This window comes from Ciconia boyciana, chromosome 6 (genome assembly GCF_034638445.1).
Source record: "Ciconia boyciana chromosome 6, ASM3463844v1, whole genome shotgun sequence".
NCBI lineage: Eukaryota > Metazoa > Chordata > Aves > Ciconiiformes > Ciconiidae > Ciconia > Ciconia boyciana.
Window position 1 is genome coordinate 67826933 of NC_132939.1, and position 71087 is coordinate 67898019.

The window sequence follows — 71087 nt, forward strand, 5'->3', positions numbered from 1 at the left end:
ATTTGTGTGAGAGATCGTTATCAGTTCAACTGTAGATGTATATCTAACTTGCAGCTATTTCACTGTTCCATTATTCTGCTTTAGCTTTCGTAGTATGCCTTCGAGTGCAAGATCATTTGTTCAAATATTGCTTGTGTTTAATGTTACCAGGGTATTTCTCCCGATGAGCTAAAAGATGAGCTGCCTGAGAGACAACCTCGATATCCTTCTTGTGCTGCTGGCATTTGCTCTTACTCCTAGAAGCTGTTCAAAATCTTCAAAGTTGGACTTCACCTTTTTAGGCCAACACTTGCCTGTAGTGCGACTTTACCGATATTTTATTTGTGAGATAACCTAGGGATCAGTTCTCATGATGCACTGAACAGTTGTCCCACTTGTTGAAACAATGACTGACACGCTTAAGCCTTTCCCAAGGTTTTATTTCCTTTTAGACTATATAATGTTTGGGGAAGTAAAGCGAAGCCACACTGGTGTTAATGTAAATAAGTGAGTAAAATGTACCATTTTTGTATGTGGCTACTTCTAAATATAGGAAATTGCCTGCGTAACTGAGGATCTGTTTTGGTACTTTCTCAGTACATGGCCCTTGCTATTTTGCTGCAGTTACTGATTCTGGGAGTGCTGTAGGCATGTGATCCAGGGAAGAATCCCTGTATTTAAAAAAAAAAAAAGGAAAGAAAGAGGGACAAGTAAATTATTCTTTAAGTAGATGAAATAAAAAGGGTACTTAAGTTATAAGTGAAGAAAATATCTGCCTCCATTATCCTCAAAAGCTGGCTGGCACTATTCCACGTGCCATTCTGAATCTTTCCTTTCACGACCGTAGTGCAGTAGGAGGCTGTAAAGCAGGAGTCCTAGCTAAGACTTGAGTTCAAATTCAGCAAAACACCTGAAACAATGAAGTGCTTAGTCTGCAAAGACAGACACTGGCTTTCATTAAGCCAGAAACACATTGGTGGGTGTGGGAAGGCTTTTTACAAAGCCGGGAGAGGAATATTTGCGATGAAAGGGTGATTTTTAGCCCTCTGATGTGAAAATAATACAGAGACAGCCCTCACACCTAGCTGTGGTAGAGGTTGGTAAAGACAGGTGGGGTCAGTTCTGAAAGTCAAATATGGAAGTGAAAACAGGAGAACAGTGAGACTACTTATCAAGCTTAAAGCATCTTCTAGAATGCAAGACTTACTCATGCCTGCATCAAGCTCTGATAACTGAGGATTATATCCTAATAAAATCATTGATTTCTTAGTTTCTTTAACCTCAGAAAAAACATTTATTGTGTATAGTTACAAGTATCAGCATGATGATGGAAGAGTTTCTTACCCGTTGTGCTTTATCTTCTCCAGTCCAGTTGGTGAGTGAACATTGTGAATGGTAGCTACTATGTGCTGTAAATATGGGAATATTCTTGGCTATGGAAGACAAAATGAGTGCTTAATGCTTGAATAGTGGTCAGATGCTTAAAGCTAGATTTGCTTATGCTGCTGCTGGAAGCAAGGCATTACAAAGCTATGGCATTATCTGGAGACCTTCTTTGGCAGAGAGGAATCTCTAGCGTATTAGCTTCATCCTCAGCATCAGCTCGTGACAAGTGTAGACACTTCCATCTGCCCAGATCTCCCTAGTTGCTAGAGGTTTCCACTGCCTCTGCGGTTTACATTTAGGGCACTTAGGAAGTATGGTAGCAGAGATTCTCTTTTCCATTTCCGAAGGCTGGACGGAAATGTTAGTTTCCTGCGTAGGCAGCCAAAAGGTGTGTCTGTCTTTCTAAATGTGCCTGCCCACTGTGTTCTCAGTGGTGTGCTCAGCATCACCCTCCTGTAAAGGAAAGGAGCTGGAGCACTCTGCATCTATTCATGTAGGTTTAACCTAATGTGTTTCCTGTCACCCTCTCCTCAAATCTTGGGGAATCCTCAAAATATGACCAGACAAGGCTCAGGAAATGAGTGAGAAGAGGGCTGGAAGATACCTGCTCTGTTCCTGAGGGTCACCTCTGTCCATCTTGCTATTTGGATGTTAGTGACTGGGTGGGAAGAAATTCCTCTCCCCCTCAGAAGGGCATGGGAACCCATGTCCACCCATGAAAGGAACAGGACTCTGTATAAGGGTTAGGATGGGATTAGAGAGGAGGGTTTTCCAGGTGGCCCATATGCAATGGGCGGCAACAGAGGATGCCTCCAAACAGTGCTGTGATGTGAAGGTCTAAAGGGCTCTCACAACTATGGGTGAAAAGGAGGAAGAGAGGGCTCTGTAACCCAGATCTGGGCAGGTGAAAGTGCTGGCTGAACAGACTATGTTCAAGGAGAAAGAGACTGTAATCTTAGATCGTCCCAAGTTTATATAGAGCAGTAGCTTCCTCTGCTTATGTCACAGCAACCCTCAACATAAACATATCTGTGCAGGGAAATGTGTAATTTTAACAGAAGCCAAAGAACCTGGGACTTGATTTGGACTTAGAGAGCTGGATTGCATCTGTGTTCTGAATTGTAATAGGGTAGCTTGCTGGTGTTACTGGATTATCTTTGTTATCCTCTAGAAGAAGATAAACTGATTGCATTGTTTTACCCTTGTTACTCAGAACTAGAATAACTAGGTAGGTAAAAGAGTTTAGCAACTAGTGAGCATATTCTTCTGTAGTTACCTGAGAATCTTTTTATGAATGTTATGGGTGTTACTTCTCCCCAGAAGGATAGATATTTTGAGAGTTAGAACAGCTGTAAGAAACTTCCTGGGAGACCTTGAAATAGCAAAGCAGGCAGACTTGTAGTACTTAATAGGAAAAGAGAGCTTAGTTCTTTATGGGTGGCAAAATTTAAAAGTACACTCGTATCTAGAAACTTCTAAACAAGCAACTTGTAAAGAAAAGCCTTTTTTTCTTTCTGGTTTCTGTTTCAAAAAAATTTCTGCAAACATGAGTTAGTGGTTAGAGTGATACTGGAGTCAGAGACAATGAACCATTAGTTGGGACTCTAAACAGCAGTTAACTTCAACTGTGACTGCAGTTGCTCTGTGTTTGGGGCTGGGGGCGTGGGGGGGAGTCATTTTGAGCTACCAAATCAGTTGGGGGATTTGGGGAGAGATTAGGAGAAAGAACAGCAAATTCAAACTGACTTAGGTTGTTCTCAGTTTGACTCCAGCTCAAAGGCATATGCTATAAAGATCTGTATTAGTGTAACTAGCAAAGACATGGGAATCTTCCAGAAATAGCAAGAGGGGAAAGAATTGAATGTGGTGTAATCAGCACAGTACTGTAGTGGCGGGAGGTACTACTTTGTTGGCTGTTGTGATTCAAGTTTGACTGCTGCAATATTTGATGTTAGCTGTAAGCAGAAATACAGGTGCATGTTGAGACTACCAATTCAACCTGCACAACTATTGCTTCTGGAAATGCTTTTCAAGTACTAGATATGAAAGTAAGAGCAAGGATGATAATGTATATAAAGAAATAGGTCACTTCTGAATGGAGACTTCAGCTTTCAGTTTGGATTATTTAAAAAAAAAAAATCTTATTTTTGAAGTGTTGCAGCCAAAATAACTAAACAAAACCTCTTTTTCCACACAACTACAGGATGTAAGCCTGAACAGCAGATGATGTATGCTGGAAGCAAGAATAAGCTTGTACAGACAGCTGAACTCACTAAGGTATAACTGATTAGTTGAAATAACTATCTCCCCCTTAAATGCAGGTCACAGAAGCTGTTTTGTGTCTTGCTTGCACCTATCGCAAGAAGGGTGTTATGAGACTTTGTAATTACAGTGAACAGATTCTGTTTTAGGAAGACTGAAGAGAGGGGTGTATGTGGAGATTTCTGGAGTTTTAGAGTACAGGAAGAACAGTGTTCTCTCAAACTAAAATATCCATCGGTAGGATGGACATCTTTACTTTGGGGAATGAATTTATTGATGGGAAGGATAGACTGAAGTCTTGGTATGGTGTGGTGTGGACTAGTGTTGCTGCATGGTTTATGGGGTTGTATGCTTGCAGAACATAGCCTTCAGAATAAGTAATATATGTGCCAAGTGCTGACCACTTCTAAATCTTCTTGTGTTTGCACTTCTCCAGTACTGAGACCAGAAGAAATCACTGCATTCTCTAGGCCTAGGTATATAGATATTTTTTTTTAAAATTGCCACCTAATTGTCATTTTGGAGATCTTTGAAATCTCTGCTTAACTAGCACCTAGATTTCTTGAAGTTGTAGTTTCAACCAGTAAAGCTAAATAGAGTCAGTGATCACTTCAGGTTTTTCATACAATGTGAAATGACTTCACCATTCCCCAACAGCACCGTTCTCTTTTGGTCTTCCTTATCCTCACTGAGTACTTTAACATCCCAGTAAAAATGTACATTGGGCCAATAAGAGAACTGTGAACTTCTACCTCTTCTAGCTGTACCTTGTAAGAAAGGACCTCTCTATTTTAAATTAGACATCAAGTTGACAGGAGTAAATAGGAGGAAAGCAGAAGATAAGATGGTGGAAGCAATCGGCACAGCCCCAAGAAATCTTTTTTTTAGGTCTATTGAAACTGTATCTTAGAGGCGTGAGAACTCTAGCGTCTTTGATAGAAAAGAATTCCTTGAGGAGGAAGGCAGTTTTCAGTGAGCAAGAAGGAAGAGTTGATAAGAAGGTGAAAGCCTGGGGACTAGCTGTATTGGAGTTACTATCGCCTGTCTAGTGGGAGAAATTCAGTCTGAAAGGCTTTTGAATGAGAGCCTAGGAGTGGATATAGAGGTCCATGATCATCTTCCTTCTGAAGCTGGGGAAGATAGCCTGTCTCCAGTTTGGGTGGGTTGCTTGCTCTTCAAATGTGCTTTATTCTTGTCACTCGCTGTGAGCCATGTTTGATTTTAGCTCATGCTGTGACTTCCTCCTGGTGTGATTTCTGCATGTGACTCAGCTGAGTCCTCTTATTTTTTCAGTGGCTTGCATATTAGCTTGCCTTCTGTTAAGCTGTTGTGTTCTTAAAACACTGAATTTTGGATTTTCCCCCTATCTTAAAAAAAAATCAATGTTAGTTGATAGTAGTGGATCACTGTCTGAATACAAGAAGCAGTGTCCAGAGCCCACTCCAGCAGAGATGGAAAATGAGGAAGAAAAGATACAAAACTTGGATTGTTTCCTGAAGAAGATCAGATGGTAAAATGGCTGAGGACAGGACTAAATAGGAAGTTCATTCCAAACAGCAGGTTCACTGAGAAGCTTGTTTTGTGAGTCTTACAAAATCCCATCCGTTCTGTTGGCCTGAGCACACTTTTTGCAGCTATGTACTCCATACCATTAGAAGGGCAGATAACTGATTTAGTGCTGACAGAGCTTTATTTTCAGTGTTGTCAGAATAGTAACAGCAGTCTCCAGTTAAAATATTGTTTTCATTGCCTAGAAGAACACTTTTGAAGGCCTGTGGATTTGTAAAATTTACTTACCTGACTCTTCTGAAAAGATGATCCATTTGTGGGCATCTCAAAGACTCCAGTTAGCGATACAGAATTAACTTAGCCTCTCTTTAAGGGTATTAAAAAAAAAAAAAGCCAACAACAAAACACTTGCCCATATGGAATGTAAACAGTATATTGCTATCTTTGGTCTTGTTTTGTGCTTCAAGGCCATGTTAAAGGTTTATTTAAGACTTCCGCAAAGCTTTGGGTTGGTGGGTTTTGGGGTTTTTTTTGCAAGTTTTCTATTCTGAGGTATCCCAGGCTTGTTTCTTACAGGGAAAACAGTATGCTACCGGATACTGTGGATTTATTTCAGTTTGAAGAAGGAATAACTGTTTTGGGCTGAGCAAACTTCCTGAACTTTGGGCTTAATTCAGCCCAGAGGTTAAATTCATTTGTATTTGAATAGACAATCTTCTTGCCGAGATAACGCATATGAGATGGTGCCATTTCAGAGTAACTTTAAAATGTAGTACATGTGCTGTTCTCACATTCTTGAAGAATGAAGTCTAGAAATAGGAATTATGGAATTCTTGTTCAAGTTAGTAATATTCCTTGCCACTTAGTCTTGTGTATTTTCCACTGATGTTTCTTCAGAATATTAACCAATCCTTTCAAGAAAGCATGTGAAAACTCTAGGTTGGTTACTGTTTATTACAGCTCAAACAACTTGTGTGGAAAGGTATTGATTGAATTGTATGCTTATGCCTTTCAAGTACCATCACCTCAAGAATTTATGCAATGCAATTTTGTTTAGGTATTTGAAATAAGAAATACAGAAGACCTAACTGAAGAATGGCTGCGTGAGAAACTGGGCTTCTTCCATTAAGAAAACCTCCATAATAAGTATTTATGTACCATCCTGATAATACTGGAACCAGACATGAATACTTACATCTAAACAAATGCACTGTATTTACATCTGTCTCCTGCAGTATATCTCTTGTGCAAAGTTTGTGCAAAGAATAGCAGGTCTGTCTCCTTGAAGTAACAAATCTTTGCAGGTGTTTCCTTATTTGTACCTGTTAAAAGGGAATACTCCTCTGCAGGGACTCCTTTTGCACTCTTGTGACTAATATTTCTATAACTAAAATAGTTCAGTTCTGGATTTATAACTATCTACAACCATAATTTGGAAGCTGACGCTAACTTTTTCTGAGCTACAAATGCATCCTTATGACACATACTAGCCATTTATATGCAGAAATTGTGTACTGTCACTTACTTTTCAGACTTTTTGACTTAATATCTTCTCAATTTTGCAAACTACTCCCTGGAAGCATTTAGTATTAAGAAGACAAAATGCTTGTACAGCAAATCCATTCATTTATCTTTCCATCGAGTCCATGTGAACTTCCTCAAATTCTTGGAACTAATTTTTGTCATTCCAGTGATTCCTCAGTTGACTGAGTCAATCTTACTAAATTTCAGGGCAAAGCTTTGACTGTCCAGTTCTCATGCCAATATAGTCTTACAGGAACTAGATGATAACTAAGGGCTGAATTACAACTCTGGTTACTCTCAGTACCAGATGTCTTGCATATATAACTTACTACACTGTTAAGAAGTTTACCTCTTTGCTCATTTCCTGTTATATGAACACCTGTTAATACTGTGTGCCTTTAATTTGTTAGCTTTAAAATGACTTGAGAATTTTACACTGCCACTTGTTACAAATTTGGTAAAAAATTTGTTAAAGAATCCAAGTAATGTTTTTCCTAGTGCCTAGTGTTGCAGTTGACATCTGTAAAAAAAAAAAAAAAGCTAACCTCATTTTCTTTAAAATTCCAGTCATCTACTCCATTTGTAGGAGTCAGGAGGTTAAAGCTTTTCATGATAATGAATGATTTATATCTCTTTTGTTATAAAAGTTGGCCACACATAGCTTTTGAGTACTTTAATTACAGTCTCTTAACTTTCTTAACTGCTTGTTTGTCAAAATTACATTCCAGATAAAACTTTTGCATAAGTGATAATTTGATTTTCATTTACTTACGGTTCATCTCTTTGAAACAGCAAATATTCTAATGTGAAAATAGTATTTAACTTTTATAAATGACCAGTCTTTTTACAGGTCTGTTTTATATTGCATAGAGTAGTTGTCTGTGGGACACATTCAGCCCATGCAGTGGCAAAAGGAGTACTCATGTGACAGTATCTCACTATCTTGCTCATGAGTGTTTGTTGTGCTACTGAATAAGTGTCTGCGTAAGAGCAGCTTCCTGTTGATAACATACCTTAAAATACAGCTGCCCCAACAAATCTGTTCAGCGAGAAGGAATGCAGTGTTAAATTTGGAGGCCAGTATTTCATGCTGTGAAACCTTTGCTGAAAGAAGGTTTAGTTTTCATTTGTAAACATATGTTGTGTTAGTGTTAAAACACTAATTCCTCTAAGATCATGAGGAATTCATTTGCAAAGGTCCTCGGTGTTGGTAAATCTCTTCTTAGTTTGATGTTACTGCTCATTTATTTGTATACAAATCTGACTTGAGAGGAGCTTTTCAAAGTACATGTTAGAATGATCCAATTAAATTGATCTTTCAGTGTGGGAAAGAAACGCTTGTAATTAATTAAGTTTCTGTGTTAACGTAGTGAACTGGAAAAACAATTTCACTTCCCTGGACAAAAAAAGTGGTGATTATGAAACTGTTGCTTGATCGTTCTGTACTACAGATCAATAAAAACAATGTCTTTTGTGATAAACATTGTATAAATAAGACTTTGGCTTAAAGAATGGTGTCATTCTAAGCATCAGTCTTGAAACAGCAAGAATCTTGTTTTGCTGGCATTGTGCTAAAGGTAAGGCATGTCAAAGTACAGCGTGGGTGAGAGGGAAGCTGCCACTTTTAACGTTCAGCTTGATTTGCAGTGGGGAAAACTGGATTAATAATTTTTGTCATTGTACTTTGTACACTGGTGGGCTGCCAGCATCCAACTGCTGCTTGCACAGGTCTTGACAAAAATAACTGTAAAAGGGGCCTGTCTCTCTCAGGAGGAGAAGGGAGGAGCTGCTGCAGTCAAATGATTGAATTTGATTCTTCATCTCTGGATCGCTCCACCTTCTGCCAAGAAAATATTGCTACTTATGGCTATATCGTCAGTCTGAGTTCTTTTCACTTCAGATGTTCTTGTTGCCTCCACTTAAGGACTTTCCGCCTTGGGTGCTGCCCCTCAAGCCCTGTAGAACGCAAACAAATCCTGATGAGAGTGTTAAAGCCCACTTTCTTGTGAAAGGTGACGTTGGTGCTGCTCAGCCCACTAGTATCATGCCTCAAACAGTCTTGCTTGGTAGCTGTACCTCCTTCCCCTCTCGGAGCTGTGGAAGTGAGGAAGCAGCTGCAGGTACTTGGAGAATGAGTGTGCAGAGGATGTTTGCTGTTCTAGGCTTGTTTGTGGTTTCCTTGTTTTTAATGCAGTGTTTTGACACAACTGTCTGCTTACTGTCCTAGGCTCTTGAGATACAGGTAGTGCTAATACTTGATTAAACACAGACATTAATTATGTCAGAATCTTTCCTGCACAAATAATACTTGTTTTCATAACGTACTTTACCCACCTCATCTTTAGAATGGTATTTTCTGCACTGCTGCCCCCTTAAGATCAGTGGGAGGCAGATGTGTCCATGTTCAGAAGGCCAGTATGTCCTGACTGTGTTTTACTAGTGAGTTGCCCATCTGTAATCATAGATTTGTCTTGAATTTTCAGATCTCTAAAGAGGGTTCAAACTAAAGGACAACATAAATTAACTAATGCCACGTATGGGAGCCTTTGTAGCTAAAGGTCTGAGAGTCAGCATTTTCCATTGTGAGCTCCTGTTTTTCAGGAGTTAGTAAGTTGGCCATAAAATCCTTGGCCTGGAGTTAAAGGTCTCTCATAAAGGGAGACTTCTGCCACAATTAATCTGGTTTGCTTTAAGTATTGGATAGTTGGCTGGGATACAGCTCTTGTAATCCTATTAATTGATGGTAAGCTGAATTAAAGCATGAGTTTGCATGTCAGCCCATAAAATGGACTTGTATCGTTCATGTATTTTTAACAAAAAAAATTAAATGCTGGTATTTGATGGTTTAAGTGTGTTTCTAGTATTATGAATGCTATTTTGATCTATCAAAGGAGGCAATAATGCGGGTGTTGACACCTTTTCACTTCTCCAAAGGAGCATCTTACGCATTTGTACCAGGATTTCATTTTTGTATCTTTAATTGTAAAATAGCTAGTCCAGAAACAATGTTAAACTGGTAACAGGGGTCTCAATCAAACATGCAAAAGCAAGGGAGTTCAATTCCTCTCTTTAGTGCACATTTCAAAAAAGAAATGTCATGCAACGCATTTTTTTGATACGTACATCTAGTCACTGTGAAATGGAGGCGTGATGGGACATGAGAAGGGGCGCAGTGAAACTCTTGCTTTTGTTACGTGATCCAGGCTCGATGTGACTTGTGTACTGTGACACATCAGGGCTGGCACCAGTGCTGCGGGTGGTAAAAGGTGTGAGAGGTTCACGGCCAGTTTTGAGAATTTGGCAATTCCATGAAAATATCAGTAACCAGTACAACTTCCATATGCTGTTTAGTCTCTGCTAGTTCACATTGCATGTTTACTTTAAACCAAATCTTTTTTGCTAAGCATGGTGCTTGTATTGGTTTAAATAAAATGTTTAATTAAGAGGTTCTGTTGCCCTGTTTTAATTGCAAAGTAGCATGTCTAGCATGGGTGTAGACAGGGGAAAAGCTATTAATACAAGGTATGACCTTCCTCCTCTCAGCTTCCTGGAGTTTGCTTTGGACTTATAGCGTGGTCTTCAGTCTTGAATGTGCTCCCTCACTTGCTCTTCTATTGAAAATAATTCCTCTTTCCATCTGCTGTGAAGGGTGTCAGCAAGGGAGAAGAGAGGACAGCAGCTGATGGAGTACTGTGGAATAACTGCTGTCCTCCTCTGCTGCTTTGCACCTTTGTGTCGCAAAATTCAGTGTGCATTACTTGTGTGAGCTGCAAGACAGCAGAGGGGCTAGATTTCATTCTGAAATGCCACATAGACTTCCATGTTGCACCTCTCCCACAAGGTCAAGGCTCCTGGCATAACCTGAAGCTGTGAAATACAACTGAGCGTGCAGGTGCCAACTGAACAATGTTAGAGTAGTTGTCAGGGAGACCCCAGAGCTTGAAGGAGTCAAAGGAACTGAGCTGTACCTTTTCCTTTTGACAGTTGTTGGCTCATCTCTCTCCTACCCAAGAGACCACTAGATTAATTTGATTGAAGCGCTCGTTTTCCTCATTCTTGCTGTTTCTTCCTTTCCCAGTCTTTGGAGATTTTTTTTTCCTATATTGTTGAAAAAACTACTAAAGATAATCCAAGGAATTCAGCTTTGGTAGCTGACATACATTGTTTCTGCCAATGCTGAAGAACAGCGTTAGTGGGCCGTGATATAGAAGTAAACCCCTTCTCTCTCAGGTGAGAGAGCTCTGTGAAGGAGAAAATGCACAGCTGCTTCAGCACATCTGGCTCTGGAATGGCATCTTGGTCACCTAAGTATGTTGCAACAAAATCTGTTGCCAAAAGCTCTGAAAAAAACAGCTAAGCTGCTGTGGGGAAAAAACTGGTTCTCAGGAACAGCTGATTAAGGGGAAGGAGGGGAAAAAAGGGAATAAATAGCTCTCCCATCAGAGGTGGAGGTCACCTGTGGAGTCCTGTGGCATTTGCTGTTGTTCACTGAGTATGCTTAACCAGAAAATGAGGTGATAGTTTACTGGTACTACTGCTAGAGCATGGAGAAAGTGAAAACAAAAGCTGACTAAAGAGAATTGGAGGGAGATCTAGGGATTCCATATTCAGTGGGTATTCCATACCCCCTACTATCAAACAGGATGGTAGAAAGAGCTAATGGCTTATTGAAAAGGAGCCTTAAGCCACACGAGGCCCAGTGGGATACTCAACTTTCCAAAATACTTCATCAATTGAATAATCAGCATGGGCCCACTGGGAGCCCTGGGAGCTGAGCATTCTTTACAAAAACTAAACCTGATACTCCACCTCCTGATGAAAGAAAATATCCAAATATATGGAAATATCCAAATATTTCCAATATATCCAAATTTCCAATATATCCAAATATATATATATATGGATATATTCTAATATATCCAAATTTCCAATATATCCAAATATTTCAAATATATATGGAAAATATCCAACTATACCAAAAATTGGAACTGTACCTATGACTCTAACTAAACCTCATGGCCCACTTGCCTGGGAAGCTACTGACAGCAGCGGTGCAAAACACAGAATTTGTGCACGATGGATTTTTTTCCTTCTTTCTAACAGGGTAACGTGCCCGGAAAACCCCACTGAGACCGGTTTGTTTTACCCTTTTATCTTGTGGTCTCCTCCAAGATGAAAATAAGATACATTGTCCTACTGCTCTTGAAGATTTTGATAATACTTGCTTCCCCACAAATGCCCACCTGTCTCAACTTAATTGTCAATCAAGAGGCAAGGGCAAGCAGGCGACAGCGTGGACAGAGACCGCTGCCAAGCTGGTGACGCTTGGCAGACGTGGCAGGCAAGCAGGCGATGGCGTGGCAGACGCTGCCAGCAAGCTGGGTGTGAGAGTGGTTGGGGTTTATTCTGCTAGGCTTGTGTATGGCAGGAGCAATGAAGGGTGGGCCTCACCCCTTGCAGCAAAAATGAGTTTGAACAGTCAAATCAGCTGCAGTTTTGGTGATGCCCCCCAGGGCCTTCTGCAGCAGCAGGGGAGACCTCACCTGTGTGGGGACATTGCAGGGTTGGCTTAAGGCACCTCTCTTGGTAACTGCAGGCACGCTAGCTGCTGTAGAGACCCAACAAAGCTTTGGCCTGGTCTAGTCTTGTTCCTGTGTTACAGTAGAAAATAGAACAAGACTTGTTGATCTCCTAAGTTGTGGCTGGTTAGGAAAAAAAAAAAACATGCTCAGCATTATGTGGGGAAGCCTGCACAGAGGGGTTTACAGATCTCAGTGCTGGAGTGCTTGGATTTTGCGTCTACATGTATGACTCTAGTTTGGTAACAGTCATTCTCTGCAGTGTCTTCCCTTAGGGCAGGCAACTGCCTCTAACAGCGAAGGAAGAGCTGTGGAGATGGTACCAAGTTTGTGGAGTAACTGCTTCTTCCCCTTCTACTCCAGAAGGGTATTGAGCCCAGGGAATCAGTCCTGTGTGCTGAGCTGGCCTCCAGGCTGGTCTGGGTACACAGCTGAAATTGTAACTGCTGGGGAAGAGAGAATTTTTCTGGGATCTGAGAGGAAGCCCTGGTGTTCCTAAAGAACGGTCTTGAACTGCCAGATATGCAGGCATATAGGTTCCTGCAGCTTAGCAAGGAAAAGGCGTTGTAGTTCTCAGAATGTATCTTTGGGGGTCAACAGTCAATACTGGGGAATCAGCAACCTCTCCCTGGGCTGTTGGATAAGGTAGTGGACTGGCTCGATTTGTGCTCGATTCAGGCTGTTGGGAGCTTCATTTCCAGCCATGTTTCAATGAACACAACAGTTCTGAAGTACAAGGAGCCGTGGCATTAGCTGTTAATTTCTCCAACTGATACACATTTGTATCTGCCAGGACTCTATATTGAAAGGTTGAGCATATGGCTGAGCAATTACATACCTCAGTTTTTCTATTAACACTCAATTTTCACTTTGTGGAAAACAGTGAAGGAAAATGGTGAAATACTAAACAGTGACTATTCTCTGGTGGTGGTTGGGACACTACTGGCATGTAAAATTGTATTCACATCTCTGTAAACTTGGCCACCGTTCCCCTCCCAGTTCTCGTAGGCTTTCTTCTGTATCTGCTGTTCCTTTTGATGATACTAAGATTATGTGATCTTGTGGGGATAACAGGCTGGCTGCTGCAGTGTGTATATGCACTATCTTGAACAGCCTCGCCTTGGTCTGACTAGGCTCTGTGTCTTTTCTCTAACGCGCCCATAAAGTGAAGGAGATGATTTTAATACATTTGCATAGATGTAGTTAATCAGCGCGGTCCATTTTGTCACACCACAGGGGGATTGTCTCCTCTGGACTGTTTTGTCATGTTTAATTCTTTCAGGGACTGCAAACATATTCTTGGTTAACCTTGTTCACCTTTGGCGGTAAGTGAGACATCTCATACAGAATGTGATTGAGCTCAGCTGAAACTCCCCTGACAGCTCTAGCGGTTCCTCAGCGGGAGACAGAGGGGAGAAGAGAGCAATTATCAGCCAGAAAGATGCTGAATGCAGAACAGATGTGAACATGGGGAAAACAGCGTGACTGTCTTTCATGGCAAATTTACTACTGCGATGGGGAAGTCCCATCAAGGCTTTTTGAAAGGCGCACTGTTAACTGTTCCCGCTGTTATGTGCCATGGCAGGCAGCTAGTAGCATGAATGCAGCTTCTCTTCCCTTTCCTGCAGCACTGAGCTCGACAATTAATATAATGCACCCTTGAAATCCCCACGCCAAACAGCATCTGTTGTTGTCACCTCTTTTCTGCAGAAAATGGGAAGACAGCAGAAGAAAATGGGGCAGAAAATGTTCAGTTGAAAGGAAAAGGGGCGCCAGCCATCCTACGCTTTCACTAAGGCCCTAGAGGGCAGAAGTAGAGCAGAAAGTTAGGGGTCAGTGTCCTTATTGAGCTGAATAAGAGAGATTTAGCATTTCTTCAAAATAATGTCTAATTTTAAATATCCGCCATTGGAAAATGCTGATGGATAATTGGAAGGAGAACGTGCCCGCCTTGCTCACAAATGCAGTCTGCCTGGCCATCTGCTCTGACAGCAACAAATCCTGGATTGATTTGCGAATGTGATTAATTCAGCTAGGACGACTGGATTAAGGGATCAGCTAGAGACAATATTTATACCCTACCTCCAACTGTGAATGTGCAATTGTTTGGTTCAGAAGTACAAAACAAATTGTATAGCTGTAATACTGGAAGAATGGAAAAATAGATGCATCCCCTCAACAGCCCTTTTTTCCTTAGGTGGCTCCGTCCCAAGGTCTGTAAGTACAGTCTCACATAGGCCTGCTTTCCCTGTCTGTGAGGTGAAGCAGAGCTCTTCTCATTTTAAAGTGAGCTTCTACATCTTTATTCCCTATACTGATGCTGCTCTTGCTCTCCTCGCTGCAGTTTAGTTCTAAGATCTCAGAGCTACTGGCTCTGCGACCTTGTCCACGTGGCCCGGAGAGGCAGATGTGGAGTGTGAGCCAGCCACCCCACCCCGCTCCCTGCGCCTGAGGTTACTGATGGGAGAACTGGTACCTCTAGAGCCAGTGCAGGGCAGGACTTAAATCTTAAGAACAACCCCGGGGGGGTGGATTTCTAGCACTGGTAGAGCCTTGAGCTGATTTGATAATACGGATATAGCTGGAGAGATCAAAAGCAAGATTTGTAAAGGAATTTAGATATAGATGAAGGCTTTTGAAATCCTACTTAGTGTGATTTAAGTGTGTAAATACACATTGAGCCCAAAGGTGCTGTACTGAAGGCCACATGGGATGTCTGTGGGAGAACAGGGAGACCAAAGTCTCCTGCGTCCCGTGCTGACTCTTTATTCTCCCTCACAGATTTTCAAGCGTGCTGCAGATCTGCTGGGACTGAAAGACCTGCTTGGGGAAGCATGAGGCTGTGGTAATGGGGCTGTGTCTTCTGGCTGTTGACAAGACACCGAGCCCTGAATGGCTTATTTGTTTTAATATAAAGCAGAAGTTGCATGTATCTTCCCTCCTTTTGGGCAGAAACAATAATGAAGTTATAGCTGGTGGAAGAGTGAATGCTTCACTTGTCACAGTGAGTAGCTGCCCTGACTACCTTGATGCAATCTTACCACCATATCCAGCGGTGACCATGTTTCTGCTAAAACAATTAGCAGCGAAATAATTAACAAGGGAGACTTTTTTAGGTGTTGTCATTCAACACCAGATGTAATGCCATCTTAAAATGCTACCGCTATGGTTTCAGCTTGTTTATTCAGGCTGATATCGCTGCACTGGTTTATATTTGGATCAGAACCTAAAAGTCTTTCTTTGAAGAGCTAAGGACTAAGGGTGGCATTTTCAGAGTCATCGCTGCTACAGTTAGGCTAATGCAGAATGTTTTGGAAAATCCCCCTCTTAGTTTGTTAATGAGCAGCTGAATCCTGAAACATATTATAAAACGGTTCTTGAAAAAACAATTATTGGTCCCTTTGCCTGATCACACACTGGTATTACGCCATGGGCTCAGAATTGTATGGATAGCCATTAAGAGGAGCTCTACTCAGCGAGAGAAAAATGAACGCTGTTATTACAAGGACAGGTTGAGTATTCAGTATTTAGCCTATTAAAAGAAAGCTGTTGCTATCTGACAGTAAATGTTGGAAGGATTGAGGCCATGAGTGGATTCCATGAGATGTGCTGAGATGCCTGGCAGCCTCTGTGTTTTGAAATTGAGTTTTAAATGTGGTTCTTGTTTCTTTGAGACTTTCTTTCATGTGCAAAAGGAATTTATAACGTTAATTTGTTTATGTGGTCACATACATAACGGTAGAGTCTAAACAGGGATTCTAAAGATGAGTTAATTAGCGCAACAGGAAAGGATATTTGCCGGTTCAGAAAGGAAGTTGGTGCACTCGCAAGTCCAGGGATCTTTTCATCCTGCTGATCAAAGATTGAGCAGTGAACCAACAGCCTCCATCCTGGTGTCTGTTAGCGCATGAATGAGGTAAGCGGGTGCAGAGATTGCATCCTTTGCTGCTTCTGACATGTATTTAAAAGGTGTGCAGAAAGGTGACCACTGCTAGACTACATTAGAGGTACTTGTAGAGTCTCTTCTAAATTGTAGATAAATATTCAGATTTTCCCCTCCTGAAAACCCAGTAAGTGAAGTCTCTATTGAAGTCAGCAGGATTTTTATTACTGAGTTCAATAGTATTAGATTCTCCCCTGATATCTATAACTGATATAACTAGTTTTCCAGGCATATTATTTTTGATGTTGAAGAATGGGGTTAACCCATGCATTTCTACCATGATAATTCAGAGAAACTGCTCTGTAATCTTGCCTCACAGCTCTCTGCCAAAGCATTCTTGTCATGACCTGCTAGGGTCTTCTTTCTTCAGCTAAATCTTCCTTATGCACAGACTGCAACACGCGTGACTATGACTGATTCTGTGACTGTTTTCTGATAAGGACAAATACTTGAGAGGGATTTAAGATGAAGTGAACAGACACTGACATTTTCCCTTGGGATTCCAATCATGATTAAACTCAGTGAGTCCAGGCTAAAAGGAAGGTGCACTAAAAGCTATAGGTCATCTCTAGATCTCCACTGTGTCTTCCTTACCTGGTTTGCAAAGTTTAATCGGAGAAAATTCTGAGAAGATACACAGTTGTTGTTTGGTTTGAGATCCCAAAGAAATGAATGAAATGAGAATTGACTATACCCTTTTCTACAGAATTCGCTTTTAATTTCCTTTTGTATTACCTTAACAAAACAATCTATAATACAAGAAATCCTTCAATGAACAAATCTTCGTTGTACAAGATTACAGCTGCCTTCCACTTTTCCTGACAAGGTAACGGCACTTGAATGGTATGCAAGCATCAGAGGTGATAAAACATTGCATTCCTTGAGGCAGAAGCAGTATTAATTGCAAATGCAAGTACGTGGCTGACACACCTTTTTATTTTTAGTACTACACATCCCTATTGCACAACATTCTGTTGTACAAGAACACAGAATATAATTAGCAACATAGCAACACCGTTGCTTATTCGGGTGTAGAACAGATTGTTTGTTTCCCTTTTCTTTCCCCATATTTCAGCTAATATGGATCATACATCCTAATCCAAACCCATGAGCATCTGTTATAGCTGCAGTGCTGTGAAGGAAATCTTACTGCTGCAATGACTTACGTGTTCAAACAGCCGTGATGCTGCTGACAGCATCGTGGTGGCCAGCCCAGGTGCTACGTGAACAGCAGCTTGGCATAATCCTGTGTAGATTCCTTAGTGCATAATTATGTGTCCTGAAGTACAAAGTCCTGTGTTAAAAGTGAGCCTGGTGGCTTGTAGTGGGTCTTGTGGGGAGCCAGATCTCTTTCATGAGCAATATTAGTAAACTTGGTGCCAAAGCATCTGTAATTCTGCAGGGCTTTGTCGCCAGGGAGGCTCTGTGTTCTCCCCCAGGGCTCTGTGTTGGGGCAAGTTCTGTTTAATATCTTTATCAATGATCTGGACGAGGGGATTGAGTGCACCCTCAGTAAGTCTGCAGATGACACCAAGCTGGGCATGAGTGTTGATCTGCTTGAGGGCAGGAAGGCTCTGCAGAGGGACCCAGACAGGCTGGATCGATGGGCCAAGGCCAACTGTATGAGGTTCAACAAGGCTCAGTGCAAGGTCCTGCACTTGGGTCACAGCAACCCCATGCAACGCTACAGGCTTGGGGAAGAGTGGCTGGAAAGCTGCCTGGCAGAGAAGGACCTGGGGGTGTTGGCTGACAGCCGCTTGAATGTGAGCCAGCAGTGTGCCCAGGTGGCCAAGAAGGCCAATGGCATCCTGGCTTGTATCAAAAACAGTGTGGCCAGCAGGACTAGGGCAGTGATCGTGCCCCTGTACTCGGCACTGGTGAGGCCGCACCTCGAATGCTGTGTTCAGTGTTGGGCCCCTCACTACAAGAGAGACATTGAGGGGCTGGAGCGTGTCCAGAGAAGGGCAACGGAGCTGGGGAAGGGTCTGGAGCAGAAGTCTTAGGAGGAACGGCCGAGGGAACTGGGGTTGTTCAGCCTGGAGAAAAGGAGGCTGAGGGGAGACCTCATCGCTCTCTACAACTGCCTGAAAGGAGGCTGTAGAGAGGTGGGGTCGGTCTCTTCTCCCAGGTGACAAGTGATAGGACAAGAGGAAATGGCCTCAAGTTGCGCCAGGGGAGGTTTAGACTGGATATTAGGAAATTTTACTTCACCGAAAGGGTTGTCCAGCATTGGAACAGGCTGCCCAGGGAAGGGGTTGAGTCCCCATCCCTGGAGGTATTTAAAAGCCATTTGGCTGAGGTGCTTAGGGACATGGTGTAGTGGTGGGCTTGGCAGTGTCAGGTTTACGGTTGGACTCGATGATCTTGAAGGTCTTTTCCAACCTATATGATTCTGTGATTCTGTGCTACAGTTAAAGCAGTGGCCAGTGATGGTCACTATTATCTGGGTGCCTTTTCAAGTAAGTATCTACCTCGAATGGATCAAACCGCTGGTTTCCATATTGTGGTCGAAAACCACCATTCCCTGGTGCCAAGGTGTAACAGCATCTCTGCACACGTCCTCTGTTTCTTTACCTCCCACAGCTTTTCTGATGCAAATGACCCTCCTGGACAGCTTAGGGAAAGCCTGAAACGGGGAGTTTGAACGCTGAGCATCAGGTCTTCCAGCAAAGTCCAGTCAAATGGCCTTGGGAGTCAGTGTATCTGGGTGGCTCGAGGCTACTCGAAGTAAGAAATAAACAGTGTGCTAATAAATAAGGCCTAATGAAGCATCAAATAAGTGACATGTAGAAAAGTTAAGTGATTGCAGAAGACGACTTTGGTCCCCTGTTGTATCTAACGCACTGCTCAGGAGTGAGGGATGAGGAGTGGTCGGGAGGTGGCCGCGATGCACTGCCAGGGGCTCAAGAGCCACAGCGGTGTGAACGGGCAGTACCAGCCGCTGGCACAAGTGAGCCCCCCCATGACTCAAGATCCGTACCCCACTGTATGTGTTTCCTTCCGCAAAACACAAACACGGTGGTTGCTCTCTTCCTAATCCGTCCTGTCACTCCAAAATGGAAGGAAACCGCAAGGGGCTCGGCCCTTACTGATGTTCGTATTGCTGGGTGGTCGTCTTGTCTGGCCCCCTTGGAAGGGGATGGGACGGCTCCTGGGGCAGAGCTGCCCGGGCTGCAGTACTCGCCCCACGCTCACTCATTCTTTTGTTTTCTTATCTTTTAATTAATATTCACTAAGGTTAATTTTTAAATCTGTTTTCTGGGTTTCACATTGAAGTTTTGTTGGTCATAATGATACCGCAGTGATTTTATGAGACTAGTTTGTGGACAAGATGAGTGAGTTCATCCTGAAAGATCAACTTCATGTTCGCAACAACTGATTTGCTAAAGACAGCCCATTTGCTGCAGTTTTCCCTCTTATTTTGGTGAAGGAAATAAAACTTCTGCTCATCTCTCACTGTGACACACAATTAATTGCATGTAAAGCAGATATCGCTGGAAAACACTGTTCACTCTTTGGCAGCTGTTATTTTTATGGAAATCATTACTTAACACTGCTCATCTGGAGGAAACGATTGCAGCAATACTACCCAGGCTTTCCTTTATTGCAAGGTATCACCGCTGAAAACTGAAACGACTTTTATATCACCCTGCAGAAGGAAAATTTGTGACGTTCTCCTCAAACTATTTGTTTTCTTGCTGTTTCTTTTGAGCAAGCCCCAAATTGTATCGATTTGTGCCTCCTCTGGGGCATGCACAGCGCACCCTTCTCCGCTGTTTCTTCCGAAGAGAAATTTGCCATCTTCCCTTGTCTCCAGACGTAGCTCGGACTTACCAGGTCATCACCCCTGACACGGCCCTGCGTCTACTGTCACCGCACGCCCGTCTCCCACATTTCAACCTGAAGAACATCTTCTCGTCTAGCTTTCGCTCAAATTCCATTTTCAAGTTGATTTTTACCCCCGTTTCCTCGTTCCCCGGTTGCGGGGGGGTTGCCGATGTATATTCCCACGCCCTGCCGGTCCCCGCCGCGATCGCGGCCTCTTTGGCTGCAGGCGACAACGCGGGAGGTGCCGCCCCCCGTCAGGAAATGGCGCCCCGCGCCCTGGCGGTGGTGCCGGCGGGCCCCGGCAGGGGGCGCCCGCCGCGGGGCGGGTGGTTCGGCGGCTGCGCGGCAGCGGGCCCGGCCCGGCCCGGCCCGGCGGTGAATGATCGCGCCCGGCATCCCCCGCGCCGCTCCCGCCCCGCCGCGGCTCGCCCGGCCCCGCCGCCATGGCCTTCACGTTCGCCGCCTTCTGCTATATGCTGGCACTGCTGCTCACCGCCGCCCTCATCTTCTTCGCCATCTGGCATGTGAGTGCGTGTGGGGGGGCGGGCGGCCGGCCGGTAGCGCCGTCCCTCCCGCGCGGCCGGAGGGGCGGGTGTCCCTCGTCCCGTCCCGTCCCGCCGCCCGCGCTGAGGGGACGGTGGCCGGGCCGGGGACGGCTCCTGCCGGTGCGGCCCTTTCCCGTGGAGCCGCCGCTCCCCGGGCGGAGGCCCTGGGCGCTCCCCGGCCCGCTCTCCCGCGGAGGCCGGCGCAGGCCGCGGGGGCCGGGCCGCCTGCCCGGGCCGGGGAGGGGTCCGCCCGCCGCCAGAAGGGGCCGCCCCGATGGCCGTGTTTTCCCGCTCTTTGTGTCGGTCCCGGGGCAGTTTAAAGCCCGAGCACCGCCGGCGGGGCGCGGCCGCCCCTCACGCCGTCCTGCCGCGGGTGCCTTCGCCGGCAGGAGGACAGCGAGAGGAGCGGGATTTTGGGGCGGGGGAAGGGGCTCGGCCCGGGCCGCCTTCGGCAGCGGCGGGCACTGAGGTCGGCCGAAACCGAATGTGAAACGGCGGCCAGGGCGGCTGGGGAAGGGCGGCGGGCCGGCCTGCCCGGCCGAAACGCCTTGCGGGGGTCTCCCGTGAGCAGCCCCCCGAGGGTTTCCCCACAGAGCCGGGCCGTGAGGGCTGGAGGCTCCTGGAGATCTGCTCTCTGCCTGCAGGCTGCCGGCCTGCCCTTCCCCAGCGCAGGGCCGCGGTGGAGGCCGAGGTATCGCGCCCAGTCCCCACCTTCGTCGTTACCTTGGCGAGGTGGAAACCTAGCAGCGCTTGTCTGCGGATAAAATTAATTTTCAAGTGCTGATATAAGATACATCCATTTTATTAAACTGTATTTTAAACGAGCGCAGTCTTTTTAAAATAGCGGTTGAAAATGTTTTAGTCTGAAGTCAGTTTGGCCACTTCTTTAACAGAAATAGAGAGTGAAGTGTTGCACTCTTCTCATGCTTTATCTTAAGACTTAGTTTTGGAGATTTTTTTTTTCAGTATTATTATTTTTTGGAGAGTTTTCTATCTTCAACCCGGCACAGGGAAAGCCAGGAACCTGCCTTGGGTCAGCTATGAGGTACTGCTCTAGGCGAGGACGCGAGGAGGATGTTGTTCTTGGCGCTATTTCAAGCTTCCTAGTTATCCTTAACAAAAACCGTTCTGTTGTAATAAAGCCCTGTCCTGGGCTTATACTGAATATAAATGAATCTCATACAGATAATAAGTTGCTCTGTCTTAAGACTTTTTTAATGTTCGGTATGATATTTGTTCTGTGGACGTGGCTTTTGTTGTATTTCATGCTGCGTCTTTGATTTTTATGGCATGAAAAGGTCGAGCATACGTGGCTTTTTATGGATGCACCTTTTGGACAAATGTGGGGTCAGCATTTATTTTGACAATGAGACAAAATGTTTGGCTGCTTTTAAGATTGCTCTTGCTTTTTCTTGATGAACAAAGCCTGTGTCAGGTTCCTGCTGGCAACTGAGAGTCGGTCAGGGCACAGAGGGGGTCTGTGCAGAGCGAGCGGGGTTAAAAACTGCTGAGAGGGACGTTGGGAATTCCTTGCTGGTGGGGAGGTAAAAAAGTAGGGTATGGGCAAAGGTCTGTGAATGCCTGAAGGATCTTCTGTTTTCTTGGTTGTATAACCTATTTCAAATGTGTCTTACCTGGGGGTTTATGACATAAGAACGTACTCAGGAGAAATTTCGTTCCTGGATAGGACGGCAGCACTTGAACCATATGGCTCTGTACCAAAATGTTACTTTTCACTGATAAAAAAATACGTTGTTGCTTCTGGACTGAAAAATCACAACTGTTTCAATTTTTTTCTAGATTATCGCATTTGATGAACTGAAGACGGATTACAAGAATCCCATAGACCAATGTAATACACTCAATCCTGTAAGTAGCATGCTAAACGTTTTTTAAATAAATGTATGTAAAGTGATTGGTTTTGGTGTTATCTTGATATAGGCAATAGAAGTTTTTCTATCAAACTAGGCAATAGAATTGCATCTGGGTGGACAAAACCTAGCTGTTTGATAGAAGTTCTAGGGAAAATTCTCTGTCTGATTCTTTGCTTTCAAGTTGAATATTCTGACTGTTATTAATCTGCTGGTGATCTTGTCAGCTGTCGTACTAACATTCTTTCAATCTGCTTTCTACGTTTTCGGCACAAAGACAGTTGAAAAGGTCAAAAAGATTAAAAGAGTCAAAATTGCATTAAAGGTGTGTACTGCTTTTCAGTTTAATGTTTTTAATGCCACTTTCATTTCGTTAGGAACATTTGTAATACTATTAAGCTGTTTTGTTTAGTGTGCCTGTTCATCTGCTCGTGATTTGTTTGTTGGGGTTGAGAACAACTTCATGGATTTCCATATTTTGTGCAAAACAATTTTGCTTGCTTACCCAGTGAAGTGGGGAAAACTGTTACATGCCTGTTATATACGTCCCAGCGATGAGCTGCAGTAACTTCAGTTAGAAGGAAATAGTACATTTCAAGCACGATTTATTGAACCCTGAGATTACAGGAATTAAGCATTGACCAAGTAAATTCTGATCTTGTTTGAGGGTTTAGGTGGGCGTGATGCGGTAGGTGTTATCTTCACTTCTTTGTTTTATGTTCCAGGATGAGGGGTGTATCTTGGTGTCCTCTTGGATGCAACTCTGACACTCCTTGGTTTGTGAAAAGACTTTGAGACAAACTATTTGCTTGCATCTGTAACAGGCCAATAATAAAAGGGATACTTGTTACATATAGTTTGATAGAGCAGGTTTTTAGTGCATTTCTCATGGTTTTTACTTTGGCTTGGTGTGCCCAGGCTGAGGTAGAATGTAAGGGCAGCACAGCAATGCAGCCTGGACTGTAACTTTATGGTGTTTTGAAGAGTTAAGTAAATCATGCAAATGAAAAATGAATTTGCAGTAGCTGGTGGGGGGGGGGAAATGCATGTTAGACATACAGCACGTAAATTGACAGCGAGTATTACAGCATGAGAACAGGTGGGGAGGAGAAGAGGTGATCGGCAGAGGGTTGCATCTCAGCAAGGTTTGATGCTTGGATAGCTGTGCATCTAACAGTTTCCCTTGCTTGGTCTGTTTTACAGTCATTTCTGCTACAGTATGGGGGAAGGCAAATTCTCATCGCATTTATGCATTATGATCTTATCGCAACCTTTGAAGTATTATAATGCGCATGTTTAACGCAAATATTAACCTTCTGTTAACCCACATGCATGTAGTGTTTATTGATATGATAGCTTTGTGAATTGAAAATATTAAATAACTTAATATTTGCTGTTCTTGTGAAAGGAGATTGGCCACTAAAAGTGAAGTTAAGATCCAGACTCTTGAAGGGATCTGGTAGATGGTGCTGGACAAACACACTGAAATGGTGTTTTCTTGTACAAAGAATCAAAAATCCTGGTAGGAATCGAGACACCTCGGTAGAAAGATTAGCACAAAATAGTAACTGCTTAGTGCACTGTTGATGCCTTCTCTTCCCTGCTCCTATTATAGTAGTATCTCTTCTCACCAACGACATTTCTTCCTCCCTCGCTTCTGTGATAAATACCATGGTGGAATATGATGTAGTTAATTTTCTTTTAGGACAACCAGGGAGGATAAAATATGGTAGATTTGAAAGAGACAAGTATTCTGGTGTAGGAGTAGGGTATAATAAGCAAGATAAAGAAAAAGTGTGTTTTGAGATGTGTAGTTCAATAAACTACAGATTTTCCGACCTGGTAAATGTGTCTCAGCAGGCTGCCAAATGCATTGTGTTTTGGATAGGGGGGTGGTGGTTGTTCTACTATAAAGAGTTGCCAAGTTGTAAATGGTAAGTATACAAAGAAGGATCTGGACAAAAATATTTACTTGAAACAGTTCATGTATGACAGCTTATTTTTGTTGATGTTGATGCAACTTTGCTTTGTTTGGTATTCTTCATTTAGAGAAGCAGAGTGTTGTAGCAAAGTAGGTGGTGAGAATGTCTGTTTGTTGGTAGTATTTAGATTTCTAGGAAGATATTTTGGGGGTTTAAAAGCAGTGTCTGCTTAGAGAGAATGAAAAAAAAATTATAAACCACTGAAACTTCAATGTAGTCATCCTATGCCAGGTTAGTCATCTCACACAGAAAAAGAGGGGCAGAGTGTGTTGTGTGTACGTGTATTTGCGTGCGCACACACATGTGCACATACGGGCAATTTAAATCTTCGGCTAGAAATGGAGTATTTTTCATGAGGAGATGTTTTAGTGGTCCTGAGTTGAGAAGTGAAAAGCTTACTGATTTGCTGCTTTCTGAATTGTGTGATGAAGGAGTAAATGATATCACTTGGGGGTGACTTGGTCTAGAAGATTTTGCTCTTGTGGTGGGTGTGAGATTTTGCTGGCTCTCTGCATGCATTTAATCTATGTATCTCTCCATATTATTCCTATTAATAATACTAATACAACCTGGCATTTCACGCTTTCTGTGATTTCATAATAAACTGATAAGTAGCTCTGTGGGCTTCTGCTGGCAAGCATGATACCGTAAAGCATGCATATTAGGTACTTGTGAAGGAAACCGAAGCTGGCTAATACGCCCTGAACTGTACGTGCATAGCTGCTGTCGTGCCCTCCTGCGCTGCAGGCAGCACAGCGTTCGTCTCTGCAGACCGATGTGCCTAACAACGTAGCTGCTGATTTGGTTTGATAAAGCTTTGCCTAGGATATTACATTTTGGAAAGAGTTTGAATTTGAAAAATGATGTCTGTGCGAATACCAAAACAAAGCTGTAAAATAGGAAAACGCAAACCAACTTTTTGCCTACAAACCATTATATGGAGCATGTTTCCTACTGATATTTCTCTGTTGCATGAGCAGAAATATCTCTATGCTCTCTTCTGTTATGAAGGTCACGTATAAAGCGTGGAATCTGCTAACAGTGCACTTAGTTTTTTATTGCTTCTATTAAAATATTGATCTGAGCATTTAATTTTATAAATTTTTCTTCTCTGTTCATGAATATCATGTGAAAACAGCAAGGCACGTACTGCTGGTTGCTGTTTTCGCTTTCTGCAGTCTTGTTCTTGTTAGTGTTGTTTTTTAATAATATTTTTTAAAGAATAGCTTACCTCCAAAATAGATTAAACACCACACACTTTGCTTTGAGCGAAACTTCTAACTCATATTTTTCTTTTCCAGCTTGTACTTCCAGAGTACCTCATCCATGCATTCTTCTGTGTTATGTTTCTCTGTGCAGCAGAGTGGCTTACACTGGGTCTCAATATGCCTTTGTTGGCTTATCATATTTGGAGGTAATATTGACGAGTCTGGTATCTCTGTACTCACGTTAATTGTTACTCATTCTCCTGTTGCAGTGCTTCCTGTTAAGTGTCCAGTGTCTTTGGCAAATGAAGATGCTTTCTGATACAACATTGAGAAAGTTTATGTCACGGCTATAAAATAAGAACCATCACTTTGCTTTCTCTGTCACTTTTATTTGTTATTCTCTTGGGCTATGCAAGAATCGAGTTGTGTTGTGTGCGTGTTAAAGGTAGCTGACACATCAAAGGCATACTGATACCGCAGATTCACAGTGTGGATTGCCAGTAGAAGTGGCAATCTTGCTTTCCTCCAGCACTAAGATGTGGGCACCACCTCTCCTTGTGCTGGTGTTAGTCCTGTGCAGGGAGCTGCCGGAGGGAGCTGGTCTGGTTGAAACGTAACCCAGCAAAACAGCTTTCACTGCGTGGCTGTGGCTGTGCTAGTCCTGGCGTGAGGAGGAATCAGAGGGGTGGAGGTAGGACTGTTCCTTTTGCCAGCAGCCTGCGTTAAACTACAATTTCAGGATCATTTTGTAGTGACCTGTATGAGTATTCCTTCAGCGTGGTAGCCAGTGTGCGTTGCATTAATGAGAGGAGGCTGTAGGTTATGTAGGGTTATACGCTGGTCTCTTCTCCAGCTTTTCCAACCCTTTTGTAAGGAATCCTGTTTTTCACTTACTTATAAATTTGTCCCATTTCCTTTTGGCGTACCAGAGTTTAGCATGGTTGAAGGCTGAGGTAAGCCGTTGCAGCACTGTCTGAAAGCTCTTCTGTAGGCACGTTTAGTTTGGAGCTTTGTATTGCTCTTGCAGTTCGCCATCTCCTGCATGGAGCTGATGGACTTTGCTGTAAGCGGTGTGATTCCTTGTCTCAGTTCTGGCATTGGTGGGTGGTGGGCAGGAACTTATGTTTCCCATCACAGTCGCCACAAAACTAACTGTGCATCACTTTCAGGTACATGAGTAGACCTGTGATGAGTGGCCCTGGTCTGTATGATCCTACAACCATCATGAATGCAGATATTTTAGCCTATTGCCAGAAAGAAGGATGGTGCAAATTAGCATTCTACCTTCTATCATTTTTCTACTACTTATATGGGTAAGTTTTTTCCTCTGTCTCCCATCTAATCTTCAGTCTGAATTTTTTTTTTAATTGGGCTCAGTGCACAAGAGAAATTTTGTACATAGGAATATATATAATGCCAACATTCCTGAAAAAGAATCCACAGTTTCCATTTATTCTGTTTTAAAATTAAAGTCTTAATTTGGTCAGAATTACAAATTTGAATCTGTATACCATGACTGGAGACCTGAAAGCTCCGAGCTTGTCTTCTTTGAAGCATAATATAATACCCCCCCAGTGTTTCCATTAAGCAGCTGGAACAGTAATATTTTTCGAGTAAGTAGGTATTTTGATGTAAATATGATCTGTGGTGAAGTCAAAGGTAGAGGAGCCGTTCCAAGAGTTAAAAGGGGTGGGATGCACAGAAGCCAGTGCCACCGCATGGTTCCTCTTCCCAATTCTTCCTTCAAGCCAAAAGCCAGCTCGCTGCTTGGTCCTCCCGTCTGTTCTGGGTGGTGTGACACGGGAACCGGCGTGCAGTCCTCCTTCCGAGTGGCACGCTGTGCTTCTTGCAACACAGCTGGAATAGTTCAGGCTTTTGACACGTAGGTGTCGTGTCTATACAGGGCTCCCTGTTATAATGTCACTCGATGTAGCGACAACGGGTTGTTGCATCGGTTTGTGTCGTGCTTTATAATCCCCTTCTGATGTGTTGGTGACTTTGTGTAAAATCTTCGGGCACAATCCCTGTACCTCACGCAGATTTGTTCCTTAGAATATATGACTGTGTAATTAAATGTATAATGCTAATCAAAATGGTGCATCTTAATATTTTTATTTTATTTTCCAGCATGATTTATGTTCTGGTGAGCTCTTAAGAAGACATTCAGCAAGCTCTGTTCCAGTTAAGTGCATGCAAAAGCCACAAAATACGGATTCTTTACAACGAGAACCTCTTACCAAGATTAAATATGGAATCTGATGATCGCATTTGCGTTAGAAAACGACTCCCCTATTTTTAAAATATTTCCACATTTTATACTTGTGGAAAGACTGTTTTCTTATATTTTACTGGGACGCTGAAATTAAAGAATTACATGTAAATTAATGTAAAGATTACTGGGTTTTGAAAAGTTTTGACTTTGCACTCCATAAGGAACAGCCGTAATCTTCAAGTAGGTATGCGTTACTGGCTAGCCTTAGTACACTAGGGATTTGCTTTAGGCTGGGCTTCGTAGTGGCTCCTTTGGACTTGCGTATCCCACTCTAACTATAAATCAGCTGTAGCTGCTGAGTGCTGGGGAAGGACTGGAAGAGCTGGGGGTTTTACCTGTAGGCAATGCTGGTCTGAAGAGATGAATTCATGGACACAGTTGCAAAAATAGGAGTTCTATTTGGGTTTATTTTATTTTATTTTATTTTCTATCTGGTTCATCTTTCCCTGTCTATGCACAGTTCAGAGATTTCTGTATTTTCACCGAATGTTAGCCTTGCTTTAATCTCAAGCATATGCCATTGTGATAGGAGAAGTTGAATTGTCCACAAAGGAGTGAATTTAAATGATGATTTTTTTTTTAAATGTCTGTGCTGTCTTATTAACAAATGGACAAACCTACAACATTTATCAAGCCCAATGATGAAAATACTCTTGAGTTTAAGAGTAATACTACAGACCTTTTCAAAGCAGAAAGTGAGATTGTGAAACTGCCCTGCTGTTCCTTAGTGCAATAAATAATAAAAAAAAAAATCTCACATTCAGAAACACTTATTTTTACCTGGTGCCTTGTTTCATTTTTAAATTGAACAGATACTTGCTGTATTCATCTGTTTGTTTTACGCTGCATAACTGCATTACCTGCTAAAAATAGAACACTGAATCACGTTACGTCTGGAAAAGGGAAGCTCTGATTTCCTGCTTGTTTTCACGGCTCTGCAGATAAATAGTGGATGGGGCAGGGGGAAGCTGTTTCAGGTAGACTGATAATACTGCATTGTAAATTGTTACTGGAACAGCTGCTTCATTTAGGAGTAATAATTAGGAATCTTTTTCATTTACCTGTGCTGGAGAATAATGAATAGTTCCCCATTCTAGTAAAATGTTTTTGTATAAGCTGCGTATTTGTTCACTTTGGGTCTCTTGGGTATTAGATGCAATGGAAGTTGTACCAATGGCTGCACGGGGTTCGACCAGAAATCCAGATACTCCAGCGTTGGCATGTTGGACAGTGGCAATGACTGAGGAAAAAGTGTATGAAACAGGGCAGGTATTGAATATCTCTGCCTGAAGAGTGAGAGAACATACTTGGCAATCTATGTGTTACAGATGTCCTGAGCTAGAGGTTTGGCATCTGAAACAGCCCTGGAATAGCTTTTATTAATTCAGTTGGTTTTTGAACACTTTTATAGCCTAGTGTGGAAGATACCCTGAGACAGTGAGTTCTGCAATGGAATTACCCAGTATGTAAAAAATACTTGTTTAAAAGTTCTGCCGGACTTCATTGGGTGCCTCTAAGCTCTTATTTTTTAAGAAATACTGAAAATTTCCCCCTTTCCACCTTATTTATGCTGGGCATGATTGAATAGACCTTCAGCATGTCATCTGGCAAGGTGAAGTCTGTTTAATCTCTTCTTGACTGGAAGTCCTTCCGTAGCTTTGTGATTATCCTTTCTCCTCCACAACTTTTCCTTTTCTAAGCTGGAGGACACCAGAACTATTGTCATCGCGCAAGATTTGGGTGCCCAGGGGATTTAGAGTGGCATCTCCCTGCTCTCCGCTTCTGAATTCCTCTCCTCTCTTTATCATGTACTGGGAGTATGAGAATTCAAGTTGAGATAACTTCAAATTCTCTTTCCTAACTAATAATAGATACCTGACAGCTTATTACTATGTATAGAAAATTGTTTTTTCTCACCCGTGTTTCTTCTTTGCATTTATGGACACTTAATTTCACATGCTGTCATTGCTGAAGCATTCAGCATTACAAGATTGATTCTTCCCCCCTGCCCCGACTGTCCCAAAACATTTGCAGCAGTTGCAGGCTTTATTTCATGGCCCTTGTTTTCTGTGCAAAGGCACAGGTTCCAACCCGCGCACCTCTGGAGCTCTGCGAGGAGCCTATTCTTTAGTCCTGTTCTGCAGTCCCTTTCGATCAGCTGTTTGTTGACAAGAGGATTTTCTTCCTTAGGCAAGAATAATTTTGAGGTTTTAGCAAAAAAGGAATTTTTGAAAGGCTTTTTGGAAACTCATGAATATTGTTCCTGTTGGATCATTTTTATTTTCCTGCTCCTTAGCTCCTTCAGAGGCTGCTGGAAGATGTGACTTCAGCCTGCGTAAGCAAAACTAATTAACCCTTTTGTATGTTTGTATATTTATTAATTTGTTACAGAAATGAGACTTACTGGTTCATAGCCCCTAGCTCTCCTTGGCCTTCGAAACAAATCTCTCATTCCCTTGGTACCTGGGCTGATTTAAGCCAAGTCACACCAGAATAAGCAGTGCAGGATTGACTGAGTCCAACTGATGGCTTCTTCTGAAACCCCCTCCAGCTGTGGAAGTTTTACTCAGGAATATGTAGCAAAATGTTTGCAGCACTTGCACTGTCCTGTAGATGACAGGCTTTCCACACCCGACGTAAAAGTGTGCGTGAGTATTCCTGAACAGAGGAATTCAGAGGTGAAAACGGTGCCGTAGCTTGCCAGCGCAGTTCTATTGGTGAACTTGAATTCACCGCAAACCCTGGGAGCAAAATGCTGATTTGGAGTCTGTCCTGCCCGCTGTGGTTAAGTACATAAGAACTGAAGCATTTAAGTAATCTCATTTCAAAGGTCTTTAAACTGTCAAAACATTGCAGAGAAAGGTCAGAAGTGCAAGTTAGAAGTTAAAAAGTCCTGTGAGAACCCAGCGTGTTGAAGGGCGATGACTGCCCAGCAGAGTCCTTCAGAGAATGCTGTTTAGAAACTGGTTTCTGCACTTTTTTAAAAAAGGTTAGTGTCTACCAGCACCCACCCAGCTGCGAGGTGGTGTGAATGTTGTCAGCTGTACCCAGTGATGTGAGCCTCGCATCTGAGTTTGACCAGAGTCATCCTTGTGAGAGCAATGGATGCCTGTGGAGAAGCACATATGGTGCCTAGCTAGAGTACCTGGTGTTCTGTATTCAAAACATGGACCTGATAGTAAGTGATTTTTGGAGGTCCAGGAGGCAAAAGGTTATGGAGAAAACAAAGAACGTTTCTCTCCCTGTCAACAAGTTTCCTGCTAAGCCATCTGAAAAAGCCATCTGATACATACTTAATATCAAACCCACCAGTTGCAAGGATTAAGTAGTGAAGAAGGGATGGAACAATGCAGTTTGAGCAAAGTACCTTCTGTAAGTGACTCTGTGCTGTGGAAGCTGGAAGAGTTCCTGTTGCCTGCCTTAGGGGTGGAGAAGGGAATGGCAGTAAAAGCTAATTAAATATAATCTGTAGAAATCACCTTTAAACATGTGTTCAAGTGTCTGGGTTCAAACAACGTGTTGTGGCTATAAATTTTGAAGTTGGCAAAGCAGTGAGTTCTACTTCAACTCAAAACCACCGGTGCTGTGGTAGAGTCTCATGTTACAACTTCTGACCTGAAAAGTTACTGAAACTTTATTGAAATACACCATAAACATCCATGTTGGTGTAGGCTGCAGCTTTGGGGAGCGCAAGGTGACCCTCTGAGCTGGACAGCAGCACCGCCTTGGTGGTGCTGGTACTGGACAGGTCACCTGATAGTTTCTTGCAGCACTTGGGCAGGGAAAAAAGCACTTACAGAATTAACTGCAAGGAAACAGGAGATGGTGACGAGGCAGGACAGCCAGGATGCTGACACCCAGCTGAGAGCAACTGCACAGCAACTTCAGCCCAGAGGCAACAGCTCCTCAACTCCATTGGTTTGTCCAACAGCGAAAGGCACAGTGTGGGTGACATGGGTTTTCTTCCCAGAGCCAAAACTTACCTCACAGGGCATCAGAGGATACCTGGGCACTGACATGGATGATCATTGCTTCCTCAGAACAGGACAGAACTAGCTTAAATGTTTTCTTCAGGAGTCTGTTCATCTTCTCTGGTCTTCATGAGTTACACAGGAGGGATGTGGACTGTTACATGCACGTTTCTGAGATTCTCTCCAGCCCACTGCTAATTGTTTCTTTACTTTCTCTAGCAGTAGCATGCAGAAGTGCTGTGCCAGAAACTCACCCACGCAGCTACAGCAGTGTCTCTTCCTCCCATATTCACATAAAACCCCACCCACTTGGTTTGTCACAGATCTTCAGTATAAAAGCTCCTTCTGTTGGAAAGAGGGGTCTTGTTCCTAAATATCACTGAATGCACTAAGAGCGGAACCGTGATGTTTTAGAATGAGTTCTTACTAGTTCATAAGGAGAAAGCACTCCAGCAGGAACATTTTCATGCTTGACTTTCCTTTGGTTTAAAGCTAGAGCTGAGGTGTTTTTTCGAACAGCTCCAGTGAAGTAATTTTCATCTAGCTACATTGCCCCAGCATGAGTCTCTTACAAAGGCAGTAGAGAAGGAGTTACCCTTCACCTCTCCCCCTTTTCCGTCCCCTACACACTGGAGCAGAAGCCAGCCTCTTGGCACTGGAAGTCTGAACTTAGCTGTGAGGAGCTACAGACTATTTTGTTTCCTCACAGATCCTGCCTTCACGTCCAATTGCTCATCCCAAGTCTCACGCTACGTAGAACAGAGACGAAGTCAAAATGAAATTCAGTGGCTGCTTTGACAGCCCGGCCTCCCTTCCATTTGGTAAGTACACTGAAGCAGGCCGTAGCATGTCAATGTGAAAACATCAGCGTACCAGTTCAACAGCAGCAGAGGTGCATGCTGTCAGTACCAAGTGGTGCTAAACATGAAGTAGTCAGTGTGTCAGAGATATTATTATATTGAAAACAAGCTCATTAGGCATGCAGGCCACCGGCAGAACAGTAACGAACACAAACACACTTCCAGGTGTTTTTAAGGCAGTGAGTATTAGACTGCCAAACAGAGGAAGATGCTGCATGTCCTGGAGGATGTCATCTGCCCCCCCCCAACATTTTATACACGGATTTGGAAGCGGGCAGCCGCGTCACACAGGCAGTAGCGATGAGAAACTAAAGGTCAGGGGTGAGGTGTCTCGTCCAGGTGTCTGCTGCAGCCACGTAGACATAAAAATACACCACGCCAGTATTAGTTATCGTGATACCGATCTTAATATTGTATCCTTGGTTGCCAGATGTGCAGCTAGGTTCTCTCGAAAGTCATGGAGGTAATTGTATTGCTGAAAAAGCACAACCAGATTTGTAATGAGTGCTCTATACTTTCAGAAGAGGCACTACCCATCTTAAAAAGTGTTTGATACCCCAGGATGAAAACTGCACCCTCTAGTCTATTTATTTGTTGTTCTTGTGCTTACTCCAACTCCTCTGGAATTTTTCACCATCAGACACAGATTACATGGATCTTGGCTTGGATCCTGTGGTTCCTCATAAAGGGCACATGTGAGCTCAAGGTAAGGCAAAACACGTTCCTCATCGGTGAGAGTTTCATGTCAGAATTCAAAGCTGCTTTATTTGGGTCACCAAGAGTATTACTCTCTCCATAATGAGGCCGTGATGCAGAACACAGCCTTTAGCTAGTATGGTGATGTACAACAGTTTGTACTAAGAGGTCTTAGGTCAATTCATAGATCATGTGGAGTATTAATATGCAAGTGTTCAAAATGAGATTAAAATGTTGGTCAGCAGAGGCTAAAGGCCAGATCATCCACCCCAAGTGACTGTGAGGGCTTCTCATTATAACATTTGTTCGTATCCTTCCCTGCATTCAACCAGGGATGCAAGCTGCTCCCCCCCTGCCCCTTGGTTTGCAGAAAACTGATTTTTAACAAGTAGTTTGAACAAGATTTGCCTTCCAGACAGGCTTAGAGCTAACAAAGAGACAGTCTTTAGGCAACTCTTTCTCCTCAGAAAGTACTATCTTGTAAACTTTTTAAATGTCAGCTCCTCTTTCCTGTACATAGAACTGTTTTAAGAGCATGTAGGACTCGTATCAACAGAAATAGGTACACAGAGTAGCTAAAAATGCCACCAAAAGAAGAAAAAACCATTACGTTCAGCAACTTAGGCCTCCCTCCATGTAGGTTTTAACACTAGCACTAGGGATACTTCTTAAAAGACGACTGCCAGTAAATCAATGTGATAGCTACAGAGGATGAACATGGCTAGCTAGGTTAGGAAGATGGAGCAAAACCAAGGCAGAAAAATGAAGCAGAAGTCCAAGTTGTGAGGAGAATGTGACAACATTCTGACAAACAGAAAAAGGGACTCATTAGTGAGTGATGAGCAGTGATAAGGAGGAGAAAGCAACAAGTTACTAGTGATGGTGAGGAGCAGACAGGGAGAACAGCTGCTGAGTTCAGTAGAGGCAGAACAAGACAGAATTGGCATGAAAGCAGAAAGCTAGAAGCAGCTCAAACCCAAGAGAGCAGCAGGGGCACCAGCTATGGAGCATCTCAGAAAGACAGAGGGATCTCTTTGTGAAGCAAAGGAGAGGGCTGTGCGAGCTCTCCGCTCTCGTTGACACGTGTATTACCTGTTGTAGCGTCATTACCTTGATGGTCTGTATCGCCCCAGATCCTCTCAAGTTTCTGAGGCTGTCTATCGCTTGCTGAGGTGCCAGCGCATCCGAAAGCCAAAGCAGGAGACACGCAGCTACTGTAAGGGAAAGGTATATACGCATGTATGCTACTGAGCTCCTCTTGCTGTACGCAGTACCACTCTCGCACAGTAATAGGTTTGTTCCACGAAAACCGCTCTAGCAAAACTTGGCCTCGTCATATCAGGGTCACATGTCTGTTGGATCTTTTGCTGAACACTATTTGTTGGCACTAGCCCCATCTGCCTGCTGCTCCTGCCCAAGCCTGCGGGCTTTGGAAACAGGCAAAAACCCTCCCACTTCTCCCCCCCCACCTTTCTAGCAGCATTCGGGAGGCAAATTCTAAAGTCTTTCCAAGAACAGATCCCAGTACACCCAGTTAATTCCCCTTTGTGTCTTCCGACTGCATTTGCTTTTTTGGCAATATCACCACCCCGTCCTTCTGGGGCACACACAATAACTAATGCCCCTGCAAGCTTTAGTGGGGACATTGGGCTGAAGAAAGATACAGAGGAATAGGTTCATCTCCTTTTCTTGAGATGTTCAGGGAAGAGGGAAAAGTACAATCCTATCAGTCAGAGGAGACTAAAATTTGCAGTGAAAACAGAGAAAGAGCCAGAAAGTAAGACAGAACTTTCTATCAGCCTCAGTGAAAGACTGACCCTGCCTGACCTTCCATCCCCTCACCTACATAGTCAGAGCTATACCATGACATACTTATCTCACTCACCACAGTTTCTATACAGGCAGCTAACGTTACTACCATTTGACAACACCTTTCCCAAGAAATGGGCTCCCAAGAAACATTCACTAGCCTGCTACCTGCAGTGGCATTTTGCATTGTAACCACAGGTAAGCTTCAAGCAGAATCTGGCTCCTTTAGACAGTGCTGTCTGACGAGAATGGGTTTGTGAGGCGGCTTAGTTAGTCAGGCATTGAGAGGGGGAAGACAACTGCTTACTGAGACATGAACGTCCAAGGCCACCGTAACAGCTGAAAGAGAAGAAAACATTTGGTTGTAACAAGCTGTAGTACACCACAACACTCAGAACCCCCAATACGTAAATGTACGGACACAATTCTTGCCTTAATATAATCAAGAGGAGCAGTGGTACAAGGAAGTTAGAATTTCTATAGAAATACCTGCAAAGCTATCTCCCATTTATTCTTCAGACCTTCCTTAAGCAATGTCTTTCTAGAGAAACTGCAATTTTAAAGTTCCCCTTCATCCATGGTAGTAGTCCCAAAGGCACAGGACAGAAAACCGTGTGAAGATGGACAACTTCAATTTTCTTTAAATCCTACTCCAGATTAAGGCTTTGATGATAGTTGTGAGCTAATGATAGCAGCAGGGTTCTGCATCAGCAGGAAGCCCAAGGACTCAGTGGATGCCTGTGCAGGGAGCTGCCAGCAGTATCATCCAGGGAACATGGAACTTGGAAAGCTCTTCCCCTCTACCCTGAGCTCAGCTACAAATGTCTAAAGAAATTACTTTAAACCAGTTTCATGCAATTTAAGAGTGAGTTTTGCACTGCTGGAACCCACCGAGTCCCTGATAAACAGCCCCGGGGTGTGTTATTCTCTGACAACAGTGGCTTTAGCTTACAACTCCTATTGTACACCTGATATCCAACTAGGCTAGCAGCAAGGAGTCATATGGTGCCATTCAACACACACTTTGAAGCGCCTGCTGGACAGAGCTAGGGGAAATGGGAGATTCAAATCTTACAAAGGACAAGTTAGCTCCAAAAGGGTGCATGAGGAGAAACAAGCAGCTTTTCACAGCTTGAACTAACCCTAAAGAATGCAATTGTCATTTGAAAGGATTCTGTTTCAGCTGGGCATGCATCTAGAGAGAAGCTGGTATCTTTTACAGGAATGTGGGGTGAAAGGGAGGCAGCCAGAACCTACTGTATGATTGTTTTCCGGTTACTTTCCAGGCAGCTTCTGAGCTCTTCCAGAATTTTGGAGCACATGGCAATGTCAGGAGCATCCCCATCAGGAATAGGATAGTGGTGCACACAGATCCCATGCTGTTGGTAGGTGTCTATAAGGTTGGGTACTCGGTATTTGAAGAGCTCTCCTCTGGTACAAAGCACAACTATATCCTGGGTCCCATAGTTCTTTAGTTCTTCTGCCAACAGATTAAGACACTTGCAAATAAACAAAAGCTTATCAAGCTTAAGGATAAACAGATAAGTGACATGGTACTGATTCTCTTGTTTAATCTTTGAGGTTAAGACAATAGCAGTTAGCAATTTTGCTTTGAGCAGCATTTACTTTCACTGAGTCTCTCCCACATTTGCCTTCAGGTAACCCATGAGAGGAATTTTCTAGGTTCAGAGTGAGTCTTGAGACAAGCCTTGCTAGAAAGCATGTTAGCACTCAGAACAGTCTGTTAACTGCTGCCAGCTTAAGCATGATTCTGTCCCACCTCCAGCTGTGGCCAGGCCCAAATACTCTGGGTTTTTGCTGTTTGTCTCTGCTCTTCTAGTGTTTACAGATGAAAGCTCAGCAAAATCTTTACGTGATTTCATCTTTTCTATCCCAATCTCATTTTTCTCTGGGAAGAGGAGATTACAAGTTTGTAATTCATCTTGGTCCTAGCTGTTTTGAAGATGCCTTCTCCTGCATGTGACTTAGCAGACCTCATGGTTACTGTGAAAGATACGCAGATGCCTGTATAGCTCCAGCCTGGAAATACCCTGACTACTTCTCCAATATTTGGTAGAGAAGCCACAGAGAAAGTGGCACTGCACGCTTGCAAGTGATATCTAGTACTCATAACGGTGACTGTGCCAAGATATTTGCTGCATCTCCAAGCACAGTGTTACCAAAACTCAGACAGAGATCACTGTCAGGCATACCCCCAGCAAGACTTTGTAAAGAACTGCTATGCATTCTAACATTATGGCATGTTAGACAGACAATTATAGCATCCATGATAGAAGTACGAATAAAATGCCACCACCTCTCAAAGTCAAGCCATGTTTTAGATACCCAGCATCTGGATCCTTATGCCCGAATTAGACAAACAGCAACTCCAGCAGTCTCCAGACTAAGCCAAGGTAAACATGCTTTCAGTAGTAACATGCTTAGTAACATGCTTTCAGTTTACCTGCATGTTGTTCTCGCCCATTACACGGAAGTGAGAGGCACTTATACACTGGCCAGAAGACTCACCTATGTCTTTCTGAAGATTTCTTCTAACATCCTTAAACCTGCACCCTAAAACAAATTATGAATGACAATTACCACTCCAGGTAAGTGACATTTATGGAATAGCTGCTACAGCTGAAGAACAGAGCACAGACAACCTCCCACCAAAACCAAAGCAAACAACAAAGCCACACCCCAAATAAAACACAGTTCTTATTTTTGCAAATAGATCACTAGCACAGAAGACAGTTTAAACATTATTATCTGCTTAATACTGTAATGTAATAGGATTTAAAAAAACTGCCCAAGTTTTTAAGCTGCTATGGATTTTCCAGATCAAAAGTTTTTGGATATTATAAATTAGGGTACAGCTTAAAAAAAACACAACACAACCCTCCCCCCCCAACCACAAAATAAAAACCACCAGCAAATAAAAGGGCTGGATATAGATCACTGAAGAGTTGCCTGGTTGACTGGAAGGAAAGTAAATTCCCTGTTCTGTAATACTCAGCACAAATCACATCAAAAATCCTCCTAACGATTCAATCTTCAGCGTATCGCCACTTCCATTTTCTCCTCAGATCATGCTACCAAGGCATTTTTGCAACCCCTACAGAATACTGCACTGCGATATTCACAGCTACTATTTGGTTTGTGAGATGTAATTGCTCAAAATATTTGCACTGTCCTCCCTGTCTCTCCCCTCCTTCACTCACAGCCCCATAAGCACACAACCTTTATGCCTGCCCTGACAACAGCCAGGATTGTTCATATCCCGAAACAGTTTTTGAAAGCATGACAGCAGAATCCTGAAGACCAAGAGCTGTATCGGCAGGGCTAAGACCAGAGGTTAGTACCTGAAGATTAAACAGCCATTACATGAACAGCTCAGGTAGCTAAAAAACATAATGCAGCTATTTTTTGGCATACATGTTACCTGGCGTTCAAGTGTTAGTGGGATTTTCATCAGCACTAGCCATCACCCACTTCAAGATACCTTAAATTCAAATATTATTCAACGCTTGTTTTCTAGTTCTTTAGCGTGGTATTAGTCCCAAGCTTGTATTTCTCAGAGTTGGCTAATGGAAGTCGAGTAACTGCTTTAAATGTAGTAGGGAAAGCTCACATTGTCACCACCAGCAGTTCTATCTCTTTTGTGACCACAGGAGATTCACCATGACTGCAGGTTTGGTAGTTAAAAATGCAGTGAAAGCTTATATGTTTATTTTTATATCGTGGCCATAGTAGTGCAACCCAGATGCTAAAGGAGAGCAGTACAGAACTGTCAGCATGGCGAGTGAGTGTAATTTGAGCCCAATATATCTTATAAAGGAATTATTTGTCAAAGCAGTCTTGTTTCACTTATGTTGTTGCTTGTTATAAGTAGTGGGTCAGGCTATAAAGCTAACTATTTTAAATGACAGTGGAAGACAGCCACTATTCTCTTACCACTCTGCCAGATGATCTTGCATTAAGATATTCTCTTGATTAGTCTTGGTATTTCTGAAACAATTATTCCAGTGGTAGATTACAGAACAAGACACCCCGCTAAGTAAATGGAACACAGAATTTTGGGGTAGGAGATATTACCTCCCTTCAGCATCAAACTTGCCTGCACATTTCAGCGAGTGCTTCTTACCTGGAAGAGAACATAATCCCAGGAACTCAGAAGAGTAGACAGGAGACAAAGACAACCTATCAGAAAATAAAAAAATAAGATAATAAAAAAAATCAGAACAGAACATTTTGATTATTTGAATAGAGATAACTCACTATGCGACATTCCTTTTCCGTGGGGGCGTGAGAAGAGTTACCTACCTATAATTTAATTTTAAGAATAAAATGGAAGTATTCCAGTATAATTTCTACAGCACCAGACAAGGGAGTCACACATTTGGTAGTGTGCTTCATCACAGACCCCTGCCCAAGAGGAAGAGAGAAAGTGTTGACAAATCCCCACGTTAGCACAGAGATACTTGGGCTAGCATGACCGACAGCAATTAGCAAACGCCTCCAAAAGCAGACCTGGCCCCACATCCACTGACTGCTCCTCAGCACCAACTTAATCCCTTTTCAGGGGCACCGTCAGGCCAACTACAACCTCAGCCCTCGCTCTGGCAGGTCACCAGAGCCCGGCACGGCTTTCCTTCAGGAGACAACTCCCGTTTTACAGCAGTGGGATTTAACCCAAACGCCCGCGTAGTTTCTGAGGGAAAAGACACCCGCGCCCGCCCCGGGGCGCGTCTCACCAGGAGATGGGGAGCGGCCTCAGGTCCTCCTCAGCGGTGTCCTCGTCAGAGGAGTCGAAGTCGCCCGCTTGCATGGCGCAGGGCTGCGGCGGGAGAAGAGCGAGGAACTCACCTGAGGGCCGGAGCCCGCCCTGCCACCTCGGCTGAGCCGGCGCTGAGGCGATCCCGACCCCAGGGATCCCGACCCCGGGGATCCCGACCCCGGGGATCCCGACCCCGGGGATCCCGACCCCGGGGATCCCGACCCCGATCCCGATCCCGGCCCCGGCCCTCACCGGCTTCACCATGGCGCTGCTCCCCGGCCACCGCCGGTTTGAACTGTCCCCGCCCACTCGGGCCACCTCATTGGCCAAGCTCTTCTCTCCCTTCGTCCAATAGGAAGCTGTCGTCCAATGGAAAGCCAAGTGGCTTTCCCTACGGCTTCACGAGAGGAGCATTCTGATTGGTGAGTAGCGAAGGAGAGGCGGGCTTAAAAAAAAGCCGGCGGCGGAGATCTTTGCGCTGATTGGCTGAGGCGGTGTGGCGGGAAGGGGCTGTGTCTCGAGCCGCAGGAGGCCGTTGGGGGCGGGGCGCTGTGAGGGCTCTGTCAGGGGCTGGGCGGGCGGCTCCCCTGCCCTTAATCCATTTTTAAAGGCGGTTTCGCGTTTCTGACTGAAAAAGGGATGCAAGTGGGTTTTCGCTGGCCTGTAGTGAATTGGTTTCAAATTTCCCCGGGCCTTTTCATCTGTGGCGCTCTTCCTGAGATAAATGTGGTGCTGGAAAGCGAACATGGAGTAGTCCTCAGACTCCTGCAGCACTGGCCTTTTATTTCTGTTTGTCTCTGGTGGTCTTATATGGTGCGCTTAGTGCAGATGGGGTGGGAGGGAAAAGTTGAAGGGAAGGGATGGGCCCTTCCTGAAAAGTCAGCCTGTGGGATCCAGAATCTACATCCACACAGGCTGTGACTAAGACATGGAGGCAGATGCGAGCCTTCACTTGCAGCACATGTGAGAGCAGGGGTGTGCTTGAGTTTAGTGGGTTGGAGTGCAGTTTGGTGGCCCTTTTTGGCATTAGCATGAGTTTTCTGTGTGGCTGTGGCCTTTGTGGGTGCAGGGGAGTTTTCAAGGGGCCCCCAGGTGCCCTGCAGAGGTTTTGGGTGGTCAATTCTCGGTGCAGAGAAAACAGGACCTTCTAAAAGCAGAAAATGAACAATGCTTGCTCTTTTAAACCATGAACTTAATGTCAAATATTCTGGCAGCAGTAGGACATCTAGCTCTTGGCCCTGTTCAGACCTCACAAATGTGCCCTTAGTGTTGTTGCTTAGGTAGCTGACTTGCAACTCCATGCAGAAGGAAAGCTGAAGGTGGCTGTAGTGTATGCTCTTGTGGGATCTCATGGAAAATTCAGGCTTAAAGCAATTAGATGCATCCACATCCTGTTCTTGTCATGGCCCTCTTTTCTAATGTTCTGTGCAAGTAGGTTTTAGGGATATTGCATGGAGTTTTTATCTTAGCCTAACTAACACGAAAGATGGCTCTAGGGAGGAAAAAAAAAGGATTCTGGCTGCCTGATTTTTAAGAGCTAGGCTGTTGCCCATGGTTAGGGCATTTTAGTAGACCTATTCTTGCAGCATTTCTGCTTTATTGTGCCGGTAACTCTGGCCATTAATTAATAGGGGAAAATGCATAAATTGATAGTGAGGAATTTTGTTTTTAAAGATTTTATTAAGACATTTCTACAGTCTGTGCTTAGACATGTGTAGAACTATGTTGAAGGAGCCAGGCACGAACAGTGATTTTTTGGCATTGATCTAGAGGATAATGTATGGTCACAGAGACTTTCAAAGATGTTGTTTGAAGTCAAAAGTATGGTTGTGTACAAATTCCTTAAGTGGTTTGAGTTTGGTGGGATTCCTGGTAGGGCCAGTGCAAGATCTCCAGGTGGGCAGATTTTAGATTTTAGTTCTACATTAGTAACATTGGTTCCACAGCTGGAGGTTTTCATGAAACCTGCCTGAGAAGAATTGTGGAAGCAAATTGCTTGGTATCACAGGATTTAGGGTAGGTTCAGGGAATGAAGAAACAGATGATGAGAGGATCAAGGAGAAGATCAGATTATTAAAACCAGAATATGATAGCAGATGTACAAAAATCACATTACTGAGCATAACGGGGAATTAAAACTATGGAGATGTTGCGGACTAAGGTGAGAAATGGGAAGAAACGTCCTAAAAATTGAGGCAACATGAGGACAGCCAGCCACTGTAGCTGCAAACATCATTTTAACAACTCCTACAGCCACTGCATGAAAGAACAGGTAAGTTGTTTGCTTCTGTTCGGTGTGTTTTTAGCTCTGGTCCCCGTAGAGATTATGTGCAACACTTGTCATGTTTGATATAGATGTGAAATTTGCCATATTTTTTTCCCCGTGATTGATTTTGCCTGTTCACATGAAAGGTATTGCAGACTTTAACTCTGACAATTATATCTTTATGGAAGCAGTGACATGAGACTGATTAAATAAAAAAAAAAATAGCAATGATGATAATGCTCCTGGTTGTTCTTTGGAAAGATCAAAGGAATTTTCTGGAGTTTGGGTGCCTTCACGTGGTAGGAATCAGTATAGTATTGCATGGAATCTAAAATGGTAATAACAGCTGGTAATGCCAAGGAGTCTGCAAAATGTGAGGCTAGAGCTTGGGGTCTGTTGTGGCAGAAATGAATAGGCATAGTATGTAAGTGGGAAATCTGAAGTAAATGTAGGAAAAAGGTTGGGAAAAAACCCCCAAACCTGTGAGATTCCTCGTTACCCTAGACATCTTGCAGCATTAAATGACAAATATTATATTTATTAGCTGACTCCATGTTAGGGTTGTCTGTTTATGTCTTAAACTGAGCTGTTGCCCAGCACATCAAATTGTCATGTGCTGAAGCATCTAGATCAGCTTGTTTGAGATTATAGGAAAGACTAACAGGAGTTGGTCTGCAAGGAAGCATCCTTTTGGCATATAAAAAGGAACACATTAACATCAAGGCTTTACCTTCTGGAAATTTTTGTCAGTTTATAGATTGGAAGCCTGTGCAAAGTGAAGAAAAATAGTCACAGGCATGGGCTGAAATACATAGTTTGGAAGATGAAGAAGGTATGATTTAACCCGAATTTTAATTGGGCTTCTAGATAAGTGGTTGGGCCAGGAACTGTCTACAAATACCTAAGGGGAGGGCATAGAAAAGATGAAGCCAGACTCTTCTTAGAGGTGCGTAGCAGGAAGAGAAGAGACAATGGACAAAAGTTGGAACGTGGGAAGTCAGTACTCATTATAAGAAACGGATTGCTTACCGCGAGTGTGCTCGAGCAGGGGAGCGGAGAGGCTGTGGGATCCCCATCCTTGGGGGTACTCCAGCCGTGGCTGCACAAGGCCTGAGCAGCCAGTCCTGCCTGGGCCTGCCTTCAGCAGGAGGTTGCACCTTTGGGGTCCCTTCCAACCTACATAATCTGTGATTCTGTAAAACCTGGATGTAATTGTAGTTGGGAAATGCTTGATGGGCATTTTTGTACTCTAAAGCATTACCTTGATTGCTTTGCTTGAATTTTTTCCTTTTCCTTCTTGTCATGTGCTTGGCTCTGTGTGGGTAAACCCTCTTTCCTGGTGCAGATACCCTCTGGGCCCACTTAGCTTTGATCACTTTCAAGCAGGGACATTACCTTCTCTGTGTTAAATGCTTGATATACAGTGGGGATTGTTATGGTACTCTAAATAAAGAATATTTTTTCTTTACAAGCACAGGGAATATCAAAGAATGGTAGTTGTTGGGAAAGGCTGATATCTTAGTGGTTCCATTTGCCATCATTCATTTATCAGTCTTTTCTGCCAGGTATTGTAATATCTTTGCATCTTATCCAGAGGTAAGATTGATACCAATTGTTTCTGAAAATATGTTTAAGACTTTCTTTAGTCTACATTAATTGCATTATCCCAGGGTTTCATATCCTAACGCAGGTAACTATTGCCTTATTTGTTCATAATATTCTTCAAGTTTTGAGGAAAAATAACCTTGACAACAACAATCAATAAGAATTTGACTGGTAAGTTTGTGCTTACATGGTAGCAGCTTGGGGTTGTGTTTTTTTGGTTGGCTTTTTGCTTTGAGAGAGATAATAACGCTTATGTTACATGACATAAGACACTTATGCCTCTAATGCAGGAATAAATACTCTCCCAGAGATATTAAAAATAATTTGCAGTGAGGTGGGTCAAACAGCAAGATTTGCCAAGGGGCCCTATGTCCCAGACTTTAAATACATGTATGTAGAATGGGTTTGTGGTCTGGCAGCGAAATCTGCATACAAAATTTGTAATGTAAGAAAATGGTGTATGAAAATCCAGGCAGGTCTGGTGGGTTAGCTAAGAATTTTCTCATGGACCCGATGGTGACTCCTGTGAAAGCAATCCTATTCAAACCTATCTGGGTTTCAGGTCGCTTTTATTTCTCATTTCTCAATAAACAGTCAAGCTCCTGAGAGCCAGCTGGCTTTCAAATGTTACTCTGGTTATACCTGGCTCTCATGTCTGTGGGCACCAAACCAAAGACAAAGTGAAGATCTTTGTACCCCGAGTTCATAGCTTGTCATACCAGTGAAGTGTTAAAATTCTGATTGCCAGACAAATACAGTTAAACCTAACCTGGTTGTGCTGTCCTTGGGTCAGCTCTCATCCCTGGGGACGGTGGAGTGGTTCATATATATGTAGTATCTCCTGTCTGCTATTCTGCACTCAGGTTTCCCAGACAAAATAAATAATGGATTTACAGGTCAAAGCCTGGGAGTGAACTAGTATGTATGCAGTGGAGACAGCCAGGCACTAGTGTGAAACAAGGAGTGAACAGATTTGATGGTATATTGTCTTAGCACGTATCTTATTCAAAGATAAACTGTTAACAAACAAGCTATGTCCTTTTCCTGCAAGGAGCCAAAATGAGATCTGAAATGTCCAAACCATCAAAATAATTTTAAGATCATTGGTAACTGATTATTCCAAACAAACATGTAATGCCAAAGACTTGTTAGTCACCTCTCATTTCATATCTCAGTTTCTGGAAGTTGCGTTTTAGGAAGACTAATTAATATATGTAGTGTTCCAAGAGATGCACTGTAATGTCTTTGGGAGCACTCCACCGGTGACATCACCAGAAGATCCCACGGGGCATCATTTCAATTTTTCAGATTGTTGTTTTTGGAGGAGAAAAAAATAATAGCAAGCAATCAAAATTTTCAAGCATTGAAAATTTTGACTTTAAATTGTATGTTTGTAGAAAACTGAACCGCTACATTAATAAGCTTTACATTGCACCTCACAATGAGGATATGGAAGGAAAATTATTGTTACGTGAGATAAAATTGTGAAAAGTTTGGAGAAACAGTTCTAACTTGAGACACAAAAGAAAATTTTAGAATTGCAAGCACAATTTTGGGAGATTCTGTATGTTTTCCACGTCATTACTTAGTTCTTCAGCTACTCTTGAGTTTTTGTTTGGGTTTTATTCTAAAACTGTGCCAATAAAACATGGACAGAAATATTTGTGAATGGTGATTGCTCCAAGCCAAAGTGTTTGCTGAAGGCAGATTCTTTGCAAGAGACGTTATTTCAGAATAACAAGCAACTACCCTCCTACTCCCAATTTCTTGAGGGAACTTTTTTTTTCTTCACGTGCATGTGGTTTTTCATCGCTTTCCATCACAACCCGAATACATTTGTGGCAGGCAGCTGGCTGGAAACATAAAGCTCGTGGATTGGCTGTCTTTTCTGTCAAAGAAGCTTCGAAACTGTAATTTCTCTGTAGCTCTGAACAAAAACACCCTGCCTGCTGAGAACAGCTGTTGGCTTGCGGAGCGACTTACTTGTGAATATGGTGTTATACGCTGCTGCTGCTGCCATAGAACTGGATTTATGGATTGTTTTGCCAGGACAGTACCATGGAGTTAAGAGTTGAAAGAAAGACAGAGGGGCTTAAGCTCTGTCTAGCTCTATAAATCCAACTTGTCTATTGAATTAAAACCAGAACTGAGATTTGGCCCTAAAGCTGGTGATGAAAAACAGTGTTGTAAAGTAACTGCTGAGGACACAGGTAAATAAAGGAGTATTCCGTGCAGTTTTATAATGGTTACTGGCAATTGTTAGTGGAGATGAATTTCTAAATTTCTAGGCAGGGTGCAGCCCTGCTTTTATTGGGACTAATGACGTAAGTGTCACTGGGATCAGGATATTTTGACTTGCAGTCTTCAACAAATCCCTGTTTATTCTGGATTGAAATGTGAAGCCTTTTATAGCTACAAAGAAGGTCTAGTGCTATTTGGAGTTGAGAATTGTGCCATCCTGTGCAGTTGACATGAGATGGTGCATGTTTCTTGTCTGCCCTTCTTTGTTATCACAGTTCTCTAATTTTTTTATATATATATATATATATAATTTTTTTTCTGTTTGTGTTAAATACACAAAAGTTGTACCCAATACAGTAAAGAAAGTCTCTGTAATGGTATGTTTTGTTTTGTTTCTGTGACTTGTTCTTTCTACAGTGGTCTGTTCATGACCTTGAAGAATCTATTTTGATGGAAATGATTATTTAAAAGCAAGATTTTCCCTACTGTATGATTCCTTTTGTATTTCAGACTGAAATTGCCTGTTAGATGGAGTACAAACTAAAACTATTTTTGACTAAGTTTGTAGCACAGTGTGCTTTGATTATAACTTGACTGTATGAGCCCTACCAGAATACAAGTAATAACCACGGTAATGGCAACAATACAGCAGATAGGTCTGCAACAGTTGTCTTACTGCTCCAAAGCAGGCCATTTGTGGATATTTACATTGCACTGTGTATGCAGCACCATACTTGCCTGTGCAGTTACTTGGTTTACAAGGGATAAAGTCATATTTGCAACAAATACAATGTTGCCTGTGGAGCCCAGCATCAGAAGTTGGTCATTGGCTTGACAAACAATATGAGTATTTTTTTATTCCAAGTTATATGTGGCCATGTAGATCTTGTTCTCTTCATCATGGGACCTACTTGTTCTTTATTATCATTCAAATATCCCTTAATGTCCAACAATAAATACTGTAAAACTTTTGGAGGGTGGAGATCCTGTTTGGAAGCAAAATGATTTGAATTCTTATTAATTTTTTTCTGTATTTGTGGTTTTCGATGAATGTGAAGTTTCAAAGCAATGATCAAAACAGGACATGGCAGGTTCAGTAGGAAAGAAGGAAAGTGTGAAACAGCAAAAAGAGCTTTCAAGGCCAAGTCTTCAACTGATAAGGTTGCCACGTTTGGCTATCCTGGTTTACACTACCTAGAGATCATATTCTCCCTTGGAAATATTATTTGTTTTCTTTTATCAGCTTTGTAGATAATTCTTTCCTATTTAACATCAATCCAGCTAGTATAAAATTGGACCTTTAAAAGGTATACTTCCTTTATGGTAACAAAGATGAAGTGGAAATATTGTATACAGATGAATTTGTTCTTTTTCATTGCACTTATCAAGTTGCTCGTAAGAAGGCTGCAGTGGGGCTAGGGCTTTTGTGTGTTTCTGGCTTGCTCTTCCAGACATTGTCTTTCCAATGATATTAAATATTTGGTCTATGACAGCACAGGTTTTTGCAGTAGAGAGGATATAAAGTCCCAAACAGACAGCTGAATTATTACTTCAGTCATTGTGAAAACAGCAGGAGGTGAAGTTTTGAGTGAGTGCCTGTGAAATAATTTCATGAACCATAATGAAGGTAGAGGAACCAAACCAAATATTTAATAAATGGACATATGTTTAAATTATGTTTAAAGCTCGATAGTCCAGGAAAGTTTTTAAAGGTTCTGGCGTAGTGAATCTTTGTTTTATTTTTACATGCTAGTCAATGGAAATATTATCAGAGCACAAGACCGAATAAATTTACATGTTGTTTTCGTCAATTTTTCCTGTTTTTTTCAGAGCGGTGTAGTGAAAATTAGCTACGGTCTCATCAATTGGGGTGACTTATGAGATACTTAAATGTTCTTAGTCCAGATTTTTCAGCCCAAGAAAGGATTCTAAGCTATCAAAATGCAACTTGGAGAGGAAAAGTGTGATACTAACAATAGTTACTTCCTGCAAAGTGTAAAATCTGATTTCAAGGGACTCGCTCTGGGAGGGCAGAGGAATGAAGGGGGGATGTGGTTGAAGTCAGTGCCAGGGATTAGTATCTGTATCTTCAGTGACTAAAATATATTGCTGTCTCTTGCTGCTTGTGTCTGTGGATACGTGTGGTGACTGTAAGAAACAGAGGTTAAAGCACTGGATGCGAAGTCAGATAATTCTGTCTTTTCTTAGTTCTGTAGTCATTCATCTTAGCCTGTTCCCTTAAACTGTATGTTGGAAAGAAGGGTTTGCCCTGAGAATGTTAGTGGATAGAAGTTACTGGCATGGGTCCAAAAATAAAAACACAGTTTTTGGAAAAATAAATTAGAAAGGAATTTTATTTTGAAGATTTTGCAATGCATCTGGTTTTTCCATTCACTCATCTTAAGTAGTTAGTGAAAAAAATAGGCAGAAGTGTTCCCCAAATGGTTCGGGAAATTTCTTCAGTTAATTAAATCTTGGAGTTTGATCAAAAAGAAGTTAGGTTGCCCAGCTGGCCTAGTAAGATATGTCAGAAGTAGGGAGTCCTTTTTGGCTCCTAAATCTTACTTTTATATTTGGGAATCTAGGAGCAATAGGATTATCAAATTATCTCATTAAATCTCCTGTATAACACAAGCTAATGAATTTCACTGAGCCATCTCCATAGTATTGTTGAAGACTGTAAATAGACAAAAGGATGGCAGCGATCAGGAGCTGAAGTTGGGTGGTGATGACAGAGAGGTCAAAGTGCCATACGTGCCAGAAGCTTGTGCAATGGAAGGAAAACGACTGGATGAATTATACCTACACACTGCCAGCAGGTATGTCATTTATTTTGCTGGGTGTCTACTCATTTCACTTCAGAGAAAATCATCCTGGCTCAAAATGTGGTGATCATAATATCCGTAAGCAAAACGTATCGCCCAAGCGCTTAGTCCAGCCTGTCTGAAGTTCCATCTCCAGCTATGTCCAGTGCTTTACAAAAGCATCGATATTAGCTCAATAGTAAACTTCTGGGGAGACAAGTTCTGCAATCTTCTAGTTGCTTTTTTTTTAAACCCAAATCCTGCACATAGTAATTCGTGATTCACTTGGAATGTCTTTCCCCTCAGCATGAAGTTGGGTTTCAGTGCAACTTGTGTTTTTTAAGTAGGTTTAGGTTTGATGAGCAGTTAGATAGAAAAGACTGTAGGAAAACTCAGCAAAGTTTAGCTGGAAGTGTCATCTTCTAGGTCTCATGGTGCAGGCTTCACGGAGTCTGTGATAGTAAGGAAATATTTGAAGAACCTAAACAACAAAAGAAAAAAAGACGTATTACTTAAGCAGTAGAGCAGAGAACACTATTGGAGGTTAATAGACATCCATCAAAGGTGATGTCATATTTAGATTAAAGGAATAAAACCCCCAAGTTAAATGAAAGGTGATAGTAACACAGCTAAAAATATTTTGAGGAGCTAACTCCCTGGAGATACAAAACTACTGATATGCTTTTTCCAGTCATCTTGGAAGCAGAACTTGCCAGGGAATTTTTATGGCCTATTGACAGTGGTGTAAGAGGAATCCTTCATGAAGATAAGGTTGAAGTTGAAGACTAAATGAATTATTTGAATCAATGTTCTTTGCAGAGTAGCTTAGGGATCTTCCAAGACTAGAGTCTTTCTTTATTCAAGATGTCTCTAAGGAACTGCCTCAAATTATAGTGTCAGTAGAAGAGTTTAAAAAAAAAACCAACCAACCACACAACACAAAACACAATGAAAATGAAGAATAAATGGCTAGAAGCAGAAGGTGTTCTCTCACAAATTTCAAAGGTGTCTACTAATGAGTTCACCAAACTACTCTGGTATGCTGCTACTTTCTCTCTTGAAATGGAATTGAGATCACTGGGATGGCCCGTGACAAACACTAAGCCTGCTTTTGGAAGAGTACTGACAAGGATCTGAGACCTATGTGGGCCTGACTGCCATATTAAATTGGTCGAAGCTATAGTAAAAATAGAAGTAATAGGCACTTGGGTAAGTGAGCTATAATGGCAAAGAGTAAACACTGCTTTTGTAGAGGGAATTCAGGCCTCGAAGATTTGTTAATAGTTTTTTGGAAGGAATCAAGAAATTGCACTCTTTTGCGCAGTTCTAGGGGTTACAAGAATTATTTTGACCTGGTCCCATTGTTGCCTTAATGTGTCTTCTCATTCCACCATATGATTTTGGATGTATGGGCTTATTGTTTGTAAGCAAGCTTAGAACACTGAAGGTAAAGACTCTTTGCAATGTATGATAACACTTGTTTAAGGATATTATCCTATTGAGCAATCCATATATTTTCATATGAGCCTGGAAGGCACTGAATACCATCTCGGGGAAAAAGAAGGCCAAGCAAAGGGCAAGCATGCCATGCAAATGAGCCTACATCAACTTCCCTGCACTCGAGGGACTTGTGTATCAATTTCAGAGAGAGGAGAGGGTGTGTAAATAATCTTCCTCCCGTTCTTGGCAGCATCTTGCCGTGGAGTTATTGCTCTGCAGTCGCTGAGTTCACTCAGCAGTGTGCTTGTGAAGGAGGGAACAACTCCCAGGCTGTAAACCAACCGAGGTTTGCAAAGCATCTCTGGGCCAGGAGCTTCAACTATCGGGTATGTGAAGACTTCATCCAGGTAAGGATGATCCTCCCTAGTTTTACTCTCTCCTAAGCAGTAGAGGGCGATCTTGTCTTAAAAATTTAGACTTTACACCTATCGATGCCTTTCCTTTTCAAATCGTTGCCGAAAGAATGAAGGATTTTATCTAGAAACATATAGGATCAGATGTCTGTCTTATTCTCTGTAAATGTTATCTTTGTTAAAGATACTTGCAGTAGCTATCAGGTTTTATGCCACACAGCAACATTTCTTTATATTAAGTGAGAATTACTGAAGTAAAACCATTATAATACCAATGGAGCAAATAATAGAATCCACTGTGCAAGAACACTGTAAAAGACTGCTGTAATCGAGTAACACCCCAGAAGTATTCCGAAATTAACTTTTTTTTTTTACTTAGGGTAAAAAAAAATACTGCAACATCACAATTCACGAAATGTAGGTAAAACTGGTAATTGTTATTTGATTTAGTACGCTACATGAAAATCAGGGAAACAACATTCTAAATGTATTTTGTGAACGTTTCTGTATGGAAGGTGTCTGCCCTTTATCTATGTACATGGAGATGGCTGACTGCAAATTGAAGCACTAAGCCACCCGCTAGTATTCAAGTGGGTAGTTCTGTTTACACAGACTATTCTTATGAGTATGGACAGTCTGCATGAGTAAAAGCTAAAAGATTAATGCTTATGTTATCAGACACAAAAAGAATATGAAGCATGTGCCTGGGGTAGAGAGTAGTTGTGCTGAATATTTTTTTGGTGGTAGGGTTTTTAAACTGTGTTTTTTAACACATTTATTGTTATTCTGTATAGCATTTTGTATTCCTAATGTGCCACCTGGAGACTAGTGTGCTAAAGCATTTGGCCACTATGAAGGAGAATGACCGAACTATTGTAGATGGCCTGTCTTGATAAACTTCTTTGTCAATTAATCTGTTGCAAATGCCCTTAGTCTTCCAGCTAGGTTTTCCTCTCTCAGCCCTGTGATAGTTCCCTGTGGCTCCAGGATGGAACAATCCTGGGCAGTAAAGAGATTGAGATAATGACAGTCCATGGTGACAGCAGGGCTGGCAGAGCCAGCCTGGGGGAAAAAAGACACATACTTGCCAATAGAAATACCTTCATCCTTTGGGAATTGTAGCTTGGGAATCAAAGCTGACCTCATAGACAAGAATGATGGAGAACAAGCTTTTGATTTATGACGAGACGAAGCTCAAAGTCTGCCCTTCTGATCCTTCTTTACAACACACCTTTTGTATTTTATATGAGGTCTTTCACTTTATTCTCAGAACGTTATCTCTCGGGGTATCGTTTTTAAGTCTTTCAGTGTCGTAACAGTTCACTCATCTCCTTCATAGCAGGTTTTTTTAAATGAAGCTAAAATCCCTTTTTAGTATCACAAATAAACTGTCATTTATTTTTAACATGAGTGATCAGCTGCTTTGGTTTTTGTTTGTTTTGTTTTGTTTTTTTTTTTTTCCCTGGGTTCTCCTGAAAGCTAAAACCATAGTTGCTTTCTAGACCGCATGCTCATCTAGGGAATCCCATTTACGTTCACTGGTGCCTTGGTTGTCTCAAGTACTTATTTGCACTTGAATATGAAAAAATTGCATTTTTAATACTGAAATTTATGGTCCAGATCCTTAGGAAGGTGTTGACCTCTGCTAAGTTCAATGAAGCTATGCTGCTTTTCACCACCAGTATCTAAGGCATCCACTATAGTGATTGGAAAAATATGTCCCTCTGCTAGGAAGTCTACTGTCTGCTACCTGGTCACTTTGTCATATAGGTCTTAAGCAAAATTGTGAACTCTCTGAAAGTGTTAAAAAAATGAATCTGGGTCTAAATCTTCTTAACTTTTTCTCGTCCAAGTTACCCGTAGTTCATATTTTCCTAATCTTTGTGTCCTCTGTGACAAGCTGTAGAAAGGGGATAAAAAGCGTTTACAGTGGTGTCGTTTATAAATGGGAAGGACTATGACAGCATGAGATCAAGCACAGCTTTCTGAGAAGGAATGTTTCTGTGCATCAGCTCTGTCGTATCTGTGTTTAGGGTGTTTGTGTTTCCATATATCTGTCAGTCTGTCTGTCATCTGCCTGCCTGCCTTCCTGACTTATATGACTGATAAATATGCTCCGTTGGTGATTAAAAGGAAGTGACCTCATAAGTTTGTCTTTTCAACCACAAAGGTTTGGTTGTAACGTGACATTCCATCCTATTACTCTGGTTTACACCAAATTCAACAACTTGTGGCCTGCAGATACTCAGTATAAAGAGCAGAAAGAGACTGACCTTGACAACCTCATTTCTCATTCCTTTCTTGTTATAGGTAATATAGCTGAAAATGTGGTTTTAATTATAGTACTAATGAAAACTGAAAATCCAGACAGACACTTGACAAACTCTGGTACGCTTTATATTACATTTGTGCTAACTACAAAGTATCCAGCTGGGTGTAACATTATATCTCTTTTCCTTGAGCATCCGCCTGACTTAAGCTGTATAATTAATGTGTACTTTGGCTGGAGGTCAGCTTACAGTTGGTTTTTTAGAATTTTTACATTTTTTAAGATGTTGTAATGAAACGAATATGTTTATTACCTCTGTGCTTGCATTCCCCAGGGGGACTTAATACCTGTGGAGGAGCACTGGCTGGGAGAACTTGAATAAAATGCTTCTGCCAGCTGAGTCTGATGCATCAGAAGTCTGTTTTGAAAAGTAGGTGTAAGAAATAGAATCAAAGAATGTAATGTCCACAGATGCGTTTAACTTTGATTCACCTCCTTTGTATGGTTTGTTGATTATAAGTTATGACACCGATACACAATTGCCCAAGGTAGAATTTGTGAAGGGATTTCTTTTATTTCTTTTCTTTTTTTCTTTGGAAAGGATTTTGTTTTCAGAACTCACCAACGAGAAACTGATGTTCTCAACTAGAGCCAAAAGCACTAAAAGCAGGTTCCCTGCCAAGCCCCACCAGTGCACCTTCATCCTGACCTGTCTTAACTCTGCTATTCCAGCCGGGCATCCGACTGCACTAGCATGTGTATGTAATCGTGTTAAATTAAATACTGGTTTTCATGATATGGACAAATGCTCTCTTGGGACCAGACTGAAATTAGCTTTGAAGCAATTTTATTGTGATGTAAGGCAAAGTTGAAATTGGGTTGCAAATGATAAAAATCCAAAGACTTGCATTACGCTGCTGTTTTCAAGGACCTGCTGTGGAATCTGAAATTTTTCTTAACAAAAATATTAGTGTGATTCTTATGCCAAACTTCCAAAAAACATTTCTGACATGAAAGGAAATAGCTGCAGTACAGCTACATTCACAGTGGGGGCCTCAAGGTGTTACTCTTAGAGATGAATGCATAATGATTTTCAAATGACCTTTTCTGGCATGTTTGTATGGCTATTAATGTGGTTTGATGTTTTGTGCGAATGCACAAAGACCCTCTCTACATAACCTGTCTGCAGCTGCGCTTTAAACTTGTTTGCTGATACAGATGAGCTGAGGAAAGTTTGATTTTTCTCTAACAGCCTCGAATTGTTTCTGCTTTCTCTTTTTGTGATCACAAAGCCAAACATGGATGTGAAAAAACCCAGTTTCTTCTGAAAAATTATTCATGAGCCGCTTTGCTATGTTTAACTAATTTTTGGAAGACAAACTGAGTCCAACAGATGGAAAGGTCTCCCCAAAACAGTATAGCTAACAGGTGATTGTTTTTAAAAATTGCCTCTCTAAGAAGGATTGGTGGGTAGGGTTCCTTAAAGGCTGTACCATGTCCTGGCAGATATTTTGGAAAATATGATGCTAAAGTGATACATTTCCTTTGTTCAAAGGAGGGTATAGGTTTTGGAAATAGCAGTCTTCTCATACGTTTGTGTTCCAGAAGCACTGAGAAGCCTTGCCCGAATTCAAGCTCTGTAGGACTAACTGCTATGCTGACATGCACAGTAAGAGACAGCCTTTGTTCCGAGGGCCTGCAATCTAAGGAGACACCATAGGCAAATCCCAGCCCCTGTTTCTACCACAACTGCTTGACTGGTTTTCATAGTGTCTCATGAGTGCCCATTTGGCATGAGGGAGATGCACTGGCATCAATTAAAGGCATTTCCCATGTCAAAGAGGAAATAACACCTAGTCTCCAGTTAGTAAACAGCTCAAAAAATGAATTAAACCAGATGTTGCTGAGCTCTTGGTATTGACACACATGGTAGTGCAGCCTTTAAAGTGTCCCTCCTGTGGCCCCTCTAGTTATATTAAGATCTTATTTCCATCCTATAAACATTCAGGAGAATGATTAAGCAACAGTACCCCATTCATATCCCATGTTATGCTGAGAAAAGTTCATGGCTGCATTGTTTCTTGAGTGTGCAGGTGGGTAATGTAATATCACTTATTTGTTATTCCATTAACTGTTACTAAACAGACTTACAGGACAGAAGTACCTGGAAGTGTTTAATGTTTAATAGTTGTGCATCATTATTGTTTGGCTTGTTTTCTCCCTGTGGTAATTTGGACTCTCTTTCTCCTTCACCTCAGCCATTCTACTGAATAGTCCCATTAACTTCAGCGGAACTGCTATAACTATTATCTTTGTTCTGATTTTATTCCCATCATCTGCTATTTTCAGCTCGTGATTTGGAATGAAGAGATTGATGCTGAGGCACTAATTCTCCATTTGGCATCAAATACCAAGCACAGGCATGAGAATAAATTTGTTTGTAGAGTAGCTTGGTATTTGCTGGACAATACAGCACAAATTAATGGGGAATTTCATTCAGAATAAAAAAAATAGGTGTGTCTTTTCAAAAAGACCTCTTTTCGTAACAAACTAAAAGACTGTTTTGTGTGGGTGTGGGATTGTTACTCTTCTTGAGGGAAGGTGAAGGCAGAGAGATGGGTTATACGCTTGTAACTGAGGGTGGTGGGACAGTGGGGTCTAATAAGGAGTTACAGTTCAAGGCTGGATCCAACTGCGTTGTGGACTGGGGCAATATGCAGCCCTGTGGCTATGCCTTTGCTGCATAACCCAAAGAATATGCTCTGTGTTGGGTAATACTTCTGTTAAGTAATACTAACGAAGGAGGGAGGTACTGCTTTCTTAGCCTTTCCCCCAAGAAGTCAATGCCTATAAGTGATACATTGTCAGCAGTGGGGGTGTTAGATGGTCCTGGTATGGAAAGGAGCCACGTATGTTATAAGCAAGAACAGCAAACCTATGGAACTGCTTACATCACATCCCATAGATGTGATGGATTCTCTAAATCAAGGCTGATATTTGTATTGTATACCCCCATGCAAATGTAAGCTGATGGGCCTCTGTGCTAGAATTGAGGGCAACTACCTGCTCAGCTGCAAGTAGTAGAAAAAACATTTCGCTCTGCTTGGGTTTCCTGCACTGAGTCTGGAGGACTCTAAGCTATACCTGTGCATCTTTGTGTTTTGCCTTCCTTAGCAACAGGCAATGAGATGCTGCTAGCTAACTCTGAGATGGCTCTTCCATTTCCTTTTGACAACAGAGGCACAGGGTTCCCACTGAATTTCTTGGAGGTGGAAATAGTTTGCTCCAATGAAGGCTTCAGTCATAAGTCTTCTGCATTTGGCCTCCTGTGTATCAGTATCACAAGATAAAGCTGTTCTGGGAACATGGAAAAAAGTGTTAAATTTTCTGATTTGCCCACTCATACATAATGACATCACAGTATTATGCTTGTCATATGCTATGTGTGGTTTGGATTAATCGTGTATTTATAAAAGCTACAAACGCAAATAGAAAAAGGAGGATCAGCATGACAGTACCTTGCACAGTACCTTTCATTTTAAATGTTGGTTTCTTGAATTTGACAAGGTGTTCATGCCTTTGACTTAGATTTTGCAGCAAATGGAATTTACTGGGGTAGATTTCTCAGATGGAGCAGTGTTTTTTGTCATATAACATTTCAGAGGAATTGCTAGAGGAGAGTTGAGACAGTTTTCTTTGATGGGAACAATACTGGAAAACAGTTAGATCTGTCTGGAGTAAAAACAAAAATCTACGTGCCTTACTTTACTGCTGCCATAGTTCTCTAGGCAATGAGATGCATATTCCTGAATGTTTTATATTTAGATCTCTGATTTACTCAAGCTTGCAGAGCTGTGGAAGTAGATATTTTTTTTTTCTTTTTAAAGTGTGGCTGCTGTTTGTGTTTTATTGTTTGATGGGTTTCTTGTCTGTGTGGGCTACTGTATGTGTGCATGTATTGATATGTGCCTATCTACATGTATATGTTCTCAGTTGAAGTGTGTAGATAGTTAGGTTGCTGACTGGCAGGTGCAGTCAGGTGCTTCATTCTCTGACAGCAGTTTCATTCTCAAATAACACTCTGCAAAATGTTATCTGCAGATACTATCAGCTACTCAAGAATGGACTTAAAGAGCAAAGGCAGGATGTAGTTCCATTTAAATCTGCCAGTAGAGTTTGTTGGACAGCCGGACAGCTCCCTTTTGATCACAAACTGAAGAGGATAAAAAATTTGAATTACCCCCAACATTACTGGCACTGCCTGCATGCTTCCTGATACAGAGAGAAAAACATCAGTGCTTGCTGATTACAAAGATTACAAAATCTGATTGTGTAATATTTTATACTATATGCCATATTAGCTTGAGCCCGGAATTTTCTCTTGATCCAGTTGGTACCGATTCATACCTGTTGTCTGTTAATTTACATTAATGGTCACACAGTACCTGAGAAAAGAACACGTGAGGAAGGACACTGAACACATTCAGTTCTTGAGCTCTAACTCTGGAGGACAGAAACATAATGTTTCCTAAACAGAACCCTGTTCAAGAAAATATATATATCCACTTTGTTTCCTGAACTGGCCCTTTTAAGTTTTGGAGCTGGAAGAGGGTAAGCTTCTCAACACATTAATCTTGGAGGTGTAGTCATGAATAATGGATCTGAGGATAGGATTTGGCACTGAACACTAACCATGGTTCTAATGATTTTATAGAATGCTATAGAACCAATTCGACATTTTTAAAATTAGGGAAAAGAGGTACCTTAAATTAATATTCTTCTGTCTGCAAGACCTAAATCACGTAAGTTCTGAGATCCATTCTTCCAGCTGTAAAGCACAGAGGAGAATATTTCCTTTCTCCCATGATCTGTCTGTAAGCTTTCACTTGGATTGCAAACATTTGGGGTAAATGCTGCTGCTTACTGTGTTTGCACAGCGCTTAGTACACTGCTGCTCTAGTTTCAATGAGGGACTTCTGAAAATCTAATACTGGACGAGGATGCCAGGCATATGTACTGCTACATTCTGCTACAGTAGTGCAGTAAGCAAATTGCTTTTAAAAGCACAAGAATTTATAATTTCACAAAGTGGTAGTTCTAATAGTAATGACAGACAGTTCAGCACTAACCCGTGGCAGTGTATATTCAGCATGGCAACAATATACTTTCTGATACTTTGAATTATGATGCACACGGTGGCCCCTGAGTTACGTGTAGAATAGCTGTGGTGCTAGCTGATGGGCTATTTTGTACCCTGGATGCAGAGTTTTTATGATGGCCAATACTCTGAAACTCGTTCAGGCAATAAATTTACTTGCCTTTGAGTTTACAAGGCAATAAACAGTTGAGGCCTTTGACCTCAACATTTACCAAATACATTTGCAGCAGTTGTGTTTATTGACAACTATTTATAGGGAAGTATTTTATACTGAATTTCACATGTGAAAGAGAACAGTTTAATTTTGCAGCTCTTATTCTTCTTTCTGATTTCCATCTCTACTTCCTGTCTCTTTGATTTACTTTAATAGCTGAAGCTGCAGGTTAATGCTACAAAACACTCAGTTATTGACAAAACAATTAATTTAAAGCTTCATGCCAGATTTTTAAAACTTTATTTTGATTTTGGATGACTGAGATAAAGATATACATATGCTACATTTTGCAAGGCGTTGTATAAGGCTCATTTTACATTCTCTTATTAATCTTAATAGGCATTTAGTAACTTGAAAACATTCCCTTTATTAGAATATGAAGTGAAAAACCTGAAAATAACAAAAATAATACTTTAAGCTCCTTTTCCCTGATTTGTAGGAAGCTGGGGTTCTCCCTATTTTCTGGTGGGTGATTAGCATCTTGGACGTTAAGGCTCCTCTATGGATCCAGAATAACTAGTGACTGACTAGTGTTTGCTGTGTACTCATCAAGACCAAGAACTCTGTCCTGCTCTGCAAAAATCTCTGCAGTTGAGGATTCCCTCCCATTTAGGTGTGTGTGGGATGGAGGCAATCAGCTGCCATACCAGGGTTGTTCGTAACAGCAAGTGGCAGACCAGCTGGAATTTTAACCAGCATAAACTCACATAGTCCTGAATCTGGTCTAATTATACCATGGGTTAAATGAGAGACTGTCAGGCCCTGAGATGACTGGAAAGCAGAAAGGTAACAGTGCTTTCATCCCTTCCTGCAACTGTCAGCTGAGCTCATACTAGGTGCACCTGAGGAACTGTTCCCAAAACAATCCCTGCTTTTGGAGGTGACGCTTTTAAAATTGCATTGGCCCTCATCCAGCAAAATACTTGAGTTAACATTTCATTTCAGGCATGAAGCATGGGACTTCAGTGTGACTGCTCATAAGCTTAAAGATAAGCACATGCTCAAGTTCCTTGTTGGAAAAAGGCCAGCATACTTTTTATCTTGCAGCATCATGCCTCTAAGATACTCCTTTCAATCTGTCGAACTCTGATTACTTGAGTTCTTCTAGAAAAATGATTTCAGATGCTGTGGAATTATGCTTATTCATTTCTAAATAGCTCACCAGGTTCTTCCCCCATGTAAGTTGCTTCATGCCAATTTGCAACATTAGAGGATATGCTGCAGAGTTTTGATCAGGAAATCTTTACGTCATTTTGCAATTGGACTTTTTTCCTCTTTGAAGTATTTAGCATTAGTATCTGCAGACCAAGTGCAACATTATGAAATCTATTAGAAAAATCGTATTTCACCAGATGGTCAGACTCTCAGGTGGGTTTCACCAAATAAGTTTAGAAAGTATTGTCCTATACTTCAATAAATCACTCTAAATGGATCCGCAGTAGATTGTCATCCAGTGTTGATTTTCATTCATGTGACATAAAGAAAATGGGCTTATTCTCTAGAGTGGGTCTGTCCACACAGGAAGAGGTTCATATACAAGATGTTTTATGTATTTGGTGTGTTGACTGTTTAAATGAGTAAGAAAAATACTTTATCAGTGCAGCTTCGGCTTGCTTTGTGAATTATGTTTACGGCCCGTATCCCAGATTCACACACTAGAGATCTGTGGAAATAACACGAAATGGCACTGGCTCACACTGAGGTGGTGACAAACTGGAGTTCTGGGGTGGGACACCACTTTCTTGGCACCTCCGTTGTCTGCTTAATGAGGTGGCAGTGACGCTGGGCTGGAATTAAGGTCCTCTGATATGAAGGTGTGGGGGAAAGCCCATTGCTTTGTTGGGTTGGGTTTTGGATGAGTACCAGAACCCTCTTAAGGAAATCCCATATAGGGATGCCTAGGAGGCTGCCTCAGTATGCATGTTTGGCTGAGTCTGCTGTAAAGCGTAAAGAGGGGATGGGCCCACCAGTCTGTAGGGATGAGTGCATGCAGCTTTGTTAGAGCTAAATATGAGTCAAAAAAGAAAAATGACATGGAGGAGGACAAGTGGGGAGGGACATCGCATTAGCAGCCTGACCGTATGACACTGTAAAAGGCAACTCCAGATCTGTCAGCACAACTGTGTGTGGAGCAAGCCAAGAAGCCAGATGCTGTTCCTGCTGCTGAAAGGCTATTTTCCACAGTTCAGTGTTGGGGCCTTGCAATATAAATCCCTGCCCCATGTGTGGCCATGGGTGTGGGACCTTATTCCTGGCTAAACTAGTGAATGCAGAAGAAAGGGAGGAATCTTGTGCTTACTTGGGCTGATTTATAAACTAATAGCAAATTGGATTGCGTAGTGTCCAGGTTTCGGCTGGGATAAAGTTAATTTTCTTTCCAGTAGCTGATATAGTGCTGTGTTTTGGATTTAGTATGAGAATAATGTTGATAACACACTGATGTCTTAGTTGTTGCTAAGTAGTGCTTACACTAGCCAAGGACTTTTCAGATTTCCATGCTCTGCCGGGTGCACAAGAAGCTGGGAGGGGGTACAGCCAGGACAGCTGACCCAAACTGGCCAAAGGGCTATTCCATACCATATGATGTCATGCTCAGTATAGAAAATGGGGGGAGTTGGCTGAGGGGCAGCAATTGCTGCTTGGGGATGGGCTGGGCGTTGGTCAGCGGGTGGTGAGCAGTTGTATCACTTGTTTTTTGTTGGGTTTTTTCTCTCTCTCTGTCTTGTTGTTTTCCTTTTAATTACAATTTATTATTATTATTTTATTTCAATTATTAGACTGTTCTTATCTCAACCCACAAGTTTTTACTTTTGCTCTTCCAATTCTCTCCCCCATCCCACCGAGGGGGGAGGGTGAGCAAGTGGCTGTGTGGTGCTTGATTGCCAACTGGGTTTAAACCACGACACAGTCAATTTAAAAGGGGCGGGGGGAAGGTACTTTGTACCACTTAATGATTTCTATGTTTAGGTAGCAGCATCTGCCTTCACTATCAGTGTGTCTCTCAGCTGTAGTCCTCCCCACAAATGCTCATTTCTAAGAAAGCATAAGAAATAAATATATTAATTTTAAAAATGAATTGTTAAGCTCATGAGAAGAGTACTTAAAATCACTGCTTTCTGCTTCATCTTGCTTTGCATTTAAAATAGTCTTCCTGTTTTCCTTTGCATGCATCTGTCCTAAAGGATTAAGCCTTCACATGGCACACATCCTGGGTGGAGGAGTCATACTCAAGAGTAGCCTTTGGAGGCCAGTGGACAGAAATCCCCACTAATAAAGCCACAGAGCCTTAAGGAATTATAACAACCTTCATCTATCCTCCTGGCCTGCTGGCTGCCCTCCGGGATCACTCTCTGCATCGCTGTGGAAGGAGTCACAAAGGTGCTGTTCTTTGTGGCCTGCAAGGATTTACTCAGAAAAGCAACAATAAGGAAACCTGTCTGTTAAAATAAAAAGGTGCATCAAAGAGTAGCCACTGGTCATAAATTTGCTGTTGACTCTCTTTTTTGATAAAACATGTAGACTTTTTGTTTTGTATGTAGAAAATATCTACTTTCATGGAAATTTTTGACTAAATCCCAAAAGACATTTTATGCTGAAAATCCATTTTTTATATCATTAGGGGGGGTTATTGATCGAAAGTCATTATTTTCTACGGGAAATTTGCCTACCTTTCCTTGACATTTTCAGGAAGGGGAAAAACACTAACCATTTTGCCAGTAGCTTTAATAAGCTTCTAATATTTTCCTGGCCTATTCAATACTTTTTGACTCTTATATTTTCATTGCAACCCAGAAATTTGGGGTGGGAGGGAAGAACTAGGTACTCAAAAAGAGCTGGAAGAGGTCAAAAAAAAAAAAAAAGCACTATCATGAGGTTTCCTTTGTGAAGCTTCCTAGCTCAATGGAGTTGAATCCCAGCTGCCAGGAAGTGGTTGTCAGATCTCATTGGTGCTCCGCACAAACAGTACACCTGGAAGGTGCCCAAAGGAGAGTACCAAGTAGCCTGCCTCCCTTATGGGCACTGCCTGCAGTTAATACGATCATCGGGCCAACCTGTTAACAGCACCCTTGTCTGATGGGTGACAGTGTTGTACACTGGTACTTCCCTCTCTTTTTCCAGGTCAACTAGCCACTGTTAGGGACTTAACCTCATAGGAGGCAATGGAGCCCAGTTTTTGTTAACCATATACGATAATCTTAAGTTAAACCAAACATTGTCCCATCAGTCCAAACCATCTCGTACTTGTGTCCTTTTATTTGCTTGATAGCCATTTCTCAAGTGTGTAATGAGTCCTGCCAAAATATCAGACCTAAGTTTATCTCCAGCAATGTTTTGATTAGGGTGCTAAAATGGGAAAGGAAATTTATATGGGCCAAAAAAATTGAACGTGAAAGGAAACAAAGACCGCTCAGGTCTTGGAATCACCACCCTGTGATTAGACTATTTTGCTGCCTTTATTTTTTAATAAAAGTTCTGCAGAGACAAAAGGCTGATGGTGAAAACTATCAGTGAATTTTCTCAGTTTTCTCTGTGAAAACGAGAGGAGACAGACTGTTGGTATCACAAGCCGTATATTATTTAATATGGCTCTTCAAGCCTCAGCTCCAGGAGTCACTGCAAGGTCTAATGTACCTTAGCCTACTTGTCCGTAGTATTTACCCTTAAGTTCAAGGAACCTTACTCCTAAACTTTTATTGGTTTAAATCTGGATTGATATCCCCAGAGGAACCCAAATGCCTTAAGTACATATTGCACTGAGATCTGTTCTAACTTTTTAACTGTTTTTGATTAGTAGCACTCCATCACTCTAATAGAAAAGCATTCATGAAAAAAGATGTTTAAATCAAACAAACACCCCCCCCCCCCCCCCAACAAACCAAAGGTTTGTCCATTCTCATCATCAGCCCAGGCAGGCCAGTCTTTTCTCAACAGACTGAGAAAAGATGAACTTAATAGGATGCAGAGGAGGCAAACAGATTTGGATTCTGGTGGGCCAAAGTGCAGGGAAATGAATTGAAAAACTGAGGACACCCATAAAGAATAGGCTGGTGGGTCCCTCCCTATTTATTTGGAGGAAAACTTAGCTCAAGCATTCTGTGGTCATAACCTTACTAAGTATAATCCGACATGCATTCTGTGGAGTTATGCCAATTGATCTCAGCCGAGGGTCTGCCCAAAGATGCTAATTTGAGAAAGACATGTAACATGGTATGATTTTCAGGATTATGCTCTAGATGAGGAAGACTGAAGGTCTTGCTTGTCTTTTCCAATGTATTAATTTTGTGCCAATGTAACTCTGTTAACTTCAGAAAGCGCCCGCTGCTCTTCTACTATATTAATGTAGCGTTCCCATTTAAAGTAAGAAGGCATGTCTAGCTGGCGTTGTTTCCCATTGTGTGCTTTGGGAAACTGTAGGACTTGGCCCTAGGGTCATGCAGGGTGCTGTGCTGAAAGAGACTCTCCTAGAAGTAAAGCGTGTTCCTCAGCTGCAAAGTAGCGCAGTTGCGTATTCTCTACAATTTAACCTGATACCCGAGATGCTTCACGTGGCATGTTATGGGCTTTCCATGAAGCTCAGCCTTTGCATAGCGGCACAGAAGAGCTGCCAGTATGTGCTATACTGAGCTTTGCTGTTAGTGGCAACAAGATTTCTCTCTGTTCGTAGTTACTCTCTATCAGTAGGCAATCAATTCTTCTTCTCATCTTTTAATTCTGGTATTGTTAAAAATACCCGGAAGAGATCTATGTTGTACTTGTCAGTGATTCTAGCATTACATTATGTTAATTACCTGCAAAGTAACACTATCTATGGTGTTATCTGGAGCTTTACATTATCACACTGTGTTACCAGTTGGTTTTCTCATTGTCACTTTTCAGCTATTTGGAAGGAATAGCTAAACCCAGCTGCATTGTTTATGAGATTAGAGAAAGATACATTTTTGTTGTTGCTAAAACTAAGAATATTTCTGAAATTGTGCTTTGGACAAACACTTGAAATCTGACGTGGAAGTGGAAGTTGTTCTGATATCACAGGGAGATCTCTTGGCATCCCTATAAATTTTTTCCCAAATCTGGCCAAGCTGTACGGCTCTCAAAAGATTTAAGTTCACAGATGTTCAGTATAGGCTTGTTAGATTTTGACAGCTAAATTCTTTGAAGTTTCCATCTGAACTGAACAAATTAAGTTTTCGCATAATTCCTTTCTTTGCTGCTAGTGCTTTCTCTGAAGTATATAGGCAGGACAAATAAAAGGAAGAAGCGCCTGATGGGAATTTCAGTGGAGAAAATGGGAAGGCAGTAGAATGTAGAGGTAGCAGGAAATAGAAAATGATCTGAGTGGAGGGTACTAATTCTGTTCTCACATATCTGTTGTGAAGACAAACTTCTTACCCTGTGTGAAGGACTTGGATGCTATGCCAATAGGACCATATGAATGCCTATGAGGAAATGAATAATTCTGTTTTAAATGCAGACTTTAAAGGCCATGTATAAGATAAAGCCTGGGGCTGCATGTTGAATGGAAGAATAGAAAGAAGTATTGAATAACTGCTTGTTTTCCGAAGGAGCAAGCGTTTCTACAGCTATCTCCTTGACAACCCTAATTCTTTCCTCAAGCCATCCCTTACCTCACAATGAATGAGGCAGTGGTTTGGTGGAAAAAAATTGTGCATGATCCCGTAATGAAAACCTGTATCATGAAGTGCACTCAGAAAAGGCCTGAACGAAGTTTGTGCAAACCTTAATTTTGGCGTTCCCTAACTTTTGAATTCTTGGCACTGCATTGGCAATGTTAAGTTAAGATAGTTTTTTGGATGTCATAAGTAAAAGGGATGCCTTCAAAGCCTTTAGTTCATCCTTAGCTCCAGTGAAGCATTCCTAATCTTTATCCGAATGAGCCTAAAGGGGCTTGTTTGTCAGACTTAGAGTCAGTGACAAATTGTTCACAGCAGCATTTTAGAAAACAAACCTCATGCCAAGTTTACAAATGATCTTCCAAGAATGCACATTTTGCATCTTGCCCCTGCAGCTATGTGGAAAGCCACTTGCACACTCAGAAGACATTTGCCTGCAGAGCTCAGCAAGTAAGATGTACGGTAACATAGCTGGGATGTCCATGTGGATGTGAGTGGCTTTCTTCTGGAGGCTGCATTTGCATTTAATACTTGAAATATTATGAAAGACCACATCCCATTTCCCTTGTCGTAAAAGTGACCAGTCCCTTTGTCAGTTCAGTGGGAACACTAATGAGGGTCCTTGTCCAGAGAAGCTTGCCATCTGTAAAGTAGTTAAGCATATTCTTATTGTTCTTATATCATTAAGGGCATACTTAACCCCACCAACTTAATGAGGAACATACATCTTTAAAGGTAATCACATATTTAAGTGCTCTGTTGAAAAGGGATTGATTTAAACCTGATACAACTCTGTAACTCATCCTGTTGACCAAGTACTCATTCAAATTCCTTGCTTAACTAAAGGGCTGGTTTACACCTTCTAGACATTGCTTTGAGCAGCAGCAATGTGGAGCTGTACTGCTTCTCACAGAATCCTAGTAGCAAAATAGGGCTGAAAGACACCAGGAGGGGTTCTTGATTGCAAGGGTGCTCAGCCTGTGATCCATAGTCTGCATATTGCTCACTCAAAGAATTAAACCAGTTTGCAATCTGCTCCTTCTTTTCAGGTAGCAACTCAGGAGCATATTAAGGGTGGACTGTTGGCTTTAGGAGTTGTTTGAGTGGTAGAAACTCTATGATCATGACTCCTGTTTCCCTTGTGGGGTTCCTGGACTTGCATTTCATGAGGTGCATGGGGCCAGAAGTGCATAGCTCCTGTGAAGAATATCAGCGAAGTGTAGGCTGCCACCTCTGGAGCAGTTCATCTGGCTTGCAGTCTGCATTCTCCTGATTCTCCCTCTGAAAAGGAGGCAACTGGGAACAGGCTGTTCAAACTGGTCAAGCAGCGCACCCGTGACTCTGTTTTTTCCAAGGGTAAGCTGGGATGCTTAGAGGCTTTCCTGCATGCATGTGCATGCACGGAAAACTGAGAGACCCCAGGAAGTGCTGTTCCTACTGTTTGGGCACCCCAGGTCTTGTCAGGTCTTAGGGGAAGGACAGGAAAAAATGGTCCATCCAGCCAGAATGTCTGAATACTACTCACCTAGTTTGTTTCCTTGCCAAGATGAGACCGACTAGACCTACATTTTTCCTGACAGTTTTGTGTTTATATAGTTTTTTCCTGGCATTTTAAAATAATTATTGCTTTTTTTTAATAGTGTCTCAGAACAAAGGTATGAAATTTTCCTCCTGACTATCAATGCTTGCTGGTGTATTGTGTCAAGGGCAGCAAACACAGGATTACTGTGTATGTTCTAAGTATCACAATGCAGAGGCACATTTGGCCAACAGACCGTGAATCCTCATGGGAAGTGGCACAAGCGTTTTCCAAACCTCAGAATTATATACTGAAAATAATTGTCTGGAAGGTAATAGTCCCCCAGAATGGACTAATAGCCCGTCAGGTTTCATGTTTCCTTAAGTCACTTTTGAATTGATAAAATGTTCTGAAATACTCCGATCCAAATTTGGTTCTCAAAAATGTCAGCTCATGGGATGAAGCTTTTCACTCCAAGGGTTTTAACCTGAGGCCACCTTCTGTTTGCCTTTCTCATTTGGATAGCCTGAGTGAATCAGGTGAGCAGACTTTTGTTGCAGGAGTCAGTTTGTACTGACTCTGTCAGCAGAAACTCGGTGAAAACCTTAGTGAGGGTGTTGGTAGTATAAGTGTCCAGCTGCTAAAATACAGATGTTGTACAGCTAAACTGGATTGATCCAGAATGGTATTTCACTGGCAAGGTTTAGCATTCTTAATGCAAAGTGAACCCTCATAGTAGGGCCTCTTATACTGTAGGTTTTGTACTTTAATGAGGTAGATATTTAATCAATTTTAGGGTATACTGGTATCTGCATTTTGCATATGTTTCAAATAACAATGAAATTTATACACAGATGAAGTAATTGAAGCATAGCCTGATTTCAGAAGGGCGCACAGGCCTTACTCCAGTGTAATTCGAAGAGATTGGGGATCAATCAAAGTGTTTTAAAATTAAGAGTTTTCTGCAGCTGGGACACTCCCAAGTTGAGCTACTTTGGTTTCAGTTTATAGCTCAACTTTTTTCCCCAAGTCAAATGGTTTATTGTACCCAGAATTTTTTAACTGTCACATCTGAAAATGAAAAGTATCTTTAAAAACCTGATATTCTGTAGAGATCTAAACCCACTTTGAGCTGTGTGACCCAAACATACCCTGAACTTTAATGGCAAGAAGTTTAAAATTTAAATCCAGGTCCACATTTCACATGAGTTCCTATCCTTGTATGTCAGAATTTGAATGCAATATTCAGCTAAAATGCCTTGGAATTTGCCTTTACTTAACTGCTTTCACACGAGTTACAGCTCTGGCAATTATTTATTGCCTCTAAGCATTATATTAGCTATTGTTTAGCAAATAACCCTTATCCTTATGGTGGCCCATACCACACCATTTGGTTTATATCTCTGTCTGCAAACTCTGGAGTATTTGAACTCAGATATGGATTTTTGGGCCAGAACCATTACCAGATTTTCACAATGTTGCTTTACAAATCCTCTTCCTTTTGTAGTGAGCCTATTTTCAAACTTTCTCTGCTAGGAGTGTATTATTAAGTTATTCTCTGAGGTCCAGTTTCTGATACGTTTTCTTGCAGTAAGTAACACCACGTTTTGTGGGGAGTTCCCCATGGAACAGGAGCTATTCATTCTGGGGACAAAAGCAGCAGACTTTGGCCATCGAGATCTGATCCAATACCCACTGACTACAGTGGAGGTCTCTCAGTGCTTAGCAGGGCTTTGTACGTGGTTGAAGAATAGGACGATCAAGTCATCAGGAGTAAGATCTAAGACAAATTGCATTTATCTGTAGTTAAACAGTTTGTTTAACTGCATCTCAGAATGATGTAGATTGTTTCTGTGCTGGATTCTGAATTTTATAGTTCACAATTAACTTAGAATCTTTCTACTAACAAAGAGCCTCATCTGGCTGAATGATGAGTCTTAAATGCATTGCTCTAATATTCATAGGTGGGTTTCATGAAAAAATTCCAGTAGTCCAATATAGACCAATACTCCAATATATTTTCAGAGTCATTTTATAGCTTTTATTAATAGGTACATATAAAGGATATTTTGTTTATAGCTAAAAAAAAAAAGGCAGTAAAAGCATCTTTGTGGAAACAGTAAGCAAAATAAAATGCCAGAAGTGGATGGAGTGCAGAACACCATGTTAAGTAATAAGCAACAGCTACTTACATGGGAGTCATTACAGGATGGGGTCCTGCAGTATAGATTCTATAACAGACGTAGAAATAAAACTATATTGAAAGAATTACATTGAACAGCAAAGCATAGTTTAGTTTTAATGATATTTTCAATAATTTGGAACAAAGCACTTAAAACGTTTCAGTGGATTTTTTGCCAGTTTTTATGTGGTTTTCTATTAAAATTTTCCTTCCCATTTGAAATAAGTTACTTAGCATCCTTCCTATTAATTCAAACTGTTGTTAAGCAGTGTTTCATTAGGAAAGTCTTAAAATAAGCTATATGCCATATTTTTCAGAATACCATCTCTTTCAGAGTGCACTGCTGAATGGAGTCTTGTTAGATAAAGGATGCACATTTTCAAAATTCCTTCAAAAAGAGTTTATTTTAGGATGATGTTTGCACTTTGGAAAGAAATTCTGATGTACTTAGATCTTGATTAGAAGTAAGAATAAATATCAGGTTCTGTAATGGGACATAGCAGCTGGCAGCTAATGTGACACTCTGTGCTTATCACTCTTCCTTTCTTTCCCTGGAGTTATTACTTATTTAGTTTTTCTCCCTCACCTGCTTCTTAGGCAGATCATCAGCGGGAGCTCACAGCATACAGGTTACACTGCAGAACTGGCGGTGGGGTGAGTGGCTTTGCACCACACTTGTATTCCCTCCCGTCTGACTGACTGGTGAGTGGTGTATTTAATGCTGTGGTGGTCCTGCACCCTCTCCTGTCTGCTCAGAATAGACAGATTTTTTTTTTTTTTGAGCCCTTCTGTACTGCTGGAGTAGCACAAAGGGGCTAGCATAAGGGGTGGAATGGGGGCCACTCCTCTCTGGATACCTTCGCTAGCCCTTCCAGTTTCTGATGTGCCAGTGGCTCTAGTTTAGAAGTACACTGAAGTTTACTTGCCATGAGCAAAATCAGAATTTTAGAATACTATTTACAGGGTAAATTACAGTGTAGTTAAGTAGGGAAAAATGCCAAACAAAACCACAACAAATTATTTAGCAAAATAAATATTTTGAAAAGTGATCTAAATTGTCTCCTTTTGTGCAGCATTAATGGAATTATATGGTGAACATGAAAACAAATTATGAAGTCCATTCAACTTTAAAAAGGAAAAGAGAACAAGTTTTGCTCGTGTGAAATATCTGACAGCAGCTACCTATCACGTACATGAGGAAGGCAAAGGTTAGGAATGCAGCGTGCTTTAGAACAGAAGATTCTCTGTGTTTTGTCTTTTATATCAATAAATGAAAATAGAATTTTGTGGTTAGAATATGGCTTTAAGTGCATAGATAAGAGCCCAAGTAAATACTAGCACTCCTCCATTCCTGAGGGAAGTTGGTGGCCTGCCCATATAATTTGCTGATAAAGTCCCATCTGTTAAAACAAAGTACTGCAGCACTAGTAATAAATTTCAGGCAAAGACCATGAGAGGTTATTTTTGCATGACAGTCTTTGCTGAGCTTTATTTGAAACCAGAAACAGTATTTGAAACTGAAATAAAGATTATAATATTGGCTTTAAGTTAGCTTTACACTTTTACAGGGCAAATGAGAAATCCTGCTCCACTTTATTTCACTGGTAAACAGTGTCGCATGATAAACTGTTAGGAGAATAAAGTCATAAGGAAAACTCTGCTTCACAAATGACATACGTAGAAAAACAGCAGATGTCTGATGAAGTAAAGAACCGACTTATTGCCAAGTCTTTGGAAAACAAAATTAATTTCCTTTCGTCTTTGATAATGATGATGTAATGTAGTTAATAGGAAGAGCCTGCCATGCTCATGGAGTTATTAAAGAAGAAATGTTAGACATGCAGCAGGTCAGAAATATGGGTTTACTTACTAGTGCCATTTCCATGAGAGCATTTATAGATCTGGAGGAAAAAGAAAAACGATAGTGGTGTAGAATGTTGCTTTTTGTCTTATTTGAAGCATAAGAAATGTGTAATGAAACAAAACTTGTGAATGTCCTCTTAATGAGTTCAGAATTCTGGTTGTTCAGTGCAAAGAAGAAAACTCTTTTTGGTAGACAACTTTTTTCTGTTGAGATCTTACTTTGAGGGAAAGAAAATTGTTTTCTAGGGTGAAATTAAAAAATAAATAATTTGCCTTCTCTTTTTCCCTGATGAGGATTAAGCCAAGTGAAGATAGTGGATGAATGGCCGTGGCCTTGGCTGTTTTACTGGGTAGAAAGTATCTCAACAACAACAACAAGAGAGCGTGTTTTTCCTAATCTTCAAGCACTTAATTTTACTCCTTTGATTTTAACAAAATGGTGTAGTGAGTAATGTAATGATATATTTCTTTGCAATATCT

The 71087-nt window shown here is 41.8% G+C and overlaps 3 protein-coding genes across 8 annotated transcripts in view; 2 read left to right on the plus strand and 1 right to left on the minus strand.

Moving 5' to 3' along the window:
* Nucleotides 1-10105, plus strand: part of GMFB (glia maturation factor beta) — a 14193-nt gene extending 4088 nt beyond the window's left edge. For all 3 annotated transcript variants that reach the window (XM_072864649.1, XM_072864648.1, XM_072864647.1), the window contains 4 exons: nt 151-200; nt 1272-1354; nt 3569-3642; nt 6194-10105. In XM_072864649.1, coding sequence (XP_072720750.1) covers nt 151-200; nt 1272-1354; nt 3569-3642; nt 6194-6265 — 279 coding nt within the window. In that variant the 3' untranslated portion in view covers nt 6266-10105. The remainder of the gene's footprint in view (nt 1-150; nt 201-1271; nt 1355-3568; nt 3643-6193) is intronic.
* Nucleotides 10106-20349: 10244 nt separating this feature from the next.
* On the plus strand, nt 20350-28661 carry CNIH1 (cornichon family member 1). Its single transcript, XM_072864612.1, has 5 exons — nt 20350-20534; nt 22356-22424; nt 25710-25822; nt 26786-26929; nt 27744-28661. The coding sequence occupies exons 1-5, from the start codon at nt 20454-20456 to the stop codon at nt 27769-27771; spliced, it is 435 nt and encodes a 144-aa protein (XP_072720713.1). The 5' UTR covers nt 20350-20453; the 3' UTR covers nt 27772-28661.
* Nucleotides 28662-32800: 4139 nt separating this feature from the next.
* CDKN3 (cyclin dependent kinase inhibitor 3) lies at nt 32801-40309 on the minus strand. 4 transcript variants are annotated; one of them, XM_072864611.1, is made up of 8 exons: nt 40254-40309; nt 39979-40061; nt 39369-39424; nt 37754-37798; nt 36482-36704; nt 35532-35563; nt 34526-34626; nt 32801-33194 (listed from the first exon to the last, which is right to left on the minus strand). In XM_072864611.1, exons 1-8 carry the CDS (start codon nt 40263-40265, stop codon nt 33108-33110), a joined length of 639 nt encoding a protein of 212 aa, XP_072720712.1. In that variant the 5' UTR covers nt 40266-40309; the 3' UTR covers nt 32801-33107. The 4 variants fall into 4 exon arrangements, with proteins under 4 accessions (XP_072720712.1, XP_072720710.1, XP_072720711.1 ...); XM_072864609.1 differs by having other exon boundaries at nt 34508-34626; XM_072864610.1 differs by having other exon boundaries at nt 34526-34629.
* Nucleotides 40310-71087: the final 30778 nt, after the last annotated feature.

Excerpts from the sequence above, each read along its gene's own strand:
- CNIH1 (XM_072864612.1), top strand. The coding sequence starts at position 20,454 with ATGGCCTTCACGTTCGCCGCCTTCTGCTATATGCTGGCACTGCTGCTC. Across the intron at positions 22,425-25,709 it reads AATGTAATACACTCAATCCT|CTTGTACTTCCAGAGTACCT; the intron begins GTAAGTAGCATG and ends TTTCTTTTCCAG. Across the intron at positions 25,823-26,785 it reads TTGGCTTATCATATTTGGAG|GTACATGAGTAGACCTGTGA; the intron begins GTAATATTGACG and ends CATCACTTTCAG.
- CDKN3 (XM_072864608.1), bottom strand. Across the intron at positions 39,425-39,978 it reads AGGCCGCTCCCCATCTCCTG|GTTGTCTTTGTCTCCTGTCT; the intron begins GTGAGACGCGCC and ends ATTTTCTGATAG. Across the intron at positions 37,799-39,368 it reads GGGATTATGTTCTCTTCCAG|GGTGCAGGTTTAAGGATGTT; the intron begins GTAAGAAGCACT and ends AATTTGTTTTAG.